This window comes from Mytilus californianus, unplaced genomic scaffold (genome assembly GCF_021869535.1).
Source record: "Mytilus californianus isolate M0D057914Y unplaced genomic scaffold, xbMytCali1.0.p SCAF_5, whole genome shotgun sequence".
NCBI lineage: Eukaryota > Metazoa > Mollusca > Bivalvia > Mytilida > Mytilidae > Mytilus > Mytilus californianus.
In genome coordinates, this window is record NW_026262701.1 from 31,792,920 (window position 1) to 31,848,345 (window position 55,426).

The 55,426-nt window shown below is 33.2% G+C and overlaps 3 protein-coding genes across 4 annotated transcripts; 1 reads left to right on the forward strand and 2 right to left on the reverse strand.

The window, feature by feature from the left end:
- Window positions 1–429: 429 nt before the first annotated feature.
- On the reverse strand, window positions 430–12,856 carry LOC127700942 (ATM interactor-like). The gene is made up of 4 exons (XM_052204678.1): window positions 12,686–12,856; window positions 4,705–4,842; window positions 3,688–3,896; window positions 430–2,839 (listed from the first exon to the last, which is right to left on the reverse strand). Exons 1-4 carry the CDS (start codon window positions 12,839–12,841, stop codon window positions 739–741), a joined length of 2,604 nt encoding a protein of 867 aa, XP_052060638.1. The 5' UTR covers window positions 12,842–12,856; the 3' UTR covers window positions 430–738.
- A 5,051-nt stretch (window positions 12,857–17,907) lies between these two features.
- On the reverse strand, window positions 17,908–37,185 carry LOC127700404 ((Lyso)-N-acylphosphatidylethanolamine lipase-like). 2 transcript variants are annotated; one of them, XM_052203851.1, is made up of 6 exons: window positions 37,137–37,185; window positions 31,712–31,800; window positions 29,271–29,795; window positions 25,450–25,561; window positions 22,225–22,411; window positions 17,908–20,555 (listed from the first exon to the last, which is right to left on the reverse strand). In XM_052203851.1, the coding sequence occupies exons 1-6, from the start codon at window positions 37,172–37,174 to the stop codon at window positions 20,364–20,366; spliced, it is 1,143 nt and encodes a 380-aa protein (XP_052059811.1). In that variant the 5' UTR covers window positions 37,175–37,185; the 3' UTR covers window positions 17,908–20,363. The 2 variants fall into 2 exon arrangements, with proteins under 2 accessions (XP_052059811.1, XP_052059809.1); XM_052203849.1 differs by lacking the exon at window positions 37,137–37,185 and adding an exon at window positions 36,736–36,937.
- A 6,164-nt stretch (window positions 37,186–43,349) lies between these two features.
- Window positions 43,350–52,511, forward strand: LOC127700865 ((Lyso)-N-acylphosphatidylethanolamine lipase-like). Its single transcript, XM_052204562.1, has 6 exons — window positions 43,350–43,542; window positions 48,259–48,356; window positions 48,770–49,288; window positions 49,706–49,817; window positions 50,702–50,891; window positions 51,996–52,511. The coding sequence occupies exons 1-6, from the start codon at window positions 43,496–43,498 to the stop codon at window positions 52,161–52,163; spliced, it is 1,134 nt and encodes a 377-aa protein (XP_052060522.1). The 5' UTR covers window positions 43,350–43,495; the 3' UTR covers window positions 52,164–52,511.
- Window positions 52,512–55,426: the final 2,915 nt, after the last annotated feature.

The following is a 55,426-nucleotide window of genomic DNA, read 5'->3' on the forward strand; positions in this document are numbered from 1 at the left end:
TTTTTTTTCATTTTTGTCTATTGTAGATATTGGTTAGAGCTAATGTCTTGTAGACAACCATGCTACATATCCTTTTTTTTTACTTAAAAAAAAATGAAATCAAGACCAAACTTTATTTTTTTTGTATGACTAGTAATATCATGTTTTTTCTCAAATTCAAAAGATCATTCATTGTTGATGGTCAGATATATGACTAGTCTTGGAATACAGTTACATTCTTGTTTTAATTAATTCTGTTCTCAAGTCACATGACAACATCTGAGATTCTGAGTTAATCTTTTTATGTTGATGGTAGGTCATTCTAATTATGTATATTCATTGTAGATGTGTCACTGTATGGTGATCTTTTTGGTCCTGTCATGGTATATCAAGTTTTATATTCAAACTGATAATCGCTACTGAGTATTTTAAGTTAAAAAATGAAAACAATTATCATTGTGAATTTTTATTAACTGAAAATATCACCTCTAACTTAAGCATTCAATATTATAGATATATTTGACTTCAGCAGTATTAATATTGACAGTTGCACCCAAACACAGTAATAATTGAAAAATTCAAGCATTATCTGTTTATCTAAAATTGATTCCTGGTCATCTAAGAATATGAATGCAGACATATATATTAATATATAAGCTTAAAAGCAGCCTATCCCCCAACCACAAAAAAAAATAATTTTCAACTTATGCAGTTGCATTACCCCATAGAAATACCCCACAATTGTGTTTCTAAATGTATTCAACGATCTAGTTCTGCTAGTAATTCATTCAGTTCTCTCCAAGTTGTTTGAGTATGTGAATCTGTTAAATCGATGTTCATGCCTCCCCTTTGAAGAACAGTTTGAGTTTCAGAACTTGTCAACTCCTGTAAACTTTGTGTTTGGGTTTCAATATTACTAGTATCGAGTCCTAATGCTGTCTGGGTATGACTATCAGTGTTACTGTTAAAATATAAATTTGTTTGAGTATGGTTGTCCATATTTTCAAGATTTATTCCAGACTTGTTTTGAGTAAAAATATCTACGTTATCTACTTGGATTGCTGAAGATCTCGAGTCTATCTGCGATCTTCCTGAAGCTACAGGTATCATCTCAAGAACCTCAGAAACTAAAAATTCCATCTGTTCGCTTTGATAATTATTATTTCCATTATCGGTGTTTCCATCACCTTCCATGCTTGTTGAATTATCATGACAGAAACGAGAACCTTTATCTATTTCAAAATCAAATGCCATATGTGTACCTTTTGATTTGGTTTCTTTTTCAACGACTGAAGTTTGTGTCCCAAAACTTAATGGAGGGTTTTTGTCTATTCCTGTTTGAGTTTCAATGTCAATAAGAGATAAAGGTGCATCTTGAAAGAATCCATAATCAAGTGTTTGTGTACCTGATGATAAAAGTTCAATAAATTCATCATACGTCTGAGTTTCCATACTGGATGAAACAAATGTATTACTGTCTAACGTTTCAGATAATGTTTGGGTATCAACAGATAAACTTTTCTTAGTCTGAGTCTGCACATCAGTTAAAGATTCATCTGAATCAAAAGTTTGTGTTTGTATACTTGAAACGAGAGATTCGATTGATTCAATATCAAGGTCAATGGTCTGTGTTTGAGTATGTATAGCTTCTGTGGATGGTTGAGGATCTGGTGAATTTGCTAAGAAGTCAAAATCTACTGTTTGTACATGTGAATCAATGGAAAAAGAGGGGTCATTACCTACACATTTATTTACATGTGACTTTTCAGTATTGATACCAATAGAGCTTGTTCCTGTATCTATATTAGGAGCAGAATCATTTTGGGCCAATAAAAAGTCTTGGAAATCACTAGAATATGTCTGAACACCAATTGTCTGCATAAAATCAAAATCACTTATTGATGTAGACATTGAAATTCTATTTTCAGTTGTGGAAGAATAGGAATCTACAACCTGGTTACCTTGAACATCAGAAAACTGTGAACCAGTTGATACCATCTCAATCTGGTTTAATGTCTGAACTGATGAACAGACTGTATTACCGGTATTTGAATTATATGAAATATATTCACCAGATGAAAGTCCAGTATTTGAAAAATGGATATTGTCTGAAACGTTGCCCCTATTAGTTGGATTTACAAAATACTCTTTTATTGATTGTTTTCCCTTAGAAGTCCTTTGTGTTGACAAGTCATCAGCTGATTTACAGTATAATTTCTTCCGACTATTTATCCGTTCCTTTGGGGAAGAGCTTTTATGAGAAGTGTTACCTCTTTTACATCTTGGAGTCTTTCCGGTTTGTGTTTCTGCACATTTCTCTTTTGGTGTTATTTGTGTACCAACAGATGAGCTTTTTACAGGAATATTTGCACTTGTCATTGCTTGGGTCAAAATACAATTACCCAATGTCTGTGTTTGTGCTATATTCGTTGTTGTATCCTTACTTTTTATTGGTAGCTCTTTTCGTGGTACTGAAATCGTTTGCATTTCAGAGCTTAACAAAGGAACTAAATTATATTTGCCAACATTGTTTATAAAGTTCCAACTTTCAGTATCTTTCTTGGCATGAGTTTGATTTTGATTGTTTGAGTCTGAGCTGGAGTTTGGAAGGTAATCATGGTCTAATAAATGCACTGCCGATACTTGAGCTTTATTCGTACTGATATTTTCTTGGATATTTGCCTGTGTTGGTGTTGAAATATTTTGATTATTTATCTGGTTCATCATAGTAACTGGTACTGGCAACAATATCACAGGTATTCTCATGTTATTTTGATGTGAGATTCCATCTTTTAAACAGTTGGTAGACGTTGTTTTATTATTGTTCTTATCTTTAGTTTTCTTCTTGTCCACTTTTTCCCTATAAAATAAAGATGGCTGAAAATTAGTATAAGCCAAATTCCTCCTTCAAATCAATGTTGAAATGTTAAGTACTATGAACCACATACAGTCAATTCTGTTTTTAGTGGTTAACTCTCCCACATTCAGCTCTATCTTTCAAATATGACATATTGATATCATTTTGTAAAATTTCCTTCATTGAACAAATTCACAAGGTTCAGACCAGTTTGTCCACTTAACTTTATACTTATTTTGCTATATATACTTATTATGTAACATGATGCATGTATATCAAACAAATTTTTTGCATCTCTATGAATAAAATTTTCCCTTTTTCAGAACAGTTAAAATTGAGAATGGAAATGGGGAATGTGTCAAAGAGACAACAACCCGACCAAAGAGCAGAAAACAGCCCAAGGCCACCATAGTTGTACATTTGAGCTATAATTGTTAAATTTCACATTAAATATTCAGCAGTACATGGTAATTATGTGTTTGAATATATAAGTATTCCATAAACAGGAAGTTGATGAGTGATAAATCTGAAAACGCATCACACAGTAAAACATGCTCACATACAGCCTGACATTGAATTCCAGGAAAATTTAGATTTGCACTACTGAGACAAATATAACAGAAATTTCATGGGACACTCACTTTGTCATGGTATGTATTGCTCTTATTTCAAATGACTATGACCAAATACACTTTTTGTGAAGGTTGTCTTACCTTAAATATGATAAAAGGGGAGGCTTAATCAGATAAGTGTAGAAAGTGAAGAAGTGAAACCGCCGCTGCCTCACCTCTTAATCTTGATTAGTGGAACAACAACAAAAGGTACAAAAAAGTTGAATACAAAATTATTACCTTTTAGTATACATTTCAGGTATTGGATGTTGAGTTCTATTGCAATGTGTACGGAGTGCCTCAACAGATACATATGTACACTGACATGAAGTACATGTAAATTTCATTCCACAATGGCTTTCATGTCTTCTCTTGTCTTTCTCCATACCAAAGCCATAGTCACATTTACTGCATTTAAACTTTTTCTCTGCATGAACTTTCAGAAAATGCTGTAATTGAAAATAAAGAGTGAGTAAATGTATGAATAAAAGTAAAAAAAAAACAGCAACCTATCACCAAAAACAAAGAAAAATAGACATCTACACATGACCCCAAATGATGGACAAGAGTTCACATCAAATACTAAGCTATGAATAAATCAGAGATAAGGTTCAAAAGTTGTGAATGAGTTACAACAGACTTCAAAAGATCTAATACAATGTAAAAGCATCAAATAATGAACAAAGAACATGAAAAACATTTGAGAAACAATCACATTCACTGACTAGGTTGTTGACATGGAACAGAAGCAATACCATATTGCAGTATCAAACTGGTTATGTGAGTACCTAACCATAGTCAATTCCTTGTTCGAAGATATATTGTATGCACCTACTACACAACTCTTTTTATTAGTATCAACTCTAATCAGAAAATAATGTATTTTATCAACAAAATCATTTATACATAGCAGACATATATATGACATATAGTCATCTAAAAATCTTCAATGAGAATAATTTTCATTATTTTAATTCAGAAATTTTTTGCATATAATTTTTCCTTTACAAAGCATGACAATATTTCCCATTATACAAGGTAAGCTAATAAAAGTACAAGAGTTCTGATGTCCCATGTGTTACACACATATTTTACCTGCCCAAGGGCAATAACTAAAACAATTGGTATCCCATGATTAATAATGAATCAACAGTATTACATTTTGTACTTAATTTTAGTACAACTAGTACATTTAATAGACATTGCCCTATTGAGTGTTTATAGCAGATTAAATGTAATTTGAATTTGATTAAATACCTGCTTTAATCCAGCCATATTTGTAAAATGTCTCTCTGAACTTATGTTATAAAGGCAATCATTCCGTGGACAATGATATTCTTTGTAAACTTTAGGATCAACTTTAATTCTTCGTTTCAATGCATCATCACTTTCTGACTGAAAAATAAATCATAAGATTAACTACAACATGATCTTTAAAATTCTACTATAAAAAAATTTAATTTGACTTGCATTTTTTAATAGCTTTTGACAGACAAGCAGATGAAATTTTTCATATGTAGGATTATATTGCATATAAGAGAAATATAAATACTACACGTTTAAATATATTTGTTTTTTGCTTTCATTCTCCATGTATTGACATACATGTATATTCTGAAATGCTTCTAACTTAAAAGTCAGGCAATTGTTTCCTTAATATTAGTTTTCTGGTATATCATGTCTTTTGAAAAATACATTTTCATGTAAAAGTAACTGGCTCAAAAAGATGTTAAGATATTATCAGTCTGTAACTCACTACATGTGCTCAAGTTGATGGCTTTAATGAGAATAACAAATCTAAGTATTCTTTGTACATGTATGACTTTCATTCTATAACACAATGTATAAGATCATAAGATATAATAGGAGGATCCCAGTTTTATTCTAAACTAGCTGTTATTATTATCTTCCTAGTGTGTATATATGGGGGGGGGGATACAATTCATTCTCTATGGTTAAAGTGAACAAACCAACAGTTTATAATTTTTGAAATCTGCTCTTCAAATAATTTCATTGGAATTGATAATTTCTTTAATGTATAAACATGATTAAAAAAGAAGATGTGGTATGATTGTTAATGAGACAACTCTTCACCAGAGACCAAATTATTTAAACTGTGATTTTGATTGCTTAACTTATATATATTGGACAATATTTCAAATATATCCAAGATGAGCTTTTCCTATAAAAATTGAAAAAATTGAAACACTACTGCTAAAATATATTGTTCGTTTACCATTGTTTACATGTCAATGCATGTGTTGATTGTGAAAGCTACAAATAATGTACCTGTATGTAGAAAGAAACATGTGCAATCTGACATGAAGATCACTTTAATAGATATTTAAGAATACAGCAGAGTACTATGACATCAGCTTTTGAGATGAGATGGCTAGTTATAAAAGAAAGTGTAATCCTTGTATATGTAGTTCATTTTTTACTTAATTTCAGTATAAATGAATTTACCAGTAAATGAAATATTATCATTATTAAGGCAAACAAAATAAGTGTTTATCAAAGACCTTTGATAGATTATACCAACTAGCTGCCCACTTTAAAAATAACTTGCAACAACGTGCCCCACTGATAAAAAGATAAGTTCAATTTTGTTGAAACATAACTCCCCTATCCACTTTATGATATATATAAAATATATCTACACATTTTGCACAAACTCCCTGAAAAAACATGGGAATGCACAAAAGCAAAAATTAAAGAAAATTCCCATGTATTCACAACATTTTCTCAAACATTTAAGCTATATTTAAGTAAGTTACTGTGTATGCAAAAAAATCAAGAAAGTTTTTTCAATGTCTGTGGTAAATGCATGCCTACTTGAAAGATGAATTTTAAACATGTGTTAAACATGTTAAAGGCAAATCTAAACTCGGTGATGTGTATTAATACATTTTCAAAGACTTTTAACATTATTATTTTTCATTTTATAATTAGTTATTGTCACAATTATATGTCCATATTCAAAGATATTTATAAACAAGAAATGATTGTAACAGGATACTGTTACGAAGTCTCCCAAACGAAGCTCCCATAATTCGTCATTCCCAGGTTCGCCTGACATTGGGCAAAGTCTAGTTAAGTTATATGCATTAGTAATGCCTGGGGTCTGACCCTGTATATCATTCAAATCATCTTGGCATGACAAACCAGAATATATATGGTTTACAGATGGGGATCTCGACCATTTACAAGATATTAGATCATTGGGGGTGGGGGGACCCCTGGGGACTGACACTATATATCTTTCGAATCTGTGTGACATGACGAACAGGAATATATATGGTTTAGGGGTGGGGATCTCAACCATTTGCAAGATATTAGAACTTTATCAAATGGCAGGGGGTGGGGGTGATCCCTAGGGACTGACCCTATATATCATTCAAATCTTCTTGGCATGATGAATAAGAATATATATGGTTTGGGGTGGGGATCTCGACCATTTACCAGATATTAGGTCATTGGGGTTGGGGGACCCCTGGGGACTGACCCTATATATCATTCGAATCTTTGTGACATGACGAACAGAAATATATATGGTTTAGGGGAGGGGATCTCAACCATTTACAAGATATTAGAACTTTCTCAAATGGCAGGGGGTGGGGGTGACCCCTGGTGACTTACCCTTTATATCATTCGAATCTTTGTGACATGACGAACAGGAATATGTATGGTTTAGGGGAGGGGATCTCAACCATTTACAAGATATTAGAACTTTCTCAAATGGCAGGGGGTGGGGGTGACCCCTTGGGATTTACCCTTTATTTCATTTGAAGTGCTTTATCATGACAAACCAGAATATGTATGGTTTAGGGGTGGGGATCTCAACCATTTACAAGATATTAGAACTTTCTCAAATGGCAGGGGGTGGGGGTGACCCCTGGGGATTTACCCTTTATTTCATTTGAAGTGCTTTATCATGACAAACCAGAATATATATGGTTTAGGGGAGGGGATCTCAACCATTTACAAGATATTAGAACTTTCTCAAATGGCAGGGGGTGGGGGTGACCCCTGGGGACTAATACTTTACTTCATTTAATGTGCAGTATCATGACTAACCGAAATATATAAGGTTTAGGGGTGGGGATCTCGACCATTTAAAAGATATTACAACTTTCTCAAATGGCAGGGGGTTGGGGTGACCCCTGGTGACTAATCCTTTTTTTCATTTGATGGACTGTATCATGACAAACAATCATATATATTGTTTAGGGGTGGGGATCTTGACAACTTACAAGATATTGGAACTTTCTCAAATGGCAGGGGGTGGGGATTACCCCTGGGAACTAATACTTATTTCATTTAATGTGCAGTATCATGACTTACCGGAATATATATGGTTAAGGGGTGGGGATCTCCACCATTTAAAAGATATTACAACTTTCTCAAATGGCAGGGGGTTGGGGTGACCCCTGGGGACTAATCCTTTTTTTCATTTGATGGACTGTATCATGACAAACAAGAATATATATGGTTTATGGGTGGGGATCTCAACAACTTACAAGATATTAGAACTTTCTCAAATGGCAGGGGGTGGGGGTGACCCCTGGGGACTTACCCTTTATTTCATTTGATGTGCTTTATCATGACAAACCAGAATATATATGGTTTAGGGGTGGGGATCTTGACCACTTACAAGATATTACAACTTTGTCAAATGGCAAGGGGTGGGGGTGACCCCTGGGGACGAACCCTTTATTTCATTAGATGTGCTTTATCATGTAGAACATTTTCAATTATAAAGATTGTGTCTATCACTAACGATTTTCAAGTTATAATCATTTGAAAAAAAAACAAAAAAAAAAACATAGGGTTCTATAGTAAACCCCTCCCTTCTTTTGGCCCCTCAAAGTACCCCTTTTTAGACCGCAATGCACAAACGAAACCCTAATTGCACCACTAGACATGTTAATCTAACATATTGTGAAACCTTAAGTAAATCTGACTAGCGGTTTTGGAGAAATGGTGCGGACAAGTTCATTAAAAAAAGTGGCGGAAGAGCAAGAATAATAACTAGATTTGCCATTGCAAGCAATAGCGGATGTCACCTTTGCCCCCATTGCCACTAAGTGGCAGCCATTTGAAAAATTTTAAGCAGTGAATGCCAATATATGCATGGCAATACAGCTTTCTGTAAATATTCAGAACATTTTTCACATTTTGAAATTTTTCACATTTTTTTGGGTTTCCATGGCAATGGCGGCCATTTTGGAAATTCCAATGCCAAAAGTCTCATTTATACTTGCTTGTTAACATTTATAGTAAGTTTCATTAAATTTGGAGCATTTTGAAATTTTTAGACATTTTTGAATTTGTGCTGTTTCCATGGTAACAGTGCTTGTTGGGACATGACAGTCAACAGTCCATGAAAGAATCACAGTGTTTGACCTACCATGTTAAGTGAGGAAATCCCACTTAAAGAATTTTCCCATAGGGTCTAATGTTAAAAATTTTTCTCCGGTTTCCATGGCAATGGTGGCCATTTTGGAAATTCCAATGTCAATGCCACATATACATCTGCCAACTAACATTTCTGTAAAGTTTCATTAAGTTTGGAACACTTTCCAATTTTTTGCATTTGTGCTGTTTCCATGGTAACGGTGGCCATTTTAAAAATTCCGAAGATGTCCTGCACAACTTCAGATGGTGGACCTCATTATGTTAACCATTCAATAGGATTGGTCAACTAAACTCCCAAAAACGCTTCGGACAAAATAGGTGGAAGAAAAATAATAATAAAAAGAAACGGAGGAAAAGCAATATGTCACCCGACATTGTCGATCGGGTGACATAATAACTAGATTTGCCATTGCAAGCAATAGCGGATGTCACCCTTCCCCCCATTGCCACTAAGTGGCAGCCATTTCAAAAATTTTAAACAGTGAATGCACATATATGCATGGCAATACATCTTTCTGTAAATTTTCAGAACATTTGGAGCATTTTGAAATTTTCACATTTTTGCTGTTTCCATGGCAACAGTGACCATTTTGGAAATTCCAAAGTCAAAAGTCTTACCTATACATGCCAGTTAGCATTAATATAAAGTTTTACTAAGTTTGGTGCATTTTGAAATTTTTGACATTTTTGCTGGTTTCCATGGTAACAAAGACCATTCCCAAAATTGAAATGACAGATGCCACATTGGTACATGGAAGGGAACAAACCATCAAAGTTTCAATGGATTTGACCTACCATTTTAAGAGAGAAAATGCTACTTTAAGGTTTTTCCCATAGGGTTATAATGGGAAACCTTTCCACAGTTCCATGGCAATACAGTAGTTCCGATGATTCTTAAAATCATCCAAAACCTGTATATAGTGGATACCTATGTTGTATAAAAATTTGATGATTTTTAGGTTAGGCATTCTCAAATTAGTCATCAAAAACAAAAAAAATATTTTTCACATTTTTGCTGTTTCCATGGAAACGGCGGCCATTTTAAAGTTCCAAAGTTTCACTGCAACTCCACTGATGGTGGTCCTCATTATGCTCAACAATCATGAAGATTGGTTCCATTGCCTCTGAGAAAACTGCCGGACAAAATTAGGTGGAAAAAAAATAATAATAATAGGGAAAAAGAAACAGAGGAAAAGCAATATGTCACCCGACATTGTCGATCGGGTGACATAACTAGATTTGCTATTGCAAGCAATAGCGGATGTCACCCTTCCCCCATTGCCACTAAGTGTCAGCCATTTCAAAATAAAATTTACAGTGAAAGCATATATATGCATGGATATACATCTTTCTGTAAATTTTCAGCACATTCAGAGCATTTTAAAACATTTCACATTTTTGCCGTTTCCATGGCAACGGCAGCCATTTTGAAAAGTCAAAAGTCTCATCTTTACTTCCCAATTAAAAGTTTCATTAAGTTTAAAGCATTTTGAAAATTTTTGACATTTTTGCAGTTTCCATGGCAACGGTGACCATTTTGGAAATTCTAAAGTCAAAATTCTCATCAAGGCTTGCCAGTCAACAATCCTATAAAGTTTCATCAGTTTTGGAGCATTTTGAAATTTTTGACATTTGTGATGGTTCCCATGGTAACAGAGACCATTCCCAAAATTTAATGGCAGATACCACATTGGTACATGGGAGGGTACATACCATCAAAGTTTCAATAGATTTGACATACCATTTTAAGAAAGTAATTGCTACTTTAAGGTTTTAGAAGCATTTTGACCATTTTTGCATTGTTTCCATGGTAACGGCAGACATTTTCGAAATTCCAACGCCAAATTCTTTATCTACCAATGTTGCTCATCGTTCCTGTGAAGTTTTATTAAATTTGGAGCATTTCGATATTTTTGAAATTTTTGGTGTAGTATCCATGGCAACATAGCAGTTCCAATGATTGCCAAAATCATCCCAAACCAGTATATAGTGGGCACGTACATTGTATTAAAATCTAAAGATTTTAAGCTTAAGCATTCTCAAATAATTCAGCGAACTCCAAAATTATATTTTTTCACCATTTTTCAGTTTCCATGGTGATGGCAGCCATTTTTTAGTTCCAAAGATGCACTGCAACTGGAAAGTCAGGGTTCCTTGTTATAGTGAACCATCATTCAGATTGGTACCTTTGGCTCTGAGAAAGCGGGCGGACAAAATTAGGTGGAAGAAAAATAATAATAATAATAATAGGGAAAAAGAAACAGAGGAAAAGCAATATGTCACCCAACATTGTCGATCGGGTGACATAATCAAAAAAAGAAACGGAGGAAAAGCAATATGTCACCCGACATTGTCGATCGGGTGACATAATAATAAGAACTGAGCAAAACCAATAAGTCTTCCCAAACTTCGTTTGGGAGACTTAATAAAACAAGCAGTCAACTAGTGCTGAGAAAGCATGACAATCTGGAAATTGTCCGTCACTTGTAACAAAAAATTCCAAAATATAATTATTCTCTTATGCCACCAAGCTGAGACTACTATAACATATATTTCAAGTAGTCTCATCACCAAGTGATAACTGTAAAGGCTATAGCTACATTTTGTATATCTGATTACCAAAAAGGATCATGAAAATAATACAGACTTTCTTATCTTTCACAGGTTATGTCTGCCCCATATATGACAGACTCATCTGATAGTGCAAATATTCATAACGTCTGTGTTGTAGAGTATAGGAATTTTTAGATTTTCATTCTTATACATAAAATTGAGAATGGAAATGGGGAATGTGTCAAAGAGACAACAACCCGACCATAGAGCAGACAACAGCCGAAGGCCACCAATGGGTCTTCAATGCAGCGAGAAACTCCCGCACCCGGAGGCATCCTTCAGCTGGCCCCTAAACAAATATGTATACTAGTTCAGTGATAATGGACATAACAGGTCAGGAATAACCACCAATTGGTGGACTATACCTCAATTGACGTATAATCCACCAATTGACATATATTGGTATAGACCAATTGACGTATAATGCAAGTTTTTTGTAAGAAAACGCTAGTCTGGGATAGGAGCATCATTTTGCATCTTGCAACCTATTTTATAACCATTATTGAATCCTCCTAAAGTTTCAGTTTTGTCAAAGCCTGCTGCATCTCTTGAGAATGCATGTGTATAACAATTCTTTTGTTAAAACATCTGTACTATTGACCATGATTGACTTTTAATAATGAAAGTCAAGTATTAACAAAGAGATCCATTCACCTGGTGAGTTGTACTCATAATCACATGACCGAAGACAGTATTGATGTCCATTGACAGGTGATTAGTGGAAAATTTACCAATCAAGAATTGACAAGATAACAATAGAAGAAACTGCAAATACAATTATTGATTAAATGCAATATGTTATGTCACTATACTTAACTAGGACTGTTTGACATGTTTTCATACCATAATATGGTTATAAGAAAACAATGCTCCATTTTGGTTGTATAGTTTGCTTTGAAATACAAAGAATTATACTTCAATTGGTCTATACCATTATATGTCAATTGGTGGATTATACGTCAATTGAGGTATAATCTACCAATTGGTGGTTATTCCTGACCTGCATAATGTACACTCTTCATTGACGAAGGAGTCAAAGTAAAAAAAATATATAATTAAACTGTCAAGGAGTCATAATTATTTACACTAGTCTGGCCCTTATCTGGTGTTGAGACTTCTATAACACATATATAATATACAATTGTCATCTCCATCACTCAGTCTAGCTGTCTAGAGCTGGTGGGTGGGTGTGGTGAAGAAGAATTACCTCAGATACCCCATGACTTCGTGTTAAATGCATACGAAGACTTCCTGAAGAAAAAACAACTTTGTCACAATTAACAATCGGACATTTTATGTCAGTTTTGCAGTCTTTCATTGAATCTTCTGGAGGACAAATTTTCAATACATTTTGAGTTTCCATTGTATCTGTGGAGTTGTTTCCCTTACTACGATGGTAAAGTAAAATTAGAGTGTATCTACGGACATTCTCCGGAAAAAAAATCCATGTACTTTTATATGAAGGTCTGGATAGGGTTTTCAGAAGAGATAAACATGGCCAAAATGTAATGAATATAGATTCATGATGAAAAAAAGAAGAAAAAAAAGAATAGATAATAATGGGGTGTAAAAGTATTAAGAATAAATGTGAAAAATAAACGAATCAGGTAAAACAATACTGATTTCAGTAGATGTACAAAATAAAGAAATCATATAATTACAGATAAATATAATAGTAATTCACTGTCATGAAATTTTTTCAGACTAAGCTTTATTTTTAAAGATAAAGAAAATGCCCTAAGAAATTAAAGAATATAGAAATGAAGGACCCCTCCCTTCATATCCTCTTAGTACTGTATTTATTTGTGTCAAATCAATTAATTTTACACCCTTCTAAATATATGTACCTTTCATTCAAATGTTTTGTCATAATTCTTGGTATCTCCTTTCATCATTTTTGCCGCGATTTTTGTTAATGGTGTGATATATCCATCAATTCAGTTAACTTCCTTCAGTTATTGTGAAAATGTTTACTTTAATTGTCTTCTGAGTAGCTGAGGTATTTTCGAGACATTACACAAGAATATATATTCCTGTAATCTTAATGGTGTTGCTGCATGAAATATGAAATTTAACCTGAAGTACAAAAGTCACCAATATCCATGATATCAGTAGAGGGGAAACATATGCTGACAAAACCCTACTTCTTTAATTATCTGAACAAAGGGTCCCGTTATAAAAATCATACGGTCACGTTTCTTTTTGCTAAAGAATGGGGTCAAAACCATCTTGCCCGCGGCCCCTACCGTCCCTGACGTAATATGCGTCATGATAATGACCTGGTATTGAATTAGAAAATTAGCATTTTTTTATGTCACTTTCTAAGCGTGAGCTGGGAACAGTATAAATATATATGTTCCTAGCTGGCGTGAGTTAAAAACAAAGTGTCTATCGAATAATGATACAAATATATTCCAAGGCCGGAAAAAATACACAACCATATTTGCTTAAAACCAAGGAAATAACCTCATATGATAACTTCCTTAAAGAGAAGTATAACGGCTCTACGATGTTCTTTCAATTATTTTTTTGACTCCTCTTGAGCAGTAGAGTTGAATACATGTACTACAATTTCAATATGTTAATGGTCCCTGTTGGGCAGTGAAGTATGAATCAACTGAGCTGAAAGATCAAACCTCACAACCGGAGCTAAACAATGATTTAACTGTATATATAGGCTTAACCAGATTGTATTATATCTCAGGCTTAACTTATCTTTAATTTCAATGTCAAAAAGACAACTAAATACATGCGACATTCAATTCAACGGGAATGTATGTATTCTGTTCGAAGCTGAAAACCCAACCCTTTTTGCTGCTGCTTACAGATCTATGTTTCCATTATTAAAATCAGGGGCGGATCCAGGATTTTGGAAAGGGGGGGGGCGTAGTATTAAAGTTTGCCGAGCGGAGCGAGGCGAAAAAAATTTTGGACCTTTTTTTGGCTAAAAAACATAAAATAAGTGTAAAAAGCATTTTATAGTTAAAGTGTAGGGGTTAGATATTTTTGGTGCCGTATTCTCTCCATCAATTGTCTATTATGAAATGATTGGATGAATCCAAAGCTATGTACTAATTAATATATTTGATGTGGGATTTGTCAGTAAAAAATGGACATGGAAAATTCTCGTTTGTTGTATGGTTAGTTAGCATAACCTCACATGCAGATTTCTTGTTGTAAACAAGATATACGGCTATTCAATGAAATTTTCAATACGACCGACACGAAGAAAGACAAACAAGCAATTTTCATCCAAATGTTTGGTTGAAATGTTTCACCTAACAAGGGAAGTGAGGGGTTCCAAATGAACTAAAGGCTACGAATGAGTCGGAAATGACAATGAAGTTGTGAATGACGGTCGACACATGGAGACATATAGGCCACACCCAGCAGGCAGGTTGCAGTCGGGCTTTGAAAAAAGTATTCAGTATATCAGTTCGACGAAACAGACATTCCGGTCAGATATGGGATTCACATGCAACCCCCCCAAAAAAATTTCGCCCGTTTTTTATTCATCATGTTTATTTAATGCTAAATAATTCTGTTGAAAATATTTTTTTCTAATAGCAAAAAAGTGGACAAGATTATTGTTTTCAATCCAGATACGGCCAGAATTTTTGTTTAAGGCAAAAATCCGGGTCAGAATTTTTTCTCTAAAATATCTCAGACTGCCCCCTCAGATCAAATGGTCCGTACCTTAGACTTTAAATCTATATCTAGAGCTTACTGACTGGGGTCACTATTCAGCAATGTTATTAATGGGCTGGGGCGTGTGGGGTTAAACATGTTTTCGTAGGTAAATAATATTGCTGTGGAACTTTTTTTTCATTAGAGTGTAATAGAGTATTACTTTCTGTTGGGTTGGATTGTGAAATAGAAGTCAATACGTTCTTGCTCAATACTTTGTCGCTTTGAAGGCGTCATGCTTGTCATCCTCAGCCTAAGCAATGTGTTACTGTAATTTGAATTTCAAAATGACTGAGTGACGTTTTTTTTCGACGAACTGGTCAACTCCACAGTAGAGAATCACATGACTTTGACATAATCAATAATATATTACAGTAAATACGAGCGAACAATATCTTTATAAGTAAAGAATTGTCGCATAAAAATTAAATACACGGGAAATGGCAAAGTCCACGAAGTCTAGTCTGATTAATCATTATATTTTAGTTTCATGCCTTTCTTTGCGAAAGAGAAATAACTCTAGAATATCCTATGCATAAACAAGCGGCGGAAGATACAGGGGTACATTCAAAACTTATGTCGAGGGAAACTGACAATGCCAAAGCAAAAAAGAAAAAAAGAAAGACGACGAACAGAAATCTAAAGAGCAACATTTTTCAATCCTTGGACATAGAAAATGACCTTTTCTAGTGAAAACGAAATTTCCTATATGGTAAGGTTTTAAACCTGAATAGTGAATATCAAACTTTATCAAACCTTTAACAAGTCTTACATGTCTCGTAATTTAACTAAATCTGCATATCTCATTGATTGACAAAGACAGGCCCCGTCCCATCCATTTTATGCATCCTAGCAACAACCAAATTTCATCTTCTCATCTTATATCGTAAATACATTCTTATTCCGTAAAGAATACACTGAATTTCTAATTACTTTCCGGTTAAGAGGTATTGAAATGTATTAATTCTTCAGGGCATTCGCACATTATCAATTTGATTAAGCATCGACATGTCCAGCGGCAGATATTACTGTCTTTTTCCGGATAAGAAATTATTGATGCGGGAAAAAATTAAAAGAAATAGATTCTTGTTTAACACAACTATGATCTGTGTATGAAACGTCTGAAATAAACACGGAAACAAGAAATTCATCTTGAAGAATAAAAGAAGCTTTTTATCTCACTTTATTCATTTTTCATTTGATATATAGTTTTATTTTCAATCCTTTGAAATGAAGACACCAATATGTTTTTTTTTTTAAATGTTTGAAAAGAAATGGTAGTGTCAGCCATATCAAATGCAAAGTTCAACCATTCATTTATGAGCTTGTGTGCTCACGAAAGTATGGCTATAGATAGGACAAACAAGACAAAAAGAGAGAGAGAAAAATAGAAAAGCTCTCACCATGCATCCTGTATACATCTTTTGCTGGCATGATTTCACCTCATATTGAAATAAGAACAGAAGGAGATCATGAGCTTCAAGCAGGCTTTTTTTGTGATGTCATGGATCTTCATCCGGATATGTCTGTTATGTTCCCACCCACATTACCTTCATTCAACTTTTAATTAGCACATGTTTGTTCCTTTAGTAATATGCTTATCCTTTATTAAGGTAGTTAATAAATTAAGTTCAGATAATAATATTTCAATAGAAGAACATGTCGAAACTGATGATTTGAGAGTTATTGAGAGTTATTGAGGGTTATTAGTTTTTATTACATATACTACAAATACTGTAGACTACCTTATTTTTGCAAACAGATTTTTGGTTTTCAGTTCTCTCCAGTTAACTTTGTGTTGATTTATTTTTTTTATTGTCGTTACTTTCCAACATTGAGTATTCTTACGAGAGGAGATCCAAGTTTGACATATATGGGACAACTTATATTTGAGGTATTTTCTACTCATTATATAACATGAATAAACTGTTGACACAGAGATATGTCTCGCCTGTCCGCATAAAATTCAGAAAAAGACAATCTGATGGACAGCAACATTGATTATAAATTCAAAGTTGCTGGACCATGATCTTGTGGGCTAGGTCTAGAAATGCCTCAAAAAAGCCAGCAAACAGATATGTACTGATAGTAATGCAACACCATACAAAATATCATTGATCTATCGCAAGTAGATCTTATCAAACTAACTCAAGCAGAAAACTTAACATTGAATATTACTTATTAATTCTAAGTCACTGGACCACGATCTTGTGGGCAGGGCCTAGAAATGGTTGACAAACTGAGATGTACAGATAGTAATGCGACTTCATACAAAATATCATTGATCTATCACAAGTAGAACCTATCAAACTAACTTAAGCAGAAAACTTAACATTGAAAATTGATTATTAATTCAAAGTTGCTGGAACATGACCTAGGGGGCAGGGCCTCGAAATAGTCGTCAAATTGATATGTACTGATAGTAATGCAACTTGATATTAAATATCAATGATCTATCACAAATAGTTCCTATCAAACTAACTTAAGCAGAAAACTTAACAATTTTTGACGCCACCGTCGCAGCAGGAAAAACGATCCCTATGTCTCAATTTCCACGACTTTCGTCGCAGGCAAGACAATAATCTGCTCACAAAAGTATGTTGGTTTACAGTAGTGTGTTTACATAAACCGAATCTTTAGTTCCAACCAATTTGATACTTATCAGAAAGTCGATCATTTCAATATTAGGGCCTTTAAGAAAGGATGTATGGCAAAGTTATTGAAATAATGAATGAGAGATCATATGTTTAATATTTTTATTCATCCTAAAATATCTTTGTCATGGTGAGAATATTAATGAATGAATCACAGAAGCACATAATAACAAAATACAAAATGTAAACATGTTTATGAAATGTATAACAATTAGGTACATGAAAATATGAAAATTACTATTAAATCAAATTGTGTTCAGAATGAATCTTATCAGTCTTAGGTCTATTGTACTTTACTAATGAATAGGTTTAATTCTAATTCAATAAACAAAATGAAAATAAAACTTAAAAACAACTTTTTCTGCTAAAGCTTCTTCTATGGGGTCTAGGGTAATGGGTTAACTTCCCAAAAAGAACTCTATATCAAATATCAAACTGTGGATGGTTGTGATTAAAAAAATATTGTCCTGCAACACTTATCGTGTTTCAATAGTAGATATTCAATATGTGACAGTACCTAAGTTTTCTATTCTTTATGCAAGATACACAGGATAAAGTATCTTCCTAATGACAGGTACTTTCCTGAAGAATATCTCCATAAAATAACATAAAAATAACAACATGCTCTTTAATATAACAATGTAGACATTGTGCATATCATTACAATTAAAAATAAAATGCTTCGCTGAGTGCAGCCTGATACGACTGCAGATGTCGATCCCTGAACAGTTGGGGCAAGTTTGGACACAATATTCAAGCTTGATACTGTCTGAATTTGGATTGTGATCAAATTTTTGACATAATATAGGTTTCTGACACAAAATAAATGTGGTCAAAGATCTTAAAAATCTATTGCGCAATACTTTCAATTGAAGATTTCTTCTTGAAACTTTTCAAAATATTTGAAATTTCAAAAATTTTGAAGAAAAAAAATTGGGAAAAAAAGTCCCCCCCCCCCCAATCTTTTTGACCACCCTTGGAGTAATTACCCCTAAACTCAATCCCAGCCTTTCCTTTGAGGTATGTAACCTTGTAGTACAATTTTAGAGAGATCCTTACACTTAAACACAAGTTATTGTCTGGAAACTAGAAAAATGCTTGTTTTTGGCCCCTTTTTTGCCCCTAATTCCTTTATGTTTGGAGCAATTACCCCCAAACTCAATCCCAGCCAACCCTTTGTGATATGGAACCTTGTGGTACAATTTCAGTGAGATCCATACACTTACATACAAGTTATTGTCCGGAAACTACGAAAATGCTTGTTTTTGGCCCCTAATTCCTAAACTGTTGGTACCATAACCCCAAAAGTAATCCCAACCTTCCTTTTGTGGTATTGAACCTTCTTGAAAAATTTCATAGAGATCCATTCATTTAAACTAAAGTTATTGTCCGGAAACCAAATGTGTATTCGGACGACGACGACGTCGACGCAGATGACAACATCATAGAATTATACGAACCCAAAAAATTTGTTGCGGTCGTATAAAAACAGCAGTTGTGAAAGTTTTTTTTCAAAGTATTTAGATATTTGTGGATTTTAGTATCGTTTGTGGGTTTACAAATCTTGCGGATTATAGTACTATTTGTGGGGTTACAAATCTTGTGCATTATAGAATTATTTGTGGGGTTACAAATCTTGTGGATTTCATGGGTTAAGGTTAACCATTAATGTAAGTGTTTAAGAAAATCCTAATTTTCTGCAGGCTTGTATGGAGAATTTGTTAAAACCATGAAATCTATTGCTAGTATCCATTAAAATAAATGTTTTCCTCAATCCACAAAAAAATTGGTACCCACAAAAATTAAAAGAATCTGCAATATGTAAAACTTATTGAATAATATGGTTTTAGCAAACCAAAGCATTCAGAAAAATTTGTACCCACTTTACAAATCACACCTATATTAACATGAGAAAATCTAGAGACAGAAATGGACAAACACATAAACTGTCCTGATGATGATGACGACGATGAAAAGGTTAATGATATCACATACAGTATTGAATGGTGAACACTATCATTATATTGGCAAAAATAACAAATATCTACAATCAGATACACATCCCTGCTCCTTTTTCAAAATTGAACTTGGATGGATGTTTAATCAGTTATTAAAAAGGATATTAACTATACTAAGCTCTTTATTACAGCTATGTCTACTCAAAATCTAAAAGTATTTACACATCTCTCCCTTACATAAGAGTTTAAGGTATCTCTTAAACACTGAAATGTCAGAAATATTTCAAGTATCAGACAGAAGTGATTTCATTCTGATCAGCTTAGATGAGTATTAATGCAATCCTCTACAAATATCACTTTCTTCCTTTGAAAAGCATAGACTTTTAGACTTATTAAGCAAAAAACATTTTTTGGTAAGGCCAATATAAAAAATATTCTTTGAAATGTGAAAAATGAGATGAAAGTAAATACTAACAACTTTTAAAGTCCTGAGAGTAGTATAATAATTACCATAAACATCAATAACCATAACTCTAATTGTGCATGTTTAAATCCAAATAAATTAAATATTTAAAACAATTTTTCATCATAACTGACTGTTGACAGAATCTAATGTAATGTCTGGGCTGGACTGTTCTTTGGTTAAGTCTTTTGAAGTACGATTTGTACGAATCGGAGGGACAGAGTCTTTATCAGCAGCATCACAGATTCTTTGGACTAGAAAGTTAAAAGGTTCTGGTCTGTCAGCATATACATGATGTCCAGCACCTCTTACAACCTGAAATCAAACAGATGCAATGAGATTTTCTTCTTATATTCTTAGCATTTGATATTCATTTAATAAACTGTTAACACAGAGATATATCTCACCTTTTTGTTATTTTGATAGTAAAATGTAAATGTTGAAATTAAAATAGCAATACTTTAACATTTAAGTTATGCAAAATATTCAAAGTCAATGAACCTTGACTGAAGTTACAGGGCCAAACAATCTCCATGGAAATGAGATGTGCCAATGCTAATACAACTGCATACCAAATATCATTGACCTACCACTATTGGTTCCCCATAAACTGACCTAATCACAAACTAATACATGTAAACTAACCAAAATTTGCAAAGTCATTAGACCATGACAATGGGGGTGGGCCAAATAATCTTCATGGAAATGAAATGTGCTAATGCTTATACAACTCCATGCCAAATATCATTGATCTACCACTAATAGTTCCATAAACTGACCTAATCACAAACTAATACATTGTTGACGCTGCCACCGCCACCATAACAACATACCTGTGTCTCGCTTTTTGACTCCTTCAAGGCGAGACAAAAATCTACAGTGATTTTTGAATATTTTCTATTCAAATTTTCCCCCCAAAATCTGAATTTTTGAAATAAAGGATTTACAGTTGAATTTTATCTGAAAAGTGCTCTCAACATATTTAATAGAATAATTCATATGAAAATTTCAGGAAACTGATGCAATGCTCAAAGACAAAAATTCAATTGCAGCATTCTATTTTCTCACAATAGTAAGGATTAGACTATTTCTGTTTCATTGCTTTTGAAAATATAATGATTTGTATGAACTCAAGGTCCGCATTAGGATGTGTTCAGGGCTAGTCCAGGGATTCATCACTTTTTATAGTGGGGAGTCCCATCTGATTCTACAGAGTACATACATGTAGAACATCTTTTTGTATAGTTCTGATCTGAGCAATGGAATTCTATTTGGTACTTATTGGGTAGTTGACCTCTGACAGCCTTTTTAGGTTTGACCTGCTGGGTCTTCCATGAATGGAATGTCAGGCTGATCAAAGTGTCAGAATGGGATTTTAACATTGGATAAGTTAACAGAACATATTAAACAAACAAAACAAATTTTTTGTACCCCTCAAAGTCCTTATATACCAATACATGTAGTAGTACTGTCCAAAACAGAAAACCAAGCATTCAAGATGCTTGTACACTCCATAACAAGAACCTTGCAATCAAATAGCAAAACTAATGACTGATATATGTATTGACTTAAATTGGGTAACAAATTATGAAACGTTTATACAAACAAAGCAAGCAAGCCAACCAAACCTTTAAACTACCGGTACAAGCATTATGAAAATAGCTCTAAAGGAATGTAGTAATGGGTAATTGCTGTAAGGACAATTATAAAATTTTTGTCTGCTAATACTCATTCAAATTTCACTACAATGCAGTCCTTAAAATTAGACAAATAAATAAAACAAAATTACTAGTCCACAAGATTACATCCAACAAATTCTTTTCAATATATACTAACATCTGTCCATTATTATTTTTATATGAGTAACATAAAATTAGTCAATTATATATTTCTATGAATGCACTTGATGCAAAGTTTAATAAAGGGGTGTCAGTAGAAACTCAAAACACTAAACCTTTTATAATGTTAACCACATCCAATTTACCTGTACATCTACGTAACTCTCATGGCGTAAATATTTAGCATGAAATCCAGTATTACTATCTACCCATGATCTTGAACCATAAATAAATGTTACTGGAAGATCAGTTCTGATGTCTGCTATTCTGTGCATCATTGGTCTCTTTGCCCAACCAAATGAGGTATTCATGGTTTTGAATGCAGACTCACCACTGTAAAAAAATAAATAATTTGAATATTTAAAACTCAGTGCTGAATATAAAGTCATCAAAGTTATTTAGACAGTTGTTGTTCTTGTTTTATATTTTTCTTGAGGGAGGGGTATCATAATTTCATTTTTTTTCATTTTTATTGGGTTTGTGAGTGTAATTTATCCAATTATCATTTAATAAAATTGAGAATGGAAATGGGGAATATGTCAAAGAGACAACAACCCAACAAAAGAGCAGACAACAGCCGAAGGCCACCAATGGGTCTTCAACGCAGCGAGAAAATCCCACACCAGGAGGTGGTCCTCAGCTGGCCCCTAAATAAAATTGTGTACTAGTTCAGTGAAAATGGACGTCACACTAAACTCCAAAACATATAAATGAACTAAAATTAAAAAACATACAAGACTATCAAAGGCCAGAGGCTCCTGATTTGGGACAGGCGCAAAAAAATAAACCATGTTTTCTTCATGAAGGGATTGAATTAAATACTGTATGGAAGTAAACCCCCTTTCCTAAAAAAAAATCCTTTAACACAATAGCATTTAATGTTCACATCATTTGCCACATGATTTTGTAAATTGAAAATCTATTAGAAAAACAAAGGATATGGGGTATCAATCCATGATACAAGATCAGTACATGCAAAGCAAAAAACACACAAAAAGCAAAGGAATGATTAAAGTTACAAAAACAGGTAAAACTGTGAGCTACTGCTCACTGATGATACCCCCGCCGAAATATTTCGGTAAACAGGAAGTTGTTGAGTGATGAATCTGAAAACGCACCACACAGTATAGGTGACTTATATAAACCCTGAAACCAAATTTTAGAAATCTTTGTCAAGTAGTTCCTGAGAAAAATGTGACGAAAATTTTCAACTTGGCTATCATGTGTAAAATAATACAAGTGTTCGGTAAACAGGAAGTTGTTGAGTGATGAATCTGAAAACGCATCACACAGTGTAACCTACTTATATAAACCCTGAAACCAAATTTCAGAAATCCTTGTCAAGTAGTTCCTTAGAAAATTGATGAAAATATTCATGGGACGGACGGACTGACGGATGGACTGACTGAAGGACAGACAGAGGTAAAACAGTATACCCCCACTTTTTTAAAGCGGGGGTATAATAAGCACAAATTATTAATAAATTGCTTGACACAGGAATGAATAGGATCTAACAAATGATCAACTCACTGCACTAAAGTTGTGTGTAGAAGATGGCTGATAAATTGTTATCAAGCCAATGGCTAGGTATTCAACATGTTCAATTGCACTTGGTACAATCATATCTCCAAACTGAAATTTATACCCTACTAAGGTATATATATGCTTCCTTTAAATTTTTATGTTTGATGGTAACAATGAATTATGAAACCCATGATCAAACTCCTTTCTACCTGAACTCCTTTCTTTTTGACAAACCCTGAAAACTGAAAACCACAACTGGTAATACAAGATTAATATATGGGTTTATTCTAAAATTATAATTTCAACTTATATCTATTGTGTATTATGTATGTATTTTTGTAATTGAAATTTGCTCATTGTTGAAGGCTGTAATTTGACCTATAATTGTTAACTTCTATGTCATTTGGTCTCTGTTGGAGAATTGTCTCATTGGCAATCATACCACATCTTCTTATTTTTATATTTTGTCACCATGTTTGACTGCTTGTGTAAATCCTTCCTTCTGGTGGGGTTTGTGTTGCTCAGTCATTAGTTTTTTACATAGTATTTTGTAGACTGTTTTTTTTATCAAAGTAATAATTGGAGATACCCATAGTTCGACTCAAACAAATACTGTTATTTGACAGACCAACAGACACAACTCCTGCTTAGCTTGGTAAGGCTAAAATAAATACAGATGAATATGAGTAGGGAATCGACTTTTCAGTCTGATATCAATGTATCTGTATGAAATGGTATTTTATTATTATGAAAAAATCATATTTGGTAACTTTTTCATCCTGTGCTTGTTGAATGAGAAAGAAAATAGGTTATTGGCTTTCAATAACCAAACAATCTAAGCATGATTCAGGTATATCCCAGATTTGAGTATATTTAGATTTCTCTTCATTTTCTTTTATTTCCATCTTTTTCATTTTTCGGCAAAAGAATACAAAAGATTGAAGACTCCTATTGAGTAGTTTTGAGTAATTCAATTCCTGTGATTTCATTATTTTTCATGGGATACCAATTTTTGTGGATTTTGTGGGTGCTGATGAACCATCAATTTGAATATTCAATGATTGAAGTACAAATTTCCTGTAGGTTTGTATGCAGATTTTTGTAAAACCAGAAAAATTAAATATCAACAAAAATACCATATTTCCTTAATCCACGAAAATGGTACCCAAAAAAGTAAATGGATCCACAATAATCCTTAAGCTCATTAATATATGACTACAGTAAATTAATTATAAAACATTTAAAATAATTTTTCGTAATTTATATATCGCTATTAATCTGTTATGGTGATCAAAGATTATCTTCGGTAAACACTCATTGATATAAGGATTGTCATAAATCAATATATAGTGGTCAGTGACAGGAAATTTATTTACAGGTGTATTGTCAGATAAACCTGTGATTTATTTTTAATCCCTGAGGTCATATATTGATATACATGTATTTGTTTGAGATAACTTACACAATTTAAATGCTTTTGTTAACCTTTTGACCTAAAATTTGGTTTGAGACAATCAAATTTTAACTCATTAAATTTGGACTCATCAGGAGTCGAAATACATATTTATTTATGAGACCAGGGGAAAATTTTGACTCATATGAAATTTCAGGTCAAATGAGTTTGAGACAACAAGAGAGTTAACTGTATATAATGTAGATATAAATGATTTTCTATATCAGGTTATAAAAATTTCAAATTAACATTTCATTTTGCATTTTGTGTGTTTATTGTACATTGTACATTACTTGATTGCTGTTTTTAACAAACACTTGTAGTGTTATAAGTAGCAAATCTGACCACAACTAAACAATCCATATTGATATGTTTTTAATACAAGTTAGTATACCTTGGGGTCTGTGCATTACAATGGTAAATGTAATCAAATATCGTATCATCCTCTTCTGATTCACCAAACTTTCTTTGTAAATCAGGTCTAAATTTCTTTACTAGGCCTGGTCCTGAAACATTTTAATGTTTTTTTTTAATAATATTTTTGACAAAAAAAATGTTTGAAGTCGATTGATTAACATTTTTACTTGAAATAATGAATTAAACTTACCTTTCGATGTTACATACGATTGGATTTCTCTCTCACTGATATGAATAGTAGGAGACATGTAATATACTTAAATGAATTAACAATGGGTCTGTAGAAATACCACAAAGGACCTCCTTAGTGCACTAAGAACAGGATTCCGCATTAGGGACCAGATGGGATGATATAATTAGCACAAAGGAATAAAATGTTGAAGTAGACTATGTTAAAATAAATAATTAACAAGAATGTGTCCATATAACACGGATGCCCCACTCCACTCGCACTATCATTTTCTATGTTCAATGGACTGTGAAATTGGGGTCAAAACTCTAATTTGGCATCAAAATTAGAAAGATCATATCAAAGGGAACATGAATTGTGTACTAAGTTTCAAGTTGATTGGACTTCAACTTCATCAAAAACTACCTTGACCAAAAACTTTAACCTGAAGCGGGACAGACAGACGGACGAATGGACCAGAAAACATAATGCACCTTCTTCTATCGTAGGTGGGGCATAAAAATTTTATAATTATATCTTTAATAATTACGAAGTTACTTAAAGCTTTATCGACATGTGCCACAATCAACTGATTGTCACCTGTGTGTAATCGATTGAAATTCATGTTCATTCAACCAGGACCAGTTTATTACGCATGTGTATACAGGTTGAGCATGTACTATACCCAAATGCGCACTATACACCCCAAAAGACGGTATATGTTATATCAGCATGTTCTATTTTTTTCTATTTTTATGTGTTTTGTATTTGGTATAAAACATTGAAATTTTGGATAAGGACAAATGAAATTTAAAAAGAAACATATTTCACTCTGGATACTCTATTGAACATAAAAAAGCTTCTGTCTAAGCTTCATAAATTCCATGAAGGTTTGACAAACTTATTGACATTCTTTTCTTCATGTAAACTGCGAAAAAAAAACTGAATCCATTTAGAAATCAGTAAAATACGGCAAACGAAATTGTAAAAATATCCATGATCGTTAGAATTTATTAATATATTGATTCTTGTTTATAAATTAGAGGCGATCCCATCAGCAGTATTTGTAATTTTCTTATTTCAAATACATAATGAAATTTTACACATTTGTATATGAAACTTTTCTTTTTTACAGACAATAAAGACAAAAAATACTTTATCTGTTGGTGTTTCTACTGGAATAATAAAAGAAAAACAAATGCAATTCACGATTGGCTTGTTTTTGTCAATGTTACAGATACGAGAAAACTATTTTTATTATAAAGAAATCCCCCAAAAAATTAACGCAAGAACATGTACACTCAAGGAAATCATTTAAAAGTTGAAAATTTGGAAATTACTGTATTTGCCAAATACTATTGCAGGAAAAGAAATAAACCAGACATTATGTATAAAAAAATTCTGAGTATTATTTCAATTGAAAAGCTGAAGAATTGTAACACTAAAGAATTTATTGCCAAATCTCAAAATCACATGTCACCACTGTTGCCCAATTCTTTAGCGTGTTTTATTTTTACTGACAGGACGGGCCAAAGGAGTCACATAATTACACAATTGTCGGTGATATGAAATTCGTAACTTAATGTTAGCATGTTTTAATCAATCTTATCAACACCATAATTCCATAAATTCACAATTACAAACAAAATATATTGAAAAGAACATTTTTTTATGGTTGCAATTTTGATTGAATTGATAAGTATACTTTCCTTTTAATTTACTTTTACAAATTGTGACTTGGATGGAGACTTGTCTCATTGGCACTCATACCACATCTTCTTATATCTATTTACATATATAACATTCTGTGCGTATTGCCTGACAATACATAGTCCCCTACCGGTTAAAAATTCATTGTACTGGAACAAAATGCTAACTTGATCTATAACTTGTCATGGTGTAAACTATATAACAAATATCAAGTCAAAATCTTCAAGCATGACGAAAAAAAATGTGGAAAATTGATTATTTGAGTGAATTTTCTAAGTCCAAGGACCATAACTCTGCACAAAATCATTAGACCAGACCAAAATTCAAACTTGATCTGTAACTTGTCATGATAAAACTATACATATATTCTGAAGTCTTCATGATAAATGAAAACATTTTGGTTGACATCTTTATATATAAACTGACATTATGTATGAACTGACTGACATATAATAAATATTTCTCTGGAATTAGAGACTCCTTTAAATATTTTAATTCCCTGCTAGTGAAAAACTATAAATTTAAAATAGCGAGCATAAAACTTGAGAACCGCAACATATAAAAATTTTTCTGTGCATGTTGATTGATGGATATTTTATTTTGATCGGTACCAAAGTCAATGAAACTCTTGTGTATTTGAAGTACTACAAGTAGGGGGAAATATCAACACACAACAATGTTTAAATTTTAGACCGGCGTTACCAGTTATATATGAGGGTTTGAATGGGGGTTTAACTCTAGAAATATTTATTTTTAATTCTTTTTGCCCTTAATTTGATTTTCCTTTATTTTATATTTTAGCACCAATTTATATATCTATTCTTTAAAATTAATTTCAGGGCATTTTTCTGTTATCTATAAACCTCATATACTAGGAAATTATTCTCACACAAAATTAAATAATTTACCTGATTCAATGGTCAAGTGATTCGATCGGGGAAGAATCGTGAGTTGGATCATCATCTATTTTACTGATTTTGTTTGCAATGGGGTATGATTAAAATTAAATAAATTTGTCAGCTTCAATTGTGTCAATTTTTTTTTTACTCCAACATAATTTAGATTACAGAAAACTACCGCAAAGGGAATTAACTATGGGAGGGAAATGTTTGCATAAGTCAATAAATCAATGAATCAATAACCACAACCAGACGGTACAAGTCGGTATATTAGCGTTTAGTAGCGAGTCTGCTGCATTAAGTGGAAATCGTTTACAAGATTTAAAAGGTTTTTTTTTTTTTTTTATTTTTTTTTTTTTTTACCGAGGCGCCTCAACGTAAGCTACACCAATGCCTTCAAACCTCTTTTTAATCATACAAATACAAATGTATACCATACTTAAATTGTTGAATTCTGACACATAACAACATTCTATCATACCCTTACCATGCTTATGTTTAAGATAAATGTATTTTCAAACATCAGAAAAGTATAAACCATTGTTATCCTTTGCCAAAACACTATATGAATTCACATCCTTCATTTTCCTAGTTATTTATGGACAAAAATGATAGATAAATTTAGATATAAATAAGAAGATGTGGTATGAGTGCCAATGAGACAACTCTCCATCCAAGTCACAATGTATAAAAGTAAACAATTATAGGTCAAAGTATGGCCTTCAACACGGAGCTTTAGCTCACACCAAACAGCAAGCTATAAAGGGCCCCAAAATGACTAGTGTAAAACATTTCAAACAGGAAAACTAACAGTCTAATCTATATAAAAAAAGAGAAACACTTATGAACTACACCAACAAATGACAACCACTGAACAACAAGCTCCTGACTTAGGACAGGTGCATACAAATGCAGGGGGTTTAAACGTTTTAACAGTCGCCAATGTACATTTTTAAATATTTTTCTTAATACTTTTCTTTTTAACAAAATATTCAATTCCTTTATTACATGTATACTAACCCCAAGGCCCAGCAACTCTAAGAACTGCAAGTGGATTAAACGGAGAAATGACAGCACCAATAACTCTTATCCATGTAGGAATCCGATTTGCAGAGTCTGGTGGTTTATCTGGGAATCCCCATGGATCTGCCAGCACTAAATGTTTCACTCTTTCTGGATATTTCAGGGCATAAGAAGAAGACACATAAGCTCCAAGGCTATGTCCAAGCAACACAAATTTATCAAGTTTCATTTGTTTTCTCCATTCTTCTAATGATTCTACAAATTCATCTTCCGCCTGCTCTGGTGTGTAACTAAATGTTGGTCTAGAACTCCGACCGAACCCAAGTAAATCAAATGCATATAAAGGTCTATTGTTGGCAAGTTCATCTATATTACGGGACCATAAGCCGATCCCTCCCCCCATGCCATGGACCATGACCAATGGCATATTTTTATGGTCCTTATTTACTGTCATAGTCCATAATCTATGTTGTTTTGAAGGAAGATATACATACTTTGTATCAAATGCCAATTTTATGAATTCTGAAATATAAAAAATCGGATAGAATAAACAAAAAATATAGAAATTTCAGAAATTATTGTGTAATTCAAGTAGAAAAATCTACATAAAATGTGTAATGAGCATTACGACAAACAATATAATATTTTTCATACTTATGAAAATGATGAAGGTATAGACTGAAAATACATTCTGTAAAAGAACATGTTATTAAAACATAGGGGGAAAGTTTTACAGGAGTTGAACATTGTTGAGTAACTGAAGGCAACTTATTTAGATATGCATATCAGATGTTGAATATTCATGAGCTATATTACATATACTGTACGTATTGATTATTGATATACTGTTTAGTTAAAATGATTGACTGATGGATACTAATTTAAATTATATAAACGTCCAGTTGCAAATTTTACACACATGTTCAGGACAGTAATGGCATGAGTATTTTATATGAACTTATTATGAATATGACCAGTTTTGTTCTAGACAGGCATCCTGTGTTTGATTTTTAAAGTGCTAACTCACAAGGTAACAGTCAGCACCAATACAAAAAGACATGTTACCTAAAATATACCGGTAATTTTTACTCCAAGCTGACCAGTCTTTGCTTTTACTTCCAAATGCAGCATAGTTTGCCATGTTTGCAGAGAAACAGCAAATTCAAATTTGAAAGTCTTCTGTTTGATCTGGCCAGTGGCCAAGGTTAGAAATACATAGGATCCAGTAGTCAAGACATGTAGACTACCACGAGCTTATTCTGTTTGTACCTGTTATCTTATCAACTGTTTTTCTTTTGCATATTCAGACTTCACTTATCTCAAATTACACAACCAAATCTCTCAACTTTAATTAAAATGCAACTCATAAGCTTTGATAAGCATCTGTTAATACTAAAAACATTGATGATGACCATCAAACCATATGTACAATAACATGAATAATATACATGTTGTATATACATGATATAAGATATATACAAGATTATACATAAGTGGCAGGAAATTATGACAATGGTTATCCCTAATACATATGTTTTATAGCCTTCAGAGAGAGTTTTGATTTTATTTGAGATATTTCAGTAGTCTATATGAGCTGCGCCGGATAAATATGAAAATATGCAAGTGCACGTCTACATGTACATGTATATGACTTTGATTGAATTTGGAACATTCAAATACGAAATAAAAGATGAATCTTGGTCTGTTTTGTAGGGTTCTTATATCTAGTAAATTTTCAGTCAGACTGTGCATAGAGATTTTTTCAACTCAAAATAAGTTAATATTCATTTGCATAAGGTCGATTTCTATCCGACACAGCTCATACAAGATACATTAATTACAAGTCTAGACTCAATTTCGGGAATGTCTTAACATATTTATATAGCATACATTGGCACATAGAGGCAACTGCCCATAATTATTGTGAGTAGAGAAACCACCATTTTTGGTTGACTTGTTATACCAGTACATACTCTCTCAGATAAATTTACAGTAAATCATTTATTCATACATGTGTGAATGTATGCAAGTTAAGCTGTTAGTTTTCTTGTTTGAATTGGCTTACATTTGTCATTTAAGGGCCTTTATAAAGCTTGCTATGCTGTATGGGTTTTACTTGTTGTTGATGGCTGACGGTGATATATATCATGTATATCATGTATATATATCATGTATATAGTTACCAACTTCTATGTCATTTAGTCTCTGGCATAGAGTTGTCTTATTAACAATCATGTTCGGTGTGAGCCAAGGCTCCGGGTTGAAGACCGTACTTTGACCTATAATGGTTTACTTTTATAAATTTTGACTTGGATGGAGAGTTGTCTCATTGGCACTCATACCACATCTTCTTATATCTATATACCATCTCCTTATTTTTATACTAGTCTAGTATAATTATACATTTAATTTGTCTTGTTCTTTTATATTGTACATACTGTTGAGGAGTTTAGTTTCTGCTTGTGCTAAATGCATCATTGAGGACGGAACCCAAGTAATCCAAGTACTTGGTGATATCCAGCTAAATCTGAAATGATAAATGAAATATTCATTAATAATGCTTTTCTACTGAAAACTAGAATGGTTGTGTATAAGTTTTATATCATTTGGTTGAGACAAACTAAAAAATTCAGCAATTTTTATGTTTATAAAGGGACATAACTCAAGAATGGCAAAAGTGTCGACACCAAATTTCGTACTTAATATGTAGTAATAAGCATTGTGTATAAGTTTCATAACATTTGGTTGAGGCAAACTTAAGTTAGAGAATGGAAACTAAAAATTTTACAATTTTTCCATTTATAAAGGGGCATAACTCTAGACAGTTAAAGTGACGCCACCAAAATTCAAACTTGATCTGTGTTTTGTGGTAATAAGCATTATGTATAAATTTCATAACATTTGGTTGAGGCAAACGGACGGACGAACAAGGGTAAAACTTAATGCTCCCTCCGCTACGGCAGAGTCATAAAAATTATCTTAATCATTTATGTATATATATATATATACTTTAATTTAGACTTGTTTATATATATATCATGTATATATATATATATATATATATATATACGTTTTGTTAAAATATACTTTTTCACTTTTTTTGGTCTTTTGGAAAATGTTGTTTGTGCTGTATTTAGACCCCTCTACCAAGATATTTGTTTTACATGCACAAGTATAAAAATTGCGTTTTTTATCCAACGCAATCATAGGTTTGAACATTGTTTTCAATTTAGACATATATATATGCGCAATGCAAGGCATTGTTGTCTTAGCAGTGAGAAATGAAGTACAGGTTCCAGCCCCGTTCGGGGAGGAAGTAAAGAATCAGATCTACTCTAACATTGTTAGGCTGATTTTCTAGGCAGTTTATAAATATTTTAAAGCATGGTATTTCTTATTAATCATAAGAAATCCGATGGACAAGGTATAATTTGCAGTTGGCCCTACACTTAGGCAGACATACATATATATAAATTTAAAGTGATTGTATGCTTCTAAAAATAGAATAGTATCCTGTAATTATACTAAAGAGAAGAGAAGATGATTATTCCTGTACTCTTAAAAATACTTTAGTGTATTGTGTTAGTGTTAGATGACCTTGTTTAATTTCTATGAGAAGGTAACACCTCCCAAAAAGATAGCTGACTTTTATCAGCTACATGTATAGTTAGATATGTTAGAGGAGGGGATAAGGCATCTGCGCAATGCTAGGCGGTGTTGTCCTAGAAGTGAGAAGTACAGGTTCCAGCCCCGCTCGGGGAGGAAGTAAAAAATCAGATCTTAACATTGTTAGGCTGATTTTCTAGGCACTTTATATATATATATATATATATTATACTAGTATATATAAAATTCGTCTCAAATTTGGCCCAACAATGTAAGATCTTCAAATTTGCATTAGCAATTTTTTTTTCTTCCCTCATCAGCAGGATTCCAACCCTTGTGTCTGTGACATCGTGGCAACAATGCCTGCACTGTGTCCAGGGCCCTAGACCACTCGACCACCTATGCTTCATAAAAATATAGCTTTCAGTGGTTGATGTAATGCCTTTCCTTGTCTGCTTTATCTAGGGTTGTAACACAGTACATGATGTATAGTGGCAAGTAGATGGTGTAACTTTCAGATCAGCTATTTTGTCTGTCGTAAAGGATGATAATGTTAATTTATACCATGCCGCCACATCAAATTTTAATTTTTATAAATATACATGATATATATAAAATATATATATTATAGATTTGTTTTATGTTAAATGAAGTAACAGGGTTTGCCTGTACATCATTTAATCTAGACCAGTTTACGTGTAAGTTGTAACATCCCAGCAAAATATTTTCCTCTTTTCCACACTGTTGTATAGCTCAGGCAACTGCTATTAAGAGTTTTGACTATATACATATACAGTATTTAAAACATAAAACGTATATGATATATGTTTTATGTTTTAAATTCAGTCACACATTAGAACTGCATTTTGCAAAAACACATGAAACATTGTATATATAGTTCCCTTAAAAGGATTCAACCTTTGCTGTTTAATCATAAAGTCCTGCACTTTGTCCAATGCACTAGACCACTCTGACAACTAGTTTACTGATTTTTGACATTTGTTTGCAGATTTTTCAATTTTTTGGACTAAACTCGCTCACAAGATTTGATTTTTTTTTTTTTGATGGTTTTTCTTGTCTGATTCTGATCTTCCATAAAGATCATATTAACACCAGACAAATGGGATATATTTTCAATTACCCCCAAGGGTGACTGGGGAATAGAAGTATGGTCACCATTGGTCTTCCTCCGACCGGCAGTAAAACCCTTGCTAAAGTGGGGCATCCGTTTGGCTGTGCGGGATGTACATATTTGCAGCCATGTCCGGTCAGAATGGGGACGTTAAACTGATGCCTTGTGTACACGTTAAGAACCCTTGCAACAACTCTTTGAGGGGTCCGTAGGTGACCTGTTGCAAGGCTAAATTTCTGTCCCTATCCAATATACCCTCATTTCCCATGCAGTCTAAATTTCTCCGACCTTAATCCCGGACGCCCCTCTTACAGAACCTACCTATTGTATTTATTGTTAATTTGTTCTCGTCCTGAATATGCATGAAATATTTGCCACTGGATGTTAAGCAACCAACAATCAATCAATATATTTTCAATTACATAAAAATAAAGCTACATGTATTTTAGTCAGTTGACATGGTTGATGCTTTTCAGATCATATAATCTGATCAGATATTGTGCACATGCATACCATTTTCTACACAATAAATTATCTGTTCACAATTAATCAGTAATAACAAAATGAATGAGACCAATACTGGGTCTGAACTAGCTACAAATGTACATGAAATCAATTGAAGCTGCATGTATACTGAAGCATAACTGATCATTCCCTTTCATTAAATTTGAGAAATCTTAGTCAAAAAGTTTCCCTGTACAACTACAATGAGTGTTGTAAAATTTCAAACTATCGGCAAACAGGAAGTGGCAACACAGCAGATGAAAAAATTGCTTACATGCTACAACTCAACATTACCAATCTGCAGACCAAATATAAAATGTTTAAGGCAATGACCTCTGACCAGCATCTGTTGTTTAAATTTAGAGGTAAATATGTATGTATTCCCATCCATTCAAGTCAAGAAAACTTTGACGAAAATTGTCCTTATACAATGAGTGTTGAACGATTTCAAACTATCATAAAACTGGAATTGGTTGCACGGCAGATTTAAAAAATGCTTGCTTCAACTCATCATTATCAAGCTGTACACCAAATATAAAATTATTCACTTGCATATATGCATGTGCGCCAAGAAAATTATTACGAAAATTTTCAACCAAAGGTCTTTCAGACAGTCTTGAGCAGTTACTAGTCTGCCTAGTAGAGATTTACAATAACTGTCAGACTCGGCGTCCGAGTACGAGTACGACTACAAATTATACAGGTAAGCTATAGGATAATGTGTAAGCTAATTAATTTTACTGTGTTCAAGCTTTGTGTGGTGATAGGACAAAACCATTTATCAAATTAATTAACTTTTTTTGACTGAAGGATAGAAAGTGCACTTTTTTATGTAAGCTCGCTTACAGATATGTTCTGAATTTAAAAAAATTAACAACAAATATTTATTGCACCAGTTACATGATAATTTTTACCGATAACATTAAAAAACAACCCCCTTTTAAGTTTAAAAAATGGTCCATTCATAACTGATAAATTATCTAAACGGTAATTGGATAATAAATATTGTTCAGGTTTTTTTTAATTATTTTTGTTTTGTTTTGGGGCTAGTTGTTTCATCTGTGTTAAGTCTTAGAGAATAGTATGGTGCACCTTAAGTGCTATATAAATATAAATATTTTCGTTCGCCGGAGATTTAATCTGGTGCGCACCAAATAAAAAAATGGTGCGCACGACTTTCAAACTCGTGCGCAAGTTCGTATAGAGTCAGTCAAACTTTGTTTGGAAGTTATGCTCATGAGTTTTAAGTTGTGTGCACGAGTTTTAAAGTAGAACGCATGAGTTTGCTGAAATTCATAGTCAAGCTCACAAGTTTTAAAGTCGTGTGCACGATTTTCAAACTGGTGCGCACCAGATTAAATCGCCGTCAAACGAAAATATTTATATTTACATGGCACTTTAGGGGCTTTGTGGTAATGCATATGTATATTGCCCATTATTCAATTTTTGAATTTTTGAATTCAGGTTCCTCTAATGCTCATACAGTGATGGGTAGCTCCAGATCCTCATCGGGAGAAAGAGTTTGAATTATTTCATCAGCCGTACACTACATACACCAGAGAACCAGAAAGCCTGAACACAAAAAAAGAGAACATGTAGGAGGCACAACGGACTCACTGCAAAATACCGAGTATCTGTTGAAGATGTTATTGGCAAATTGAAATGTTATAAAGTCATTGGAACTCGTTAGAGGCTTTCTTGTCACACATGTAAAGCCATAGTTAAAGATTGGGATAGTCATTGTTTTGGCAATCCCCTAAATCAATGTTTCAATTAATACTATAATGATTAAAGTACAATGTTTACAATAATTTTATTATTTTGAGATCCCCCTCGTCATTTAAACTGTCTGACTCTGACTCGTATTGGACTCCGGTCTATGTCCTACATTTATTGTAAATCTCTAATAGTAAAATGGTGACCATATGTCCTGTATGTAGATCACACACATTGCTACAACAAATGGATATTTTTTCTGTAGTACTAAGTGCAGCTCACATGTACATGTATGTGATGATTACAATAAACTCAAAAACTAGTTCAACTTAAATACACTTATACACACAACAAATCAATGAAAGGTGCATTTTTTTAAAGTTCAGGCTAATATAATCTTGTATCCAAGTAAAGAAATTGATCAGTACATTTTTAGGTCAGTGTGACAAATCATAACTACATGTACCTGAAGAGTTTTTATTTTCTTCATTAGAACAAACTTACAAAAGTCCTGTGACATGATATGCAGCATCAAATAAAGATCTCAAAAACTGTATCATTGTACCATATTAAACTGTTCTCTCTATTCAGTAGTGGACAAACATATTATGACCCACTGGTCACTGGGTCACAGTGACGTTAATCTGGTTCCACTTATTTACACTGACTTTGTTAAGTACTAGCAATATCGGTTAACCGGATATAAGTCACATTTGTTTTGATGAGTTATTTTTAGAAATTGTTGCATAAGGTATTCACCGGTTGATTTAAGTCTTTTGTGGAGCATTGGGGATAAAAAAAATGTCATTTGTCAAATTTGTCGAATTCATTTGTTTATCAACTACATGACTGGATATTTGTACTTCACATTTTTAAGCCTAAAAAGTATGTTTTCACGAAAATACCTTTTAGAGCTGTCTGCTGTGACCACTTCCTGATCCATAACGACAATAACAGTCGGAACAAAGACGGTTCCATAATTATACGGTACAAAGTTATTTTTCACCCGGATAAAAATATCCGGATATATATGTTAAATCGTGAAAGGCAGAATTTTTTTTTTTTTTGGGAAATGGCATTGGAACATAAATAAACCAATCAACAGAGATACAAAAACAAATTAAAATAAATGAAAAAAGTAAAACATAAACAAAACTTTGACAAAAACAAAAAACGATGGAATATCCAAAAGCACAAAACAAGGCGAGAGAGAAAAAACGTAAAATGCTGGGAGTGTTTCCAAGAAGCAGCTGTTTACACGCATGATATTGGAAATTTATCGAGCTATCTCTGGGGTCTTAGGAGAAAATACTATGCATTGATAATAAATATATTATGATAATAAAGATTCATCAGTGTTTCTTTTCTGCATGATCGTGATCTGGTTATTTTAGGGAGGACCGTGTTGCTCAGTATGCAATGTTCTGTGTATAATTCTTTCAGAATCTGTTTTTTTCTTTTCGTCTTAATCTTTTGGGCATAGTCACGGATTCTTACTATATTTTAGCTAACCGTTAAAGATTTCGCATTTGATCTACGTGCAATTTCAAAGTGTTTATTTTTCAGGAGATGGTCAGTAAAACATACATATTAACATTATGTTATTGTTATTGAACAAGCATCTAAAGGAAGTCTGATTGGTCTGCAACTCAATTATATTATTTTCCGGTTTTGGCACATACTTGAATATGAACCTCATTTAATACGATCCCAAAATAGTGACTAAAAAGGAATGATCGAATATTTAAAAATTTGTAATAAATTTCATGAGCAGGATACATTTATTTTTTGGCAGAAATTACAAAAAATGAAAAAACTGATTTAAGATCAACATTGTATACAAAATATCATAAAATGTTCCCAGTTTAAGGAATGAGAAACACATTCTATTTCATATTTTGAAACGACGAAGTTTGCACAAAGTTGTTAATTGATCAACTATATCGTATTCACAAGGTCAATGGAGGATACTCATTACTGGGGGCTGGCAAGAGGGCATCCACCCTTTGATTGAAAAATATATCATTTTTAGCATAAAATCGTCAAATTATTTTTCGTCTCGCTACACTGCGGTATTTCTTCAATTTTAAGGAATTACACCCCTTTGAAAAATCCTCGATCCGCCCTAAAGGTAAGAGTACTTTTCAACTGTGCAGTATATCTGAGAGAATCCATGCACACTGGCCTTAGTTGTTCATTATGCAGAGTATAGCTCAGGGAGAACAAAGATATTTTGCCTATGTCATGTGTTATAAGATATTGAATAGTAACAAATTTGAGAATTCTAGCTGAAAGTGCGTAATTGTTAGATCACGGGGGGTCTCTACACTCATATTAGAATACAGATGTCCGGCTGGGGTTACCTCGGAAAAAAACATACCCGTTAAGTATTTATTCATGCGTAAATCCTTATCCATATTTCAATAGAAGATAACTACCGATTTATATATATTTCCCAGTTATCGTGACATCTTCGTTAACCACATGGGATCATTCATATATTATGAGGTAAAAAGTTTTTACTGGCTTCCTAACAGAAGATGTACATTTATGATCCATTGGCATACAATTTTCGACCCATTGTTATACTAGTATTACCTCTGTAAAATTGCACCCAATTGATATATTTGACATTCCAAAAAAGTTACCAATACTAGCGGCTTTTAAATAATAATAGACCCCGGCCTCTTCCGCGTGTGTTAGATACAATATGGCATCAGTGAATCCATATTGTTATGAAATTGCAAGTCCGGAAAGATTCATGAAAAAAAATCCCCTTCAGAATATTCTGGCATGCAAGTTCCGCAATATTGTTGAATTAATTTGAGGTGTGGGTCACTTGAGACTTGAATATCTCAAGAGACTTTAAATCCAATCAGTTGCGTAGTGTTGTCAAATTCATAACCTCTTTATATAGGGAAATATTGTCATGAGTGAAATTTCAAGAAGATGGGTTAAAAACAGAAAAAGGGATTAAAGGTATAGATATTTATTTCATAGTTAGGTTTTTCTGCGTTGGATGCACATTTCTGGGTTAACTATCACCACGAACGGTAAGATCTACAGATTGTACTGCCAAACTGAGATATGGCCGTCTCAGAATCTAAAGGACTATATAAAATTGAGAATGGAAATGGGGAATGTTTCAAAGAGATAACAACCCGACCAAAGAGCAGAAATTAGCCGAAGGCCACCAATGGGTCTTCAATACAGCGAGAACATCCCGCACCCGGAGCGCTGCTTCAGCTGGCCCCTAAACAAAAATATGTACTAGTTCAGTAATAATGGACATCATACTAAACTCCGAAATATATAAAAGAAACTAAGATTAAAAATCAAACAAGACTAACAAAGGCCATAGGCTCCTGACTTGGGACAGGCGCAAAAAATTCGGCGGGGTTAAACATGTTTTTTTTTAGATCTCAACCCTTCCCCATACTGATACCTCTAACCAATGTAGAAAAAACAAACACACAGCAATACGCACAGTAAAACTCAGCTTAAAAGAAGCCCGAGTCCGATGTCAGAATAGGTAACGAAAGAAACTAAACAAAATGACAATGATACATAAATCAACAAAGGACTACTAGCAGTTACTGACATGTATATATATATGTAATTGTTCGTACCCCAAAATGAAAATAACTTCACGTCATTGGTTGAATTTCCATTGTTTAGGACGTTTCTAACCAATCACGACGTTTTGGTGTACACTTTTGAAAATCGATTACCCAGAATGCATCAGATTCAGAAACGGCGCTAAAAATCGTGAACGTCGTCTAAAGTTAAATTTTACTGTATAATTTACAACATTCAGACTTCGTGGTAGTTCCCCATTAACTTCTCCAAGTGTAGGTTTATTAACACTTTTAAAAAGAAGAGCGAGAGAAGGGAATGAAAAAAAATTAAAAACATGTAAATTCTGATATGTCAGGAGATTCGGGGGAAAGTGGGTTGCTTTTGCTCCCACGCCTATATTCAATCTACCCAAACACAAAACCTGGAACCGCCTTAACCTTAGTGGTAGTCAAAATTGCAAACAGTATTTGATGAGAACCTTAGAATTTCAATTCTCAAACATTGACATGTGTCTTTCGGATACCAACAGAGACTAAAATTAACCAGCACATGGGCCCCCGACTAGTTTGAGGGGGGACAAGGGGGATTCCAATAACAGCAAAACAGCAAATTGATTTGGCTTATAACTGATAACAAGGAATTGAAAAGGGATAAAAACAGATAACAGTAAATGAATAATTAAAATCAGTCGGGTCCAGGACAAATCCAGTATATATCTTATTATAATCCTTTGTAATGAATTCCATTTTCTATGAACAATGTTTTTAGAGTTATATATCTAGAATTGGTTTACTCAATGTATGATAATATTTTTTTGTTTAATGGAATACTTTTTTCAGCATTTATTTTTGTACTTTTAAAGAAGCTCACACATGCTTGTAATTTAAATAGTGAGTGTATTCTTAGAAAAGAATCACAGAGCTGAGTCTGTGTTCCTTATTATATAAAAAGTGTTTAGGTTAACTGGTCGTATCTCGTATGGAACTAGGACTTAATTGCCATCCTCATCAGGTATCCCTGGCCATATGTTTTCCTTTTTGTCGAGTTCGCGACTTTTGTCGCAAAAGCGAGACATAGTGATCACACATTCCGTCGGCGGCGTCGTCGTCAGAGGCATCCACAAATATTCACTCTGTGGTTAATGTTTTTAAAATTTGAATAACTTTCTTAAAACATCCTGGATTTCTACCAAACTTGGACAGAAGCTTGTTTATGATCATAAAATAGTACCCAGACGTAAATTTTGTAAAAAAAAATAATCCTATTTATCCGTATTTTACTTATAAATGGGCTTTGTTTTTCTGCCAGTTTACATTACATTCACTCTGTGGTTAAAGTTTTAAAAATTTTAATAACTTTCTTAAACTATCCTGGATTTTTACCAAACTTGGACCAAAGCTTGTTTATGATCAAAAGCTTGTATCAAGAAGGAAATTTTGTAAAAAAATATTTCTTGTATTTCCATATTTTACTTATAAAATGATTGTATAAATGGACTTTAATAAGTTTTTCTTTCAGTTAACATTACATACAGTCTGCAGTTAAAGTTTTTAAAACATTCATTAGATTCATAAACCATCCTGGATTTTTACCAAACTTGGACAGAAGCTTCTTACAATCAAAAGATAGTATCTAGAGGAAATTTGTATGCCCCCGCCGTAGCAGAGGGGGCATTAATTTTACCCTTGTCCGTCTGTACATGTGTCCGTTCGTACGTCCCAAAGTTGGTTTCCGTTCTCTAACTTCAGTTTGCCTCAACCAAATGTTATGAAACTTATACACAATGCTTATTACCACAAAATACAGATCAAGTTTGAATATTGGGGGCGTCACTTTAACCGTTATAGAGTTAACATATGCCCCTTCACAAATAGAAAAAATGCTGATTTTTTTATTTCCGTTCTCTAACTTTAGTTTGCCTCAACCAAATGCTATGAAACTTGTACACAATGCTTATTACCACAAAATACAGATCAAGTTTGAATTTTGGGGTTGTCACTAAATTTTGTAGAGTTATGCCCCTTTACAAATGGAAAAATTGCTGAATTTTTCGTTTCCGTTCTCCGAGTAAATTAAGTTTGCATCAACCAAATTTTATGAAACTTATACACAATACGTATTACCACAAAACTCAGATCAAGTACAAATTTGGGTAGGGTCACTTTTACTGTTCTTCAGTTATGTCCCTTTATAACTGTATATCATATGTAAGCGGGGGCATCATCTGTGTCCCATGGACACATTCCCCATTTATTTAATAACTTTTTACCCATTTTGGTGCCTGCGACTAACATCAAAAGTAGGCGAGACACTAGTACTGGGTTCCTCGGAACCATTACGAATGTAATATTTTAAAAGAATTGTTCGAATTTAATATGCACATACAGGGAAACAAGGATCGTTATCCCTATACGTAAAAATCAAGATAATTCTAAATACGTGTTCATAGAAAAAGGAATTTATTACAAAGGATAATAATAATATATACTGTAATGGTCCTGGACCCAACTAATATTAAAATGTTTATGTGATGATCTGTGTTTAAATATAAGAAGATGTAGTATGAGTGCCAATGAGACAACTCTCCATCCAAGTCACAATTTGTAAAAGTAAACCATTAATATAGGTCAAAGTACGGTCTTCAACACGGAGCCTTGGCTCACACCGAACAGCAAGCCATAAAGGACCCCAAAAATAACTAGTGTACTGTAAACCCATTCAAATGTCTATATGTTAATTGAATCCTTCTCCGAATACGGGACCACCATGTAACTAGTGGAAAGATCCCAATTCAATTTCTACTGAAGTTTGGCTGTCAAAATGCTAACATTCCAATTTTCAATAACAGTTAACAGCAAATACATTCTCACAATAACAGATAACAAAAAAACTAATACTCCAATAACAGCTAACAAGGAATAAGACAATAACAGCTAACAGCAAATATATTTTCAGAATAACAGATAACAAAGAATTAAATTGCCCCAAAACAGCATAACAGTTAAACCCCTTGCCCACCAACAGTATCATCGTCCTAGTACTGGTAATAAAGTCAAGATCAGTCAACTTGGTAAGATGCAAGTCATGAAATATTTGGAAATTACAATTCAAAAAACATCACCTGTTTAAAAATTTGGCTTTTAAAAAAGGAATATAAAGGAATTGCAAGAGTCGATTTAGCAAAATAGGTACCACTACCTGTTCAACATGCACACTCTGTACACAACAGGCGAAGTGTACAGTCCTGGAATTATTATGCAAGAAAATTCAACACAGGACCATAACTTACTATATAGCCCGCACGGTTCGAAAAGGGTAGATTTCTACCAGTTATACATATAGTTTATACCATAGATGGGTTTATACATCTATGTTTATACTTAAGTTGAATTTATCATAACATGTATATTGCTATCGGTGCGTAAAGTATACATCCGTATACTCTGGGAACAGTATAATATAAACAATATACTATTTAATATCCTCGAACCGAGTCCTGTGTACTGACAAACATAGGCGGTCTTTTTTAAATGCATATTTTTATAATTGTCACCGGCGAGTCGAAATCCACGTTCTGTATTTTGATCGTTCTACCTAATATTGATGACTCAATTTCATTCACTTCTGAATATTTTTCATGGATATAAATAAAACAAACTACCTAATATAATAGTCAGTTTTTAGCATGGAAACTCAAGTTACAGACCTTCCAACTAACAGTGCCGAACCACAGTAAGTAAAACAGCTGACATCATCATACATGTACATTTACACTGATTATGGAATCAAGTCAACTGATTTGTTATTATTCTCTTTAGAATTGGCTTTCAGGATACCTTTGATTATTCGATATGTTCATACATTTTTTATGGAAAGCTTTAGGATATTTTTAAAATTGTTTAGATAATTGGGTAGGATTTTGTCTAAAGAATTAAACCCGGCGGTTCTTGCACTTAAAGAAATAAATATTTGAATGTAACTAATAAGTCCATATAAAAAAAATTGCAAAATTAAAATATAAACTGACTCCATTTTGTCGTCAACGTTTTACAAAACAAAATTCTACAATTTGAACAAGTTTAATTTACTAATATATTATCACTTTAAAATATTGCACATACATGACATAAAATTAAAAAAGATCCTTGAGAATTAATTGCATATTTCAGTCATATGTACATGGGGACAGGACAATTATTTACCACCTTTTTTGTGTGCAAAACCTGTTACATTTAGCTCACCTGGCCAATAGGGCCAAGTGAGCTTTTCTGATCACTTGGCGTCCGACGTCCGTCGTTCGTCATCCTTCATCTGTCGTCCGTCGTCGTCGTCGTCATCTGTGAACTTTTACAAACATCTTCTGAAACTACTAGGCCAAAGGAGTAGGCCCAGTAAGACCCCTTTTTGGCCCCAAAATATAGTAGTTTTACAAAATTGTTAAAAGGTAAATTTTTAGCGATTTATTGGAAAGAAGAATACTTCTGTTACATAAATATGGGCTGTTTTTGACAATACAATGCACATGTATCGGGTACTAGCATCATTAAGGCATGCTAAATTACTGAAATCTGCGAAATTTTAGCATTTTATTTAATCTTTAGACGGTTTCCGTCTGAAATGGAAGTGGCCGCATTTGTGTTCATTCTTAATATTTAAATGTAAGTTGTATTTGATGATAATACATAACATATATAAAGGTTGAGAATGAACACGGATGCGGCCACTTTCATTTTTGACAAAAACCATCTGAAAAGTGACATATTATGGCATATTTGATAGATTTTTCATATTTAAGCTTGAAATTGGGCGTCTTTAATGACTAAATCAGTTCAAATCTTTCACATAAACTAATTGAATCGACTGAAGTAGACACTTAAGTGTTTAAAAAGTGTCCAAAATCTTTCATCAGATGAACTTGAATTTTGAGGCCAAATTCGGCCCTTACCGGACCTACTCCTTTAACATAACTTGACCACAATCATCATTGGGGTATCTAGTTTAACAAATTTGTCCGATGACCCCGCCTGTCAACCAAGATGGCCAACATGGCTCAAAAAAGAACTTAGGGGTAATGTGCAAGTTTTCTAAAAACCGTTATAAATAAATTAGACAAGAGCAGAAATGTTCAGAATGTTTAGCTCTACCAATTGTCCATATACGTCAAAACTGTCAGACGACTTCTTATAGGAGCTATTGGCTTTAAATGACAAATTTTTCCTTTTTTTTTATTCTTTTGCTCATATCTTGAAAACTATACTAGACAGAGAGAAACATTAAAATGCAAAAATGATCAGCAAGACAAGTTTTACGAATAAGTCTGTGTGGTTGAAATCGTCAGTCGACTCCTTATTAGAGATATTGCCCTTTAATGACGATTTTTACTATTTTTTTTTATTTTTTTGTTTTACCTCATATGATAAAAATTATAATAGATAAATAGATACTTTAAATAATTAAAACGATCAGCAAGGCAAGATCTACTATTCTAACAAGTAAAATTTTGCCGATATAGTTAGTAGACTGTCACTCTTTATAGGAGTGATTGCCCTTAAATGAGGAATTTTTTATACCCTCTTTTGTATTTTTAACAAAAGCTAAAGAAGATAGACAGAAACAAAACAAACTAAATGATCAGCAATAAAAGATCAACAAAACAGAGATTTTTGTCATGAATTCTATTCTCGTCTACAATGTGGGAGAGTATCCTTTGTTGAATATGCTCATAAACCAAGGTGAGCGACACAGGCTCTTTAGAGCCTCTAGTTCTTTTTTGTCCGCTGTGGATATTAAACTAGGAATTGATAGTAAATGCATGTTAATTTTAATTTTATCGAAAATTTATGTTAATATATCACAGAAAAACGCGAAAATAGTTGAAACTAAAAAAAAAATATTAACGGATTTTGGCAAAAAAAAGGGGAGAGGGCTAAACAAAATGTCCTTTCCCTAAGTACCTATGATTTCAGTTGGATGTTAACAGATCCACATACCGATATGTATTGATCTCTGAGAAGAAAAAGAAATAAATATAGTAGTTATTTACACAATAAAGTCGGTATATGTTCGTCATACTGTACATCATAGGTGACCCTACTTGACACGAACGATGTCGGGCGTTAGTTTTCGGTCAACGGGTCAGCTAGCTATTTGTATATGTATATAGAAATCGGAGGTGCGATGGGAACGCTGAAGTGATCAAAAACGCACTTCAGCGTCCAACTATCGCACTTCAGCGTGCCCATCGTGGTTCGGAGTACCATGGCGGTTCAGAGTCCTATGTATATAACTAACATATATAGCGATTTAATTGGTCAATAACTGTTTAAACACATGACATCCTCAATGTACATATAGGCTTCACAGATAAAAAATTTTTCAAGCAAATAAGATTTTAAAGGAGGGTCACATTGTCATTCCACGAATCCTGGAAAATTTCTCCTGTATATAGAAAGAGGGAACTACGCCTCTACGTGATGTAAGGTTGGTTACTTTTTAGATTATTATTTTTCTGATTTTCCGGCACTTACCGTTTAATGGTCACGTCATTTGGAGAATTTTGTTTCAACGGCAGACCTTAATTGAAGGCTTTTGTTAAATTTATTTAAAGTTTTTATATATAGTTTAGAAACAATTTAGAACTTGAATATTTTATCATGTTTATAGACACCTGACTACAGTTGAAAACTGTATGGTATTTTTGTTGTTGGGTTGCTGTCACACTGATGTTTACCCCACATCTCCTTTTATTCATACAGTTTTAGTTCCGTTTGTTGTACTTCAAAATCTGTTCATTACAAATTATAAATTAAAGGGTTACTGAGCACATGGAGTACAGATAAGTGCTTTTCCCTTCTTTTTAAGAGAGAGAGGTGCCAAAATGTTTTGGACAATTTAGAATGGAATACGTCTTATTTTCCATTTTCAACTGTATCTTGCGACCAATTTTGAAGAAATGCTGCATTGTAAAACAATATCAAAAAAAGTTCCTAGTTGTTTGTCGGATCCGTTCTCCCATCCACAACAAGCGTTTACAACCATTTTATCATGTTTATTTTATTTCGTATTTGGAAACGGTGAAGTTTGTACAATTTGGTAAGTGTTTAACTATGCCATAATAGTAAGGCAAGAGAGCTTTTAAATTGTGCAGTATATCTGTTGCAGTTAAAATAATTAGTCAGATTATAGCTCAGTAAGAACAAAGAGATTCTGCCTAATAGTATGTCATGTTAATAATAATTAATAAACAATTTAGTACAAATTTATAATAATCCATCTTCGCTAGCCAAGGGTAACGATCCAGTCCCCTCCTCCCCACAGTGAAGAGGAGGGGACTGGATCGTAACCCTTGGCTAGCGAAGATGATAATAATGATAAGCAGAAAAAAATCGTTTTAGTTCAGGTTTTGGTTTTATAGCTTCCAATCTACTAATGCACCATTGCAAGTCTTTCCGTGCATTCTCAATCAAGGTTAATCAAGATTTTTTAAATGAATAAGATCATTTGTTTATTTGACATATGTGCTTACATGTCTGAGATGTTTGAAACCTTAAAGGAATCGGGATATGTTTGTAAAAGCAAATTGAGAAACTCTTTATAGCTGGTATACAACTTATTTTTTTGTAGGTAAAATGTAAAATGTGTGGAGACTGTATTCTTTCTATTATAAAGTCTTTACAAGTCACAAACATTATCTTGGCGTGAATCTTATTGCACACTTTAAGAATTAAGAGCTCCCTTCTGCCCTTGCAGTAAATACAGGGACGGAGGCGGAGGGGGCAGTACAAAAAGGAAATCATATTTAAAAAATCGTTATATTTACAGTGGGTCTTCATTTTATACATTATGGGTTATATGAAAAGAAGTAACCATTTCAATACACGTTTAATTATCGATACATTGTGACTAATTGTGTTATAATTGATTCTTTATTTTGTATATTTTATAATCCATGCTATAATAATTTAATTTAACAGTTACTGTAATCATGGTAAATACTGAGGTTAACTATAAGAGTTGAATACATTATATTATAAGCTCGTTAGTTTTGTGAGATATCAAAAGCAAGTGACGTATCATATTTTAAGCACATCTAACATCTAGTGCTTATTGATTCTATCAACAACTGCAAATATATAATTATAGTAAACACGACTGACCGAAATAAATATGATGAGAATTGAACTATATATGTATACGAAAATTGCGAACTTATAAATGGTTGATTGATGTATGTGAACCGATAAAATTGTTGATTATGGTGATTTGCTCCCACAATATATAATGCGCAAAATTAAATATTTTATCGTTAAAACCATTTTATCGCTTTACATCGAACATTAAAAAAATTTTCTCGATTCGCACGTTCCGTTCCGTTTATGTGCTTCTTTAAAACTAATGAAATTCCCAATGATTTAATATAAAAATGTATCTCTGTTTCATTTACAACAGCCACTGTCAACAGCCAGAACAAAGATGTAGAAAGTTGCCAAAATGGAGACCAACATCCAAGGCAAAGTTAGCTGAAGTGGAAGACAAACTACTTAAAGGTATGACAACATAACATCAACTCGTGTGCACAATTCAAAAATTGTGATTTGCGTTTTATATGCTCCACTAATTTTAAAATCAGGATCATAAATATATATATAACTCAATCTTTCTGGAAAATATAATCAATATCTGTCGGGCGCGGATCTAGGATTTGAGATTAGTCTGGGCGCGATCCTTCCGAATTGCTTCAAGCGTAGTGAATTGATGTAGTGATGCAATACAAATGCAGAAATTGGAATTTCAATACATTAATTCCTTTTTTCATTTAGTATATACTGTCAACATCTTCATATTTTTTTTTTAAATAAATGATTTCATTCCGGTTTAAACATGTAAAAGTTTATATGATTACATATTTCTATAAAATGTTCAGCTTGATTTAAAAAAAAACATTGTTAATTTATTTTAGCGTATTTAAAGATTCCATACACCACGAGAATGGTACAACTTTCAAATCCAAAACATCAATTATGGACAATTTCTATCAACGAAAACCATAGTGGAACACCTTTAGTTCTAGTACACGGTATGGGCGGTGGAATTGGTCTGTGGGCAAAAAATCTCACAGAACTATCGAAAAATAGACCGGTATATGCATTTGATCTCATTGGTTTTGGTAAAAGTTCTAGACCAACACTAAGTTCAAATACAGAAAGGGCAGAGGACCAGTTTGTAGACTCTATTGAAGAATGGAGAAAGCAAATGAAACTGGAGAGGTTTATTTTGCTTGGGCATAGTTTAGGTGGATATCTAAGTACAGCATACGCCTTGAAATATCCAGAGCGAATTCAGCATTTAATACCAGCAGATCCCTGGGGATATCACGAAAAGCCACCAGAAACACAGATGCCGACACGATACAAAATCTTACTCGGGATCGGTAGTCTATTTTACCCAATGTCTTTTCTACGGGCTTCAGGACCATTTGGTATGTATTGTAATATGAATTCGGCATCTCAGCAATTCGCCCACTGTTAAGCTATAAGTGATTATTTGAAGTATCGTAATTTAACACATTCAAAGACTTCTTGCAAATATCTAACTTCGAACGTGTTTCACTTTAAGAATAACATTTCACCCGATGTCTTTTCTATGTGCTTCAGGACCATTTGGTATGTAATATGAATTCGGCATCTCAGCAATTTGCCTACTGTTAAGCTATGTGATTATTTAAAGTATCGTAATTAACACATTCAAAGGCCTGTTGCAAATATCTTATTAAGCACTTGTTTCACTTTAAGAATATAATATTATTTTGGAAATAAGGGAAAACATGTGTTGATATCTTAATAATTATTGAGACTATATTTAAAATTGTACACAGAGAACTGTTGTCAATTTTCAGGTCCTGGATTGGTGAAGAAATTTAGATCTGATATCCAGAACAAGTTTGCTGATGCCCTTACTGACGATACAGTCAGTAATTACATCTATCACTGTAATGCCAGAACGCCAAGGTAATTAAATCTGCCACTGTAATGCCAGATCGCCATGGTAATTACATATACCACTGTAATGCCTGAACGCCAAGGTTTATATATCTATCACTGTAATGCCAGAACGCCAAGGTAATTACATGTATCAATGTAATACTAGAACGCCAAGGTAATTACATCTATCAATGTAATGCTAGAACGCCAATGTAATTACATCTATCAATGTAATGCCAGAATGCCTATGTAATTACATGTTTCACTGTTATGCAAGAACGCCAAGGTAATTACATCTATCACTGTAATGCAAGAACGCCTATGCAATTATATGTTTCACTGTAATGCAAGAACGACAAGGTAAATATTCCTATCACTAATGACAGAACGCCTAGGTAATTACATGTTTCACTTTAATGCAAGAACGCCAAGGTAAATACACCGATCAATGGTAATGCCAGAACGCCTAGGTAATTACATGTTTCACTGTTATGCAAGAACGCCAAGGTAAATACACCTATCACTGAAATGCCAGAACGCCAAGGTTATTACATCTTTGACACTGTTCCCTACATTCTCTCCCTTGTCTTTAAGAGACTAAATAAAACAAAAAGACACTTACAAATCTATAAACAAATTTGCATCAATCTATATTGTAATTTGCAAAAATTGAATGTTTTATATTAATGTGGAAAATTGTTGCAATTGAATGAACATAGAAATATTAGTAATTAAAACTTGCAATTTATTATTCATCTACAATATGTATAAGAATAGCATTAATTAAATATACATTATGTTTTATCGTTGAAGATTTGCATTATTAAATACACACATGATATTATTGATTTTGAATTAAATAATAGTATATTAATGGCTAGAAAGTTCATAACACTCATTTCATGTTTCAGTGGCGAGATTGCGTTCAAGAGTATAAGTCTTGGACCATACATTTGGGCAAAAAATCCTATGATTACAAGGGCTGTCAATTTACCAAAGGAATTACCAGTGTCTATATTGTATGGATCTGAGTCCTGGATGGACAAAACAGCAGGGTACCAAGTACAGACTGAAAGGGATTCAAGTTATGTTACTGTACAGGTAAACATAAAGTTTAACGTCAAGTGTTTTCCCCCTTTAAAAATCTATTTTGGAGTTACAATTGTTGTTTCTAGCCATTTACGTATCACTTTTTGGATGGGGCGTTCTTTTTATTATCTTATTTATATTTTATTTATGTGTTATATTATGCCAAACAAACAGTTAGCTCTTTCGGTGCCCTGATGTAATCTACTCTGATACGCAGTCGCCGATATTATAGTGTAGGTTTCAATCATTTTAAAGGTGTAATTATTCAGTATTGTTTTACCTGTATCTGTGTTTTTGTTGTCTATTACACCATGGTTACAGATTTAAGCGTGTTTTTTTTCTGAACTAATCTTTATTGTACTTTCATTTCTAAATTTACCTTTGCTTGTTCCGCTACATCATTTTAAAGTGAAAGATTTGCTGAAAAAAGTAACCCATCACATGCTCAAGTTCTGTGTCCCTACTTAGGTACTTCGTCAGTTGTTGCATGTCTATAACTACACCATAACGTTGGTTACCTTTTCTTTAGGGAATTTTTTATTGTGGCAGTTCTAATTTATAGTCTCTGTTTAATCTATTCATAACTATAGTACGCATAATTTATATCTTCATGTAGTACATAGAAACTTGTCCTTTGTTGAAGACCATATATGTGGATATATAGATGTCTTTTAGTGTTTTTTGTCTTTGGTTTCCGGTTGCAGTCTCATTGACGTATATCACATATCTCCTTTTATTCATAAATGTATCATTCCTTTCCATTAGAAGTCCAAAAGCAATCTTTTAATTAGATAAGATATAACTTCAATATGAAAATAAGAAGGTGTGGTACAGTATGATTGCCAATGAGACCACTATCCACCTGAGGCTAGTGGACGAGGTTATAAACACCTAGGACACTGTACGGCCTTCAGTAATGAGCAAAACTCATTCCGTATAGTAAGCTAAAAAAAGTCTCCAAAAGACAAAATGTGAAGAGTTCAAAAGAAAAGAACCAATGCTATGATTGATAGTAAAACAACGAGCAAAAAACAAATAAGGCAGACATGAACCTATGGTGGATTCTTTCAGTCTGACGAATATTTTAGTCATGCTATCAAATTTATTTCATTTCAGAAAATCCCAGATGCAGGGCATCACGTTTATGCTGATAGATCTGATATATTTAATGTTGTTGTCTCAGAAATATGTAAAGCTGCAGACCAGAACAGTGTTGTGTCACATGACAAACTTGAAGATATTATACAGAGCTTTGAAAGCACCAGTACAAAGCAAAGCACATGACATAATCACATGACTAGCTTTAAAAGGATCTGAAATATTAGCTTTAAAAGGATCTGAAATATGAATGCATATCTGTTACATTTACAAGGTCAAACTGAAACATCTTACGTAGAGTTTCTAAGTAGGCACTAAGAGAAACTGAATTGTAAACTTGGTAGTGAACAAGGACCATAAGCAGAAGAGCTATTTTGTCTTTCTTTACAGATTATATTTTTGTACAACTATTTTTTTGCTGTGATAATATATATTTATTGCCATGTTACTTCAGCCTTACACATTTCAATGTTATACGTTTCTGTTCTGTGTTAGATATTTATCTTTTTATTTAAATAAAATGAATGAAACTGTTTTAACTATATTTCAATTTACTAATACTTTTTGTGTTCATATACGATATATATATATGAATACACCTATCAGCATACAAAGTATTTGATAATAGCATATCTGCCAACTCGCCAGCTCTAAGAGGGAGACACCCTTTTTCATTCTCCTTCTTTGGACTAGCCAACTGACGGGAGAGCATAGTTATCCCCTCTAATAAAAAAAACACCCTTTTTCACCCTTTTCATCATTTGATATAAAATAAGGAGATGTCGTATGATTGCCAATGAGACAACTATCCACCATAGACCAAATGATGTAGATGTTAGTAACTATTGGTTACCGTTTATGAATTGTTTTACTGGTATTTTCTGTGATGTGTTTTCAAGTGTATTGCACACAAAACAATTCGTATTTGCATTATATAAACAGATCTTAGGTCACCAAGAATGCTTTTTTTTTTACTGTTAAAGAAATCGCAGTCTTGATTAACTAATAGAAGGGGCTTTTCAGCTCTAAAATGATGTATAGAAGACGACGAAGAACCCACATCTTTCAAAAATAACACGAGGCCGAAGATGTTAACAACCATAGGTCACAGTACGACCTGCAACAACAAGCAAACTTATACCGATAGTAAGCTATAAAAGACACAATGTGATACAATGGAATTAAAATGAGAAAATGAACGGTCTGATTCATGATAAAAAAAAACAATAAACGAGAAACAAATATTACAGACAGCAAATAATGACAACCATTGACTTACAAACTTCCTACTGGGGACAGGCAAAGAATTTAGCAAGCTAAACAATATTTTACAGGGTTGTAACAGCACGACATATAATAACAAACTGTATATATATATATATACATCAATAAGAAAGGACTACCTCATCAGATCGACACGAAACAAAAACAAAAACTTAACAAACATAAAAAACACAAAGTACCGATCTAAAAGTACTCGCAGTTACTGAAAAGTAACTAGTATTCAAAGACTTTTTCAACTAATACTTAATGTTTTCCGGACTAAAATATCCATCAGTTCACACCCAACGGACATGTTAACACTCGTGAAAACTCAGTACATCGTTCATTTTACGAAAGGTTAAATTTGCTTACATGAATAAGAGCATGCATGTAAACAGTTGCACAATTTAAGGTAAGACTAGATAGGCATTCATGATTGGATCAGCCACCAATTTGTCACGAATCCAAAAATTGCATTGAGTTAAACCTGACCGACCCGACAAACCTTTGTCTAAGTTACGACAATAAGATTTGAGGTGTGTTTGTGTTGATACAATTGGTGTTTCCATGTTAACAATATAACTGCCAGAAACAGTATAAAAATAAGGAGGTGTGGGGTGAGTGCCAATGAGACACTATCCACCAAAGTTCAAATGAAGTGGATTTAAGCAATTATAGGCAACCGTAAGGCTTTCAACAATGAGAAAACCCATACCGTATAGTCAGCTATAAAAGGCCCTGACATGAAAAATGTGAAACAATTCAACTGAAAAAACTAACGGCCTTATTTATAACAAAACAATTTACGAAAAAAACAAATATGACAGACATGACCACAGGCTCATGACTTGGGACAGGCACATTAAAATGTTGCGGGGTTTGTGAGCGCTCAATCACCCCCCTTACCTGGGGCAGTGGTGTTACAGCACAACATAAGACCAAATTGTAAAATCCAGATGCAATTGGATTAACTCAAATGATCGGTACGAGGTAAAACAACTAAGATAAAAAAAAACCTAGACACAAAGCACCAAAATAATAGAACCTCCAGTTACTGAGAACAAGTTCAAAGCCAATTATCACTATAAAAAATAAATGATGTTCTCCCAGAGACCTACTAGTAAATTCATATGTATATTGGTGCGGTTCGTATGTTAATCTCTAGATGTCTTGTGTTGCTTTTGTGTCATTGGGTTTATGTTGGATATTTGATGGACATCGTTTGCAACCAGTTATAAGAAATGAAAAACAAAACAAATCTCTTTTGGAACCATGTAAAAGAAAAGTGTTGCACTGTTATTCCTAATATACTAGGCATGAAGATCGGAAAGGACGAGAGCAAGTATTGGGACAGAAACAAGTAAGAAATGTTAAATTTGTAGTTACATGGCTTACTCAAGTATTTCTTATAATTCATTTTCTTTTAGTATATCGGCCATGCTAGTTGTCTACAAAAAAAACCAGTTTTGAAAACTACAACCCGAAACAAGATTTTGGCCAAGTCTTTTTGTAGAAATATAATATCATAATTGTAGTTTTCAACATTGTGTTGTTTGTTTGTGTGTGTGTGTGTGTAAACGACTAGCATGGCCGATATACTAAAAGAAAATGAATTATTAAAATGTCCGTATACATATATCTCTCAGGGCTTAGGTTTCAGCCACATATACACATTTCTCCGTTTTCATTCGCGCCTCATAATGACCGGCATTGTATAACATTGTTGGGAACGATACTGAATGGAAGCAAACAAAGACGATATTTTGAAGAAATTCATTAAATTTAATTTCATTCCTGTTCACAGTTTTGGCTAAGACTTATGATAATAACAATACATTTTGCTATTTCAGTAATTTTCAAATTTTTAAATATCTGTTTCAGCTTGTCTCACAAAAAAGTCAAAAACATTTCTGTCTAATGCACATTGTTTTTCGCAATAACAGAACCTACTGTGAAAATTTTTGATTACAACATTTATCAGAAAATAAACAAATGTTTTCGCCACTTATAATCACTGAAAATGCATTTTAGTAATAAGCACCTCTGTCAACGCGTTTGCTTACAAACAAAACATCAATTGACTTCTTCATCGTGTTTAACCAATGGCCATACAATAGAACTATGACGTTATCGTCATTCTCTTTAGCGACGTTCCTTCACAACGCCATAGTTGGTCACACAATATT

Excerpts from the sequence above, each read along its gene's own strand:
- LOC127700942 (XM_052204678.1), bottom strand. The coding sequence starts at position 12,841 with ATGGAAACTCAAAATGTATTGAAAATTTGTCCTCCAGAAGATTCAATG. Across the intron at positions 4,843-12,685 it reads GAAGTCATGGGGTATCTGAG|TCAGAAAGTGATGATGCATT; the intron begins GTAATTCTTCTT and ends TTTATTTTTCAG. Across the intron at positions 3,897-4,704 it reads ATATGGCTGGATTAAAGCAG|CATTTTCTGAAAGTTCATGC; the intron begins GTATTTAATCAA and ends TTTCAATTACAG.
- LOC127700865 (XM_052204562.1), top strand. The coding sequence starts at position 43,496 with ATGGAAACTCAAGTTACAGACCTTCCAACTAACAGTGCCGAACCACA. Across the intron at positions 49,818-50,701 it reads TGTAATGCCAGAACGCCAAG|TGGCGAGATTGCGTTCAAGA; the intron begins GTAATTAAATCT and ends TTCATGTTTCAG. Across the intron at positions 50,892-51,995 it reads CAAGTTATGTTACTGTACAG|AAAATCCCAGATGCAGGGCA; the intron begins GTAAACATAAAG and ends ATTTCATTTCAG.
- LOC127700404 (XM_052203849.1), bottom strand. The coding sequence starts at position 36,791 with ATGATACAGTTTTTGAGATCTTTATTTGATGCTGCATATCATGTCACA. Across the intron at positions 31,801-36,735 it reads TATCATGTCACAGGACTTTT|ATTTAGCTGGATATCACCAA; the intron begins GTAAGTTTGTTC and ends TTATCATTTCAG. Across the intron at positions 25,562-29,270 it reads TAGAGTTGCTGGGCCTTGGG|GACCAGGCCTAGTAAAGAAA; the intron begins GTTAGTATACAT and ends AAAATGTTTCAG.